Here is a 60,245-nt window from a genome sequence, read left to right as displayed (position 1 = left end):
ATTGGCTTTATCCAACTCGTTGAAACGGTGTGTATTCGCTCGGCAAGCCTCGCGAATATATACACCATTTCAACTCGTTGGATAAAGCCAATATCAAATCACACAGTATAGATATCCTCTATTTATTTTCAATTTTGATCTCATCATTGCTTCTGCTATGCTGAGGTTAGCAATGTGGTCCATTGGCATATTGTTTTAGTTTTTGGTTTGAGCTTTAGAAGTACACCGAGACTGAAATATAATTCGATTTTATTTGATGACTCTGAATCTTTGAGTCTGTCACAGTCTTGTGGCTTATTAAAGATTAAAAAATTGTAAAGCCATTGAGTATTTTTAAACGTTTTTCATTGTCAATAGCCATGCCGATATTCTGAATTTAAAGATCAAGAGATTAGTCTTTAGAATTCTTGTGTGTATTGTACCTTGACTGTGTTCTGTTTGACCTGATTTTAGAAAAAAAAAATCAACAAAGTTAGTTTATGAGAGAGATCAGATTAAACGTTCTTTAATACAAACAAGCATATTATTTATTTTTGAAATATGTGTTTTTACTTTAGAGTGGTTTCCAGGCAAATGAAAATACTGAAAAGTAAACAGGACATTTCCTAATTGCAAATCAACAATTTAAACAAAACCCATATTTTTTGGTTTGCGTGTAATGACTCATATATCAAAATACATGTATGTTACCTAAATTGTAACAGCTTGCATATGATATAGATTTTTATGAAGAAAAGTAGCATATGTCATATTAAAAAAAAACTTTCATCTTTCTCTGTCTGCTTAATATCATGTATAAATTCACTGGTATAATACCCAGGATGAAAAGAAAAGATTTCCAGAGAATCCATGCATTTTCAATACATAATCATTAGAGCTCCGCCCTAATACCAGAACCCCTGACCCAGGGGCCATAAAATTAATAATTTTGGAAGATCGAGGTATCCTTATTCAACATATTTAATATATAACTGGTTAGTTTATTAAATACTGTATACAGGGTTATTTTCGCCCTGTTTAATTTTCGCCCCTTCACACTTGCAAACAATTTTGCCCAGTTTTAAATTGGCCCAATCATAGTTTTATTAAAGAAATTATACTATACTATTTCATTTCGCCCCGTTTTAAATTCGCCCAAATGAGGGAAGGGCGAAAGGGGCGAAAAAAAAACGGGGGCGAAAATTTCCCTGTATACAGTACTCAGGATCAGAGGAGAAGATTTTTAAAGAATTAATGTATTTTCACTATATAATCAATTTAGCCCCGCCCTTACTCTAAACTCCCCTACCCATGGGCCATAAAATTCACAATTTTGGAAGAGACCTTCTTGATTCTACAATCAACTTGGTCCCATAATAGCACCAAAACCCTCAACCCAGGGGCCATAAAATTCATGATTTTGGAGGGGCTTTTCTTGCTTATCATAACTATGTTGGTTGGTTTGTTTTATATTTAGAAAAAGAAAAGTTTTTCAAAGCAAAAATGCATTTTTCCACTATTAAATCTATATATAGCCCCACTTTAGCTCTAGAACGACTGACTCTGCAGGGGCTATAAAATTCACAATTTTGGAAGAGACAGTATTATTCAACATGACTATGCACTTGGATAGTTTCTTTAACGCCAAGGAGTAGAGAAGAAGATTTTCAAAGAAATAATGCATTTACACTGTATACTGTAGACGTCTTTAATTTCACGTGTCTAAAATTTCACAGTTTGTTAGAAAGTTACCTTTCACGGTGATTTTAATTTCACGGAGAATGGTTTGTAAATATTCAGGTACTATGACTGTGTATAGGTAGAAATGACGTGAAATAATAATCACGATGGTTTAAAGTTCGCGGAAAATTCTTAAATCGTGAACATAGTGAAATTAAAAACACCGTAATGTTTTCCACCTCTACAGTACTTTATATTGCCCCGTCCTAACATCAGAACCCTTCACCCTGGGGTCATGAAATTCACAATTTTTGAAGAGGCAGCCTTATTCAACATAACTATGCACATGGTAAATTAATTTAACGCCCGGGAGTAGAGGAGAAGATTTTCAAAGAAACATGCATTTACACTATAAAATCTATTTAGCCCCGCCATAGTACTAGATCACTTGACCCAGGGGCCAGATATTTCACAATTTTGGTAGAAGACTCAATGCTGATTACAATTATGTCAACAGTTTGACTGCTTAATGTCCAGGGGTAAAGAAGACGATTTTTAAAGATCGCATTACTTTTAATGTTTTTGGCCCCTCTCCTAAGGCCAAGGGTAGCAGGGAACATGAGATTCAGTACTTTTGTTCCCTTTATCCATAGATTTATTTGTGCAAAATTTAGTTGAAATTGGTTGAGCGTTTGCAGAGAAGAAACTGAAAATGTTCAAATATGTTAACACATGACGACAGACAAAAACGTATGAAAAAACAATGATGAAACCATAGTGAGATAGTATAAATTAACATTCTGTAAGTTTGTCCCTTTAACAACTTTTCAATAATGAACTGATTACCGCTTCTGATCAGGTTAGCGATGTTGCCCATGGGCATCTTGTTTTAGTTTTACGTATGAGCTTTTAGCAGTATGTCGAGAAAGTGAACAGGACTTTTCCTATTACAAACAGTCACTCAAACAAAAGTCATTATTGAGTTTTCTTTTTGTTGCGCAGCACATGTACAGTTAAGGTTACAAATGGAAATATCGGCGAATTTTTAAGATAAAAAATATATACTTTATTAGGATGGGCGATTTTTTTTAGGAATCACTGATATTAAAAAAAATGTAATGTGGTTTAAATCTACATGTTGGGAACATTTAGATTTTTATTTAGACTTGTCGTGTGATGTCGACGTCACATGACTTTGGCAATTATGCTTGCAGTTTAGAGGTCATCTATAAATTTCAATATTGCAAGGGCATAACCAAGTTAAAAATCTTAGTCTATTTTATCATCCTTTTCAACACTATATGTAGTTTGTGAAAAGTGCTGCGAACCTATATAGATTACCTCTTTTAATTGGTAAAATTTAATTTGTTGGACGGCAGATTGAATATTTTGCTGGTCAACTACTTTAAATATAGCTACACTGTAGAATTAATTCATTTGCAAAATTTCAAGAGGTTCGCAGCACTTTTCAAACATCTTAGTGCTTCTTGAGTTTATGTGTAAAATTTTGACAAGATACATTGAGGGTATGCCCTTGCAATAAATCGATTTATTGGGACCCTACCATTGCTTTTTCAATGAATCTGCATACAAACACACGACAGTATCGCTTGTCTGGAGAATGCACGTACAGTTTATAAATAAAATACTAAAATTGACATTGCATCCAAGTTAACGGCCTTTTATTTTACTGCAAATAATATTTCATTTGAGAACAAAAGACATTTTTCATTGCACAAATGTGACTTGATCAGCCTCTCACTGTGTACAAACTGCGTCATTTCTGCGAGATGACGTCACATTGACAAGTGCATTGCGATCGATGCATCGTTACTATTGTGTGGGATTTAACAAACGAAAAAACTGCATGTAAAAGTAAGTTTGTATGTAGTATACATCAATCCAGCTGTTTGAAATAGCAAATGATTTCATTTTGTGGTATTTTTAAGACCTTATATTATGTGTGACGTCATAGTAAACATTTCCCGTACAAATTAGGCCCCCCGGCTCCTTCCTGTAACCTTAACTGTGCTGCCTGTACGTATAATGACTCATACATCAGAATATGTTACCAACAAAGCATCAACTTGCATATACAATATAGTATGAATTTTTATGCAAGCAACAAGGAAAGTAACAATTTACATATTAAAAAAACATTTTATCTTTCTCTGTCTGCGAAATATCATTGTCGTAACTTTATATATTCTGTGGGTGAAACTTTTAATTCCAGGCTTTATCTCACGAAGACGTTCACTTTTTGCAATAAAATTTGAGTCTTTTACTTCTTATGGTCCTGTCGCCCGCGTGGCGCAGTGGTTAGAGTATGTGCTCCAGAGTCGCAAAGTAAGGAGTTGACTCTTACATCGCCTGTTCGAATCCCACTGTGGGACGTGTAGACCGGTCCTTCGGATTAGAGTGTATAAACCGAGTCCCAGTGTCGCAGTAGGTGCTGGCAGGAAAACGTCCTTCCTTGCTCAATGGCCCTGATATATTGTCGAATATAGGAATTTAATTTGCAGCTCTCCACCGGGAATTGGTGGCCTCTCCATATGAGTAAAAAAATCTCAAGAGGGGCGTTAAACAATATACAATCAATAATTCTTATGGTCCTGTCTTCCCTTTTAAAATTGGTGGCAAACAATAGGTCATAGGACGTTTGGGTGAAATACAATGCACTGCAAAAGCCCAAAAGCCTTTGAGGGACAATCAAAGTCAAATTAATAAAACAGACAGAACGCATAAGGCTAAGACCTTGACATTTGAAACTTTAACCAAAATCGCAAGGCGTCCTCCTGTTTAGGTCATAGGAGGCTGAAATTTCATTGCAAAAGATAAAAAAGATTAACAGGATATCCCCCTGAAGCGAAAGTGTTTAAGTCTGATAGAAATTAAGTTTGATGGACGGACATACTGTTCGAAATTAATATCTCAACTTTGTAAAAGCGAGCTACATAAATATACATATGTTGATACAAGTGTTTGTTTGCTTGTTTACTACTCAGTAGCTTCCCCTGGAGATTTTTTTCAATCATTGAGACCACTTGTCTGTGGTAAGCTGCGAATTTTAATATTTATACTGTATAGTCGGCATTTATGGCCAGTGAAGGATTTTTTTCGTAGCTGCCTCTGCTGCGTCACGAGACCTCGGTTCATACGGTATTATCGTAAGGACCTGTTTCCATTTCCCTCAGTGAAGTAAGGATAAACTCCGTACTATGCATCTTAAGAGCACACAATGTACCTCTGTGCAAGTCTGGCGACTTAAAGAGACTTGGGAAAATTGAAAGAAAAAAATACCAATTAATGATCAGTGATCTGTTTAAATGTCAACTGATCATATTTGTTCATCCTGTTGTTTCTTGATGTACATGTAATGATTCCATAAAAAATCTTTTGAACAGAATTAATACGCTAATAGCTTTGCATTGTTTATTTATTAAAAGATACAAGTAAATTCACTGATCCACGATTTTAAAATTATTTTAATTTAACTGTTTTGTAAAAATACTATAAAACAACATTAAAGTATGTCTCTTTCATTTTGATGAAATGTCTCCCTTTTCAATATCTTCATTTGGCGGCTAGAAATGGTAAGCAATATTCAATAGCTTTCTGCAGAGAGATTGCAATGGATGGTGAAATGCCTGCTCCAAGAGACTGTAAATATGCAACCAATGAACCAGCGGCGACTCCACCACCATTAGCTACAGCAGCAGATGCCATCATTTCGGCAGCAACAGAACCTGCCGTTATTCCCGATGATGTAAATTCAAGACAAAGGAAGAATGGCCCATGAAAACCACCCTAGTCCAACAAACCCGGAAATGCACACGATAAATGGATGGATACCTGTAATTATTCAATGACAGAGGTTTTAAGAACTTTAAAGTTCTCAGTTTTGTTATGTGGTCCTCCTCTCTTGATATTGTTTACCCACACTGCGCCTCGGATCAAATCTATGAATTCATATTAGCATGAATAGCAGTAAAAAGGAATATAAAACACTGAAAATATGTTAATAAATATCGGTTTAACATTTTAAAATGTCATGCCTTGTTACTATTGTAAATTATTACAATTCCATTTATATAAAATTCAAATAAAACTCACAAAGAACTATCTATAAGATTAATTTTTTGCTTACCTCCAGCAACAGGACAAAATGATAACAACAACATAGCAAAACAAAGGACTTTGAATGATCTTCCATCCATTTTGTGAAATTCTCTTTCTCCTGAAATATGAAAGAACCAATTTCTATAAATTTCAAACTAATATTATTTTCTCATACAATTTTTCCTTTTAATTTATTGTTTGATGGTGTCCTTAGCAGATTTTTAAAGGCGTTGTTATATTTGTGTAAAATTTCAAGCAATACAATACTTCAAAGTATCAGAAACTGACTTGGACCTCTCCGCACAGTGTTTAAGCAACCATTACATGAAATTCAAAAAAAAAAAAAAAACATATCCGTCAATATTTATAGAAAGTCTCGTTTTAAGCATGAGTTTGATCACCTCTTCGGAATAAATCGTCTAATTTTGTCTTTTAAAATTGAAATTGCATTGTGCTTCTGACTAAATAGTGACAGTATGTTACAAACTAAAAATAAAACTTTAACAACATATTTCAACAAATTATATGGATATGAAACAACAAGAACTATTTACTTACATTTTGCAATATCATTTTTTTGTACTTTGAAGTTTAGAAAGTTGCAAAAAGCCATTTAAACATAAATTTGTCATATAAATGGGATATACATGTAACAAGACTAAATAATTATCGGTAGGAAAAATAAAGGTAGAAAAATGGATTGACTTCATCTGTTTTCTGATTAATAAATAAAAATTACTTTACAGACACGTTATTTCTTTTAAGGAATGCGTGTGTACGTACCTGATCAGTGTCCCTGTGTTTCCTATGAATAAATAAGTATGCACAGGTTTTATCACTGCGCACACGCGCAATTCAGAAAAAAATTATACATTTACAAGTAAATGAAAACCTCACAGTATAAGTTGTTGACTGAGGTAGAGGGAAATAGTCGATCTGTTGTACCGGGGTGCAAGCTGTTGCCCAAGGCCGTAGGCTCCATGTGTTCGGGTGAGGGCCACAGTTTGTAATTAAAGTTTACATAAACAATGCTTTAGTTGCCAACAAATAAATCAAACATTTGTTAAAATGTGCCTCTCTTAATATTTTTTTTTTACTCAAAAGCTGATGAGAAATTATTTCATAAGTTATGTTAAACACTGTTATGTGTCACCTGAAAGATATTCTAAGGGGGGAAAAAATCACATTTTGCCCAGATTAAGTCGAAATTGATTAATTTTAAAATAAATATATATATAAGAGTTCCTTATTGCAAATATATATATACTTTTTTATTGACTTCGAAGACCTCTGAAGGTAACAAACAAAAGTAACTAACTATTTTACTCTAGACATTTGAATAATCAAGGTTTTTAAATAATATTTTCATATTGGTTTGTTCGTATTTATGTCATGCTTATAGAATATAGATAAAACATGAATTTACATTTTTAAAACTGGAATACGTAGAGAAGGTTTGGAAATTTTAATGCTAATATGAAAGTATTTTCTTATAAATAAACGTACCAGAAAATATAATTTAAGGTATTCAATCCCTAATAGCAACAATTTCAATGAAATTGAATTCATCAGTGATACATGTATGTAGGTGTTGAATACTTAGTATTTTTGACATAATTCCCATTTATTACTATTTGCATGTAAGAGTAGAATGTGTCCTAATTTATGACCTTGAATTTTGGTAAGAGTTATCTCCCTCTATTTCTGATTCATAAAAAAATCAATTTTTGAAATTTTATCCGGTAGAAAAAAATGTTTTAAATTGCTATTCTATTTCTAATGTTACAACACATATTTCCACAACGGTATTTACTGATACTCATATTATTTGAATGTGTATTTAAAAAAAACGTTTTCCCTATAGACTTCAATGCCATCTTTGTTAATTAACTACTGCTTAGTTAATGAAATTTTGTAAAGTTTCTCGCGCGCGAGTAAATTAAGGAAGCTTATAAATCATTTCTCGGGAAATTTGGATTTTTTAATGAAAATTAAGTTTTATAATTTACCTAAACCGCTGATAAACGTAAACTATTATTAACTATTTCATAAAGATAAAAGAGTTTCTAGCGCAAAGATGTACACCACTACTACGGCATCACGTGAGTTCTATCGTTCTAGAGTTCTAAAGAAAGATGTATAAATATTATGAGTATATAGGGAGGATATGACAACTTAAAAGCACTGAAAGCAAGAAAAGACTGAACAAATAAATACCAGAAAAAATTCTTTTAAAGAGTTGACAAAAACTATTTTCAGTTCCAATTGTTTTACACAAGAAGCGGAGTGTGTGTTAAATTCTACAGATCGGATTAAATAGAAAATGGCAAATTTATAAGCACGTTCAAAATCTGTTGCTAAATCTAAAAGAACACAAACACAGAGATAGACTTTTACCTGGAAGAGTGCCAAACGTATAAACCTATATACGTTGTACAATAATACAAGTCGACAAAAGTTAACTTTTTTTTAATTCGCAATAAGTCATATGCATCAAAATATTCCTTTGACAGAAAGTGTACATGAGTATATCTATCTTGACTTTTTTTTTTAGAAAATCTTAACATAATCATTCAAACTTTTTTTTTAATTTGGGTCTTTTCCACATTTAGGAAATGCAGGAATATACCATTTGCTTTAGTGATCACAAAGAGTAAACTAGTACAGGCTTGAACCTAAAAAAAATGCCAAACTTTTCTATGTTGCTAATAAAAGTCATAAGAGTCGAGGGTATTTTTTATTAATTTAAGCCTGACAGAGCAGAATATTCCTTTAACAGAACATGTACATGAGTACAAAACATGTTTACTTCTTAACATTTATCATAAACCTCTTTTAATACGGGTCTTTTATCGCATTAAATAAAAATAGGAATATTTTTTTTGCTGTCAGCAAATACAATTCATCACTGAGTCAAACGCTGGCTGACGTTTTTCATACTTATTGTTAGTCCATTATTTATACACTGAATTGACGACGGATTTTCCCCGTTATTTCCCGATCATGACAAGGAGTCCACGAGTGGGTGTGACCGGTCGGCAGGGGGGTGCTCACTCCTCCATGGCACCTGATCCCACCTATGATGCTTTGGAGGTCCGTGTTTGCTATGCTCCTATTTTGTATTGTTTCATGGACTTCGATATTGAAGACTGTTCGTTATCTTCATATCCTTCGTCGCAAAACTGATTCACAAATCAGTCAACAAATACAGGGGGTGTCTTTACACAGTCTGAAGCTAAGCTGCAGACATTGCTTATTATTTTACTATAGACATATGAATAATCAAAGTTTTCCAATATTATTGTTATATTCGTTTGTTCGTATTTATGCCATGCCTGTAGAAGTTAGATAAAGTTTGGAAATTTTAACGCAAACGCTGATATGAAAGTATTTTTGGATAAATAAACGTACTAGAAAATATAATTTTGGCTATTTCCGCTTTTGTGTGATATATACTGCATGTATTATGCATGTGAAGTCACATTAACAACAATCCTCTAATTTTGAAATAAACTGACAGGTAGCCTATTTTACAAGAAAAGCAATAATTTTAGAGCTATACACACTGTTGCATAACGCTTTTTGAAATTTACACACAGTGTGATCAATATTTCTATGTAAATGACGTGTCAGTTTTGTGAGGATATAAAAAGAAATATCTGAGTAGATACAACTTCTCTGCGCTCTTGAAACTTGCCATTTTAAACATTCTTTCATAATGTTTTTATTTGGTTTAGCTTTTCGCCTCCTGGTTCCTTTATTTAAGTTACATAATGAGTGAAAAAAATGTGTTTCTTTAAAGATATCTGTATCATACAGAGAAATATTTATGAATAGCATGAGTATATAGGGAAGATATGAGAACTAAACAGCACTTTTAAGCAAAACAGACTGCACAATATAAGTTCTAAAAAAATCATCTTTTAAAGAGTTCATAAAAACTATTTTCAGTTCCAATTCCTTTTTCACAAGCAGTGTAGTGTGTGTTAAAATCTATAGAATTCATTGAAAAGAAAAATGGCAGATTGATAAACACGTTGCTAAATCTAGAAAAACACAAACCCAGAGATAGGCTTTAACCTTAAAGAGTGTCAAACTTTTTTTTCTGTATACGTTGAACAATTAGAATGAAAGTCATTTAAGTCAAGGACAAATGTGAAGTTTATTTAAATCGAAATAGGTTTTATGTATCAAAATATTTCTTTGACAGAAAGTGTGCCTGAGTATATCTATCTGGGACCCGTTTCATCAAAGGTCGTACGCCTAATCGTAGCGCTGCGCCGGCGTAAAGTTGGGACTAGCACGAAGATTTGCATTTCATTAAAGAGCGTATCGTTACGCCTGACTAAATTTAGGCCAAAATTTTACGTCTACTCATGGGTAGGCGTAAGTTAGGGCGTAAAGTTAAAATAAAGCCTTTTTATTAATTTTAAACAATTTAGAGAGTTCTAAAGAAAATGTAGAAGAATTTAAAATACAAACAATGCATTATTTAATTATACATATTAAGAGTGGGCGGAAGGGGTGGGGGGGGTGTTGTCACAACTACTTGGGGACGTAGTTGATTTGAGCAATAACATACTTAATATTCTAATAATTTCTGCTGAGAAGAAAAACTTGTCTTATTTGAGATTTCTTCGATCATCATTTCTTACGTTTTGACAATGCATTAATACACATTTGATTGTGGTATTATATGTATTGTAAATCAATATACATATATAACTATATTTCTACACCCCGCTTGAAAAGCGGGAGGGTACATGTATAAACTATATATAGTAATCGGGATGCCCGTCCGTCTGTTACGCTTTTGGGGTACCCATCTATATCCGCAACTCTTCTCATACCACTGATTGAAATTTGAAGAAATTTTCACAGAATCTTTATTACATTTTGCCATTGTGCCTTATTGTATTTTTTGATCCGACAGATATTTTGGGTTTCCCACAGCAAAACATGGACACTGAATTAAAATATTTTCACAAAAACATATTTTCTGAAAAACAAAAATTACAACAACAAAAAAATCGGTTTCAAAAGCATAGTAATCCTCTTTCTGGTAATTTTCTACATTTAAGAAAAATATTCAAAAAAAATAACCCATCTTAAAACCAAATAGTTTTTTGTCATGTTTGAAGAGTCCATTTCTTATTTACTTCTCGTCCACATGCGTGGATTTAGAGGGGGTCAGAGAGAGGGTTCAGAACCTCCCGAATTTGCAGATTAATTAACATTGAATGTACAGTGTACTCAGTTAAGGAGGAAAGTAATTATTTTTCTAGGTATCTGGGACAAGTGAACCTCCTGGCGAATTTAAGACGGAACCCAGGGAGGGGTGGGGGGGGGGGGTCATAAACAATAAGAGATTTTGAAATGGGGAAATATATTATTGCTTTTATAATATCGATGTAAGACGGTAATAATTACACAGTTAAGTTCAAGAATGAATTATTCCTAATTTTTTTTTCTCAGACAACATTGCAGAAGACATATCTTTAATTTTCATGATTTTGTTTAAAAGAGTAAATTTTACATAGTGTAAGATAATCTGAGCGCATATAAAGCACATATATAAGATAAAAATATACATGTTTTGATTTCCTGCATAACTTACATTTTTAATGAAAACAAAATAAAGAGTAGCTGTAACTTTATTTTAAAGACAGAGACCACACAAGCAGAGAATTTTTGTAAGAATATCTTTGTAGTCATTTTTTCTTCGAATCTCTCTCTCTCTCTCTCTCTGCGTACTTTTAAAACGGTACATTACATTTAATCTGCAGATAGTAAAGATTTTTTCTATAACTGCAAGACCTAGAGTCTAGTATTTTTTAATTATATTATGAACCTTTGTGTCATTTTAATAAACAATAACAATATTATAATGAATCATTTGAATTGACAAAAATTTAATAAGTTTAGAGAGGATTATCTTACATGTGCCTTAGTAGTAAACGTGTAAAATTTACTTCTTGACTCAAAATGTGTACATATGTAAACTGTTTGCATTTTGTATTCATTATTTTTGCTTGCATATACATTTCTAATGAAAATTTTTAAATCTTCTTCTGTCTCAAACTTAATCATCTGAAGTATTTATCAGTAGAATCAGTATTTATCATGGAATTTATTATCAAAGGGAAAGTCATTAATAATTAGTAGTATTTTTCAGTAGAATCAGTATTTATCATGAAACTTATTATCAAAGGCGAAGTCATTAACCTGTATCAATTTTGGGAAAAGGGGGGAGTGGCTGTAATTAAAATTCCAAAATAAATAGTTTTGCTTAATTCCAAAATACATGTACGGTCCTTTTCTTCCTTTCAATTTATAAGACTTTTATCATTGAAATGTAAAAAAACAACAAAAAAAAAAACCTAAAATTGGTTCGTTATAAGATACATGTCTCCTACATGACACTATAAACCCGTGCATGTTTCAATTAGTGCAAGTATTAATTTATCTATAATTTGTATTATTCTGTACTTTGACGTGCTACAATTTATACATGTTTGTACCATTGGGCAATGTTTATGTTTCTGCGCCTGCGCAATGCAACGTTGTCAAGGACTTAATCCTGTGACTAAGCGTATCTTTTACGACTAGACTTAAGCCACTTGGTGAAACGCAAATTACGCTCGACTAAATTTTGGCGTAAGCCCCGGAAGTACGCCTAAGTTAAGGCTTAACTTTACGACTTTTGATGAAACGGGCCCCTGGACATTTTTACTTCAGACAATCTTTACATAATCAAATACATTTTTTGAAACTTTGGTTTTTTTTGCGTTAAGAAAAAGAAGGAATATGCCATTTGCATGCTTGACAATAATCAGTAAACAAATATAGACTTTAATCTGGAGATTTGCCAAACTTTTTCTACGTTATACTATAAAAATCATAAGAGTCAAGGACATTTTTTGATATTCAAGTTTAACAGAGCAGAAAATTCCATTGACAGAACGTGTACATGAGTATATAAACATTTTTTACTTTATAACATTAATCAAAAACCATTTTTAGTTCGGGTCTTTTTGCATTTAACAAAAGTAGGAATATTAGATTCGCAAAGCTGACTCACAAAATCATTCAACAGATACAGAGGGTCTCTTAACACAGTCCAAAGTTCACCTACAGACATTGCTCATTACATTATTCTACATGTACATATTAAATAATCAATTTTTCAAATTATTATTTTATACTGGTTTGTTTGTATTCATGCCTAGCCTTAAGAGGTTAGATAAAACATGAATTTACGTTTTTAAAACTTCGAATTGGATACAAATACCTTAAGAGAGTTTGGAAATTTTAAATCTTAATTGATATGAATGTAGTTTCTTATGACTAAAATGTAATGAAAGCTGTTTCAGTTCTGTGATACATGAACTATAGTATATATGAATGGATATGCAGGTGTAGTTACATTAACACCACTGCTCTAATTTCAGTGTCAATGTACACTGAATTAACAATACAAGCAATAATTTGACGGCTATACACACTGTTACATAACGCTTTTTGAACCCGTGCACAATGTAATCAATATTTCTATGCAAGAGACATGTCGGTTGTGTGATGATATGAATAAATATTTGAGAGCATACAACTTCCCTGCGCTACTGAAACTTGCCATTTTTAAGCAAAGGCTCTAACTGTTTTTATATGTTTCACCCTTTCGCTTCTGGGGATCCTTTATTGAAAAAATGAAAACCTGTTTACTGCAATGCAATGCAATACAAATCTTTAAGTAATGTCTTTGAAAGAATTATTTCAAGAATGCTTCGATTATTCTCTGCTTTGTCTTCTTGTAAAAATGACGGTAAAACCTACAATATTAATCAAATATATTTGGTTCAGTTCTACACATGGTGGCTTAAAGAGGCTGCTAATTAAGTAACAGGGTGAACTATTTCGTAGCAGTTTCAATTGTGTTTCTTTGTTTTTGTGTTTTATCACTTAAATACATGTATACAGCATCAACTAGACCGGACTTGGTACATTGTACCCACGCAGTCCCCGAAAACATTTTCTGAGATCCTGTATGACAAGCTGCAGATCTATAGCTCTCTGGTCTGGAAAAAACCCACAGAGATGGACGACCAGAGAGCTACTTCGCCAACAATCGAAAAAAAGTTATTCAGCTACTATATACCACTTTTGCATTAAATGCTCTATGATCACTAGGTTACAATTCCTGGACACCTATCACATGTATACCGCTCTGGGACGGTCTGTAGGGCTACTTTGTAGAGCAAATGTATCAGTCCAAGCGATATCAGGTGCATTCTTTGTGACTTCTCTGTGAACCACTGTATTTTATAGAATTGTCAACTTTGCATACATTCTTTGACATTTCAATCTTTGATTCAAATAATTAATGTCCCCCTTTCTAAATCCGTAGTGAGCAGGAAGTCCGACTGGCCTTTTTCAAATACTATTTGGAATTAATTCCACGATGACAATTCGGCCACGGACCTAGAAAAGTAAATTTTGTACATTGTTAAATCTTATCATTGCTTAGTTTAGCCCATTAACATCTTATAAATTTAGATTTAGCCTTGAAATTCCACAAGAATGTCTTTCAGGATGAATGAACTGAGATAAAGTTTGATGAATTTAAGCAAGTCAGTATCTGAAATATCTAGACATAGCCATGGAAGTCCAAAATGCGTCATTGCCAAAACTTTAAATATCCCACTCTTCAAAACCATTTTTCTTTAATTTGATAAAACAAGCATATAAATGTAATTAGTCCAAACGGAAAATTGATTTATTTGTACAAATACATTAATTTATTCATCGATTTTGTTTATTTCTAATAACAGACAAAATATCTCTTAATTAATTTTTACTTCAACCAAACAAATAAACAACAAATTAATATTCGGCTCAAGTGAACTTTTCTGATCAAATTCGTCCGTTTTCTGTCGTCGTAGTTGTTGTCGTTGTTGTCATTGTCATAAACTTTTCACAATTTCATTTTCTTCTCAAAAACCATTGGGCTAATTTCAAAGATACTTGACACAAAGAATTCTTCTGTAAAGGGAATTCAAATCTGTTCAATTGAAGGGCCACGCCCTATTTCAAGGGAAGATAAATATGATTTAATGGGCTTTTTTAAAAAATCTTCTCAAGAAACTGTGGGCAAGGAAAGATGAAACTCATGTAGAAGCATCCTCTGGTAGTGGTGATTCTAATTTGTTTGAATCTTGACCCCCGGGGTAGGGTGGGGCCACAATGTTGTATCAAAGTTCGACATAGGAATTCAAAGGAAGTATCCTTAATAATTTTTCTCAAAGACAGTAAAGTCGTGACTGTTCATTGTTATATGGAAGCATCTTCTGAAAGTGTAGATTCAAGTCTTTTTAAATCATGACTCTCAGGGGAAGGGGTACAATGGGAGATCAGGGTTTAACATAGGAATACATAAGATCAATCTTTAAAAATCTTCTGCTCAAGAATGGCAAAGCCATTATCGGTCATAGTTACATGGAAACATTCTCTGGTAGTGAAGATTCAAATCTGTTCAAATCATGACCCCTGGGGCCATTATGGGTGATCAAAGTAGGATCACATGGAAAAGAAATCTTTAAAATTCTTCTTCTTAGAACAGTAAAGTTGCAATTGTTCATAGTTATATGGAAGCATCCTCGAAAATGTAGAATCACGTTTGTTCAAATCATAACCGCCGGGGGGGGGGGGGGGGGAATGGGGCCAACATGGGGTTTCAGATTTTTAAATAGGAATACCTAAAGAAAATCTACACAAAGCCATGATTGATCACCAATTTAAAAACATAATTAAAGTGGATCATAACAACAAACAACAAAAACATTATGTGTATTCTTATTAAGTGTAGATTTAAGTTTGTTCACCCCCTCCTCCGTCGAACCCACTATTATAATATATCTTAATTTTTCAATACTAACTGATTTTTGCTTTTACCTAGCTAGTTGCTCAAATTAGCGAGGTGGCCCCTGGGTCTCTTGTTTTTCTGATCCTTTAACTTTGGGTTAGATTGATTGGTCGGTATTATAAACACATCTCGTAGAAGGAGTTGAAATATACGTGTATATTTAACGTAAAATGTGCCAAGTAATAAAAAAAGAATCACAAAAACATGGAGTATTGTAAACTCTCTATAGTAAGCTTTAGGTTTTATTTCGCAAAATTTTATATAAAACGTCCTTCCACATAAAAAACAAAACATATGAACCAAACAGGCATTAATACGTAAATTATAAGAATGTCTGTTAAATGTACTCAGCTGTTATTTATAATTTACTTTTTTAAATAACTAGCAGTTTGCATACACACTGTCACTCTGCATGTACTCTGCAACAGCGTCCTGACAGAGCTGGTATTCGTCCTAAAAATGAATAATTGATTAAAATCTCTGCTAAGATTCTTTTTTTTCAAAATGGAAAGTTCAAAGTCAAACTTGTATAAAGATACAATGTACTAGTATCAAAAGGATTAAAGTAAGTACAAAAATTCGATTATACATTATCGAGCCAAAAATTTCAAAAATTCAATGCGGCGGGCATTTTTTAAAGCAGGTACATTTATATATATATATTTTTTCATTTCAGTCATTCATCAAAATGGTATTTTTTACTGATTCTTACTTTTTGTTCTATTAATATACTCATAGGAATGAAATAACGTTTAATAATATTATTGTTAACATCTGTAAAGTTAATAAATAAGTGATCGCACTGACTATAAGGATATTGTTTATCTGAAAACATCGTCCATCTTTGAATTGTTATAAAAAGAGAAATGACTCATTTTTTTCAACATTTAAAAATAAAAAAAAGAGTTATTTTCCTTTTCAAAATGTCAGTAAAATTGATCATTGTGACAATTTTTCACTTGATGCTGCGGTGCCCGAAAAACAATTGCATATATTTTGCTTAAAATACTACTTAAATATGTAATCTACTTTTCATATTTAGAAAATCTTCTGGCATTCTCATCCATGGTTGTGAGATAATTTAAAAATACACTTAAGTCCTTTTTATGTCATAGCGTCAAATAAAATGAATTTAAAATATATATTTGTCTATTTTCAATGCTGGTAACTGACCAGAGAAGACACAAACTCCGGTCTACGGATCTGAAGTTGTCGTGTTATGGTGAAGATGTCCACTTCCTGATCAATTGAGAGTTGTTCTAGAGCGTTATAAACCACACAAAATGCTCCACAACGCGTGGCTCCGTCACTATTATCGCAAAAAAAAATCTTTTTTTAATATGATATATTTCGAATTTTATGAAAAATAATATATAATATTTAAAGATTAATGCATTTTCCACATATTATAGTAAAACAACATTTGAAACCAGCATCTTTTCAGTAACATAATTCACAATAAAATGTGGAAAAAATTGTTGTTTCTTTGCTATATCGTGTCTCACCAGTCTATAAAGATTCACTAAATTACCTGGACAAAATAGCTACCCTTCCTCCCTTGTGCTTGAACTTTTCAGTTTTTGTTTCTTTGATTAAGTCTAACAAAGCTCTTTTATCTATTGTCAGTTTCCCTTCTTTCCATGCCTTACATTCCAGTACTGTTATCTCCATAGTCCTTCCTCCCTAATAATAAATAAATGATTTATATGGTGGGAAAGGAAATATGCTCGTAATAAGACAATCTCACATTTTCCAATACTGTATAGGGGATTAATTTCACGGGTTGTAGTTTTCATGTTTTTCTCTTCTCTGACCCCGTCGTGGTTTCTTGAATTCGAGGAACTGGTTTGTAAGAAAAGTTTCCTTCCTTATATATACATATTGAAAACTTATTCACTGTGTCTTGAATTCACGGATTCATCAACACCGTGAACATAGTTAATATTAACACTGCGAGTTATTTTCTCCCTATACAGTATCTCGCAGAAAAAAAATCTTATTTTGAACCTCTGACTGTAAGACAATTTTCCGTGATGCAAAGTTAGTAGAATTGGTGGAAGAGGCCAATTTAAGGGTAAAGTTCCCCAAGTTCTTATGTTCGGATTTCGTTGGAATCCAAAGAGATGTCTGAAAAAAATAAAAGTAAATATGTAATTAAAATATATTCAAAAAATAATAACAATATTGCATGTTTCTATTTATTAAGACTTCAAAATATTTGACCTTTATGTATGTTTCATAATTATTTACTGTTGTATGTACTATTGTTTATGATTGATGGCTAAATTTATCACATATTGCTTTTTCTTTTCATGTATTTGATCACTATATCGTACAGATTTTAAATCCTTTATCGGGCACATAAAAACCACAACACGGGCGTCAAAATCTCCGATGAGTCTGAGGAAGTCCTCAGTGTAATCTGGAAGTGGGTACTGGGCGCTGATCAGACTGTCGTTCTCTGTGAAGGACTGAAAATTAACATAAAGATAGTTTAAGATACTGTTTCGTTTTAACATGAATAAGATTTTAACAAACAAGGGCTAGAGCAACGATTGTTTACACTTTACCTGTTGTAGATTTTTTTTTACATTTAAAGCTACTGGTACATGTGTTTAAAAATGCAAGAAATAAGTTATTTATAACAAGTGTCTTTCAAATATAATTTTCATAAACCGAATAATTAATAAAGTTAATGTTATATGTGAAGCAATAATAAACAAATGAAAAAGTACACCTTATTTCAGAATAACATTTATTTAGTAATGTTAGTCTTATAGATAACAAAGCATGTATTTTTTATTAATTTTTTTTTGCTAAATAAACCACACCTGTAATAGTACAGCGTTATAATACGTGTTCCTTCCCTTGGTATATGACAAATAGCACAAAAATTCCTCCACTGAAATGAAAATGAAAACATGACTTACTTATTCATAAGTAAGATATGAGGTAACAGAATCTAGTTAATTCAAAGATTGTATTTGCTTTTGTTGAGAGGAGAAACTTTGGTGTATTCTGAACTTAAATAAATTCACGAAACGTAGGACGTTTGGAACGACATTATTTTATGTAATGTTTAAATAGACATTCGATACCTGGTAAAACACTCTCGGTGTAGTTGGCTGATATATTTGTTCTGCCAGATTCATAGTCTTTTTCTGTATATTCTTTTCGAAGAGAAAGTAACTCCTGTAAAAACAGAGAACCATAATGCTCTGTTGGGCTTTGTTGATATATGTTTACATTATATAGCTCCTTCATCTTTTGGAAACTTTCAGAAATTTATGTTACTTGCTAAAGGCTGCAGTGAAAGTTCTGATTTAGCATGCATATTATTTTCTTTTTCTTACTTGAAATTCTGATGACAACGAGGAGCTCTTTGTAACTTGTCCACAGTTCGTGTAGGTTTTATCTTGGAATTCCTTTGTTAACATGGATGGTGTCAAACATCTGGATTTTCCATTGAAATATTCACATAAAGCAAGATATACTGCCTTAAACTGGTCCTAAAAGAGTACAAATAAATAAGTAAGCATTTTAATACATCTGTCTTTTTTTAGCCGTACAATTATTACAATAATTTCAATAAATATTAGCGAGACTAAGACTTGTAAAATAATGAGTACATACAAACTGTATATACGATGATACGTATACAGATAAAAATATTTTTTTTAATATTATCTTAAGTATGGCACACTGTACATAGATAGAAACTCATAGTTGTAAATAAATTAATTTTTTCAAAGATTTATAATTATAATTTATTCAGTATTATCTGTGATAATATTATTTTTGAAAAAAAATACAGCTTTACATGTGTTTTACTGTATCTTATTTGCCCATCATTTCATACGCTCTACCTCAAAATTACAATAGTAAAGCAACTGTATGTTAACTTTTAATTAGTATACGATTAGAACATAAACTGTTATATCACTTGTATTTTATTAAAAGGTCATCGCAAAATATCAAATGTTTTTTCTTAAAATAAGATTATTCAAATTATTGGATTTTTGCCCTTATGTTATCAAGTGGTCAAACATTCAAAAGAAAATCTTAATTTTTTGCTGCGAACGTGTGCAGTTTTTGATAAAAAGTCATATGACATTTGTGTGAAAGAAACCAGCGCTCTCAAAATTACACATTCTGAGACTCTTAATTTATGTGCTTCAACAGAATTGTTGTTTTTACGACAGAACTATCGGAGAATATGAAAGCTGACTCTATTTATTGAGGAAGAATTCAATAACAAAAAAATCTGAAAAGGAAATTAGTTTGAAAAGAACAGGGAAACATTTATGGCTAATGACCATCAAACACCATACAAAACACTGATTTAGAGGAAGTTAATTTTGATATGTATCTCTATATATCTTTTTGAATCAATGACAGTTTTTGCTTTAAAAAAAATAAGGAAATAAAAGTACTTGTCCTTGTTAGGTACATGTGATTGGCAAGTTTGATTACCCAAAGGTAAAAAAGCAATATCTATTCAAGTGGGAAGCAAATAAACTATTAAGGGTATGGAATAAACATCGTGAAAAAAATATTTGTACTCTACATCGATTCTCGTTTTAAGCATTTTTTGAAATGTTAAAAAAGCTATATATTTTCACATAGTTGCATGATAAAATATATTCATAATGTTGTTTAAAATATCACGTGTATGAAATATAAATAAATAGACTTCATGGAGTTAATTTTAATTTTGCTGAAAGAAAAGAAAATCCCAAAATTATTGAACAAAAACTAAACGTACGTCGCTTTGTATCATGTTCATTCTGTCTTTTCTCATTGTTCTGACGTACATCGGTACATTTACTCTACTGCTTCTCTCCCCTTCCCGATAGAGGGCGTCTAAAGCTATGTATGTTCCGGTTCTACCAATCCCTGCACTGAAAATGTAACATAGACTACGTCATACTTTTTTTCTGTTTAAACGTTTTACGCCATAATATGCCCTCTTAGAAATGCAAAACAATTGCAGTATTCATTACGCGTGGAATACTTTGATATCTTTATCTAAGAGCGAATTCATAAAGCCAAAATTAATATAATAAAAATCAATACAGTCGGTACCTTTTTTCTGTTTTTTCACATTGTTTTATTTTTGAGCAAATTGAAATGTAATAAAAATGTATGTTTTGCACTTTATTTCAACTTTAAAATTACACGTAGCATGTATAAAATTACTCCTTAAACTAAATAAGTAAGTAATGATTCTTCTAATGAAGTCAGTTTTAAACATGATACATGTAGATATTCATATTTAACCTGCAATGCACCAATGTATATTTTCCAGTTTTTGGTGACGTTTTCATCACGTGACGATGAAACACAACAAGACTGAGTGGATCGGGAACCCCGTGGTCTGGCCATCTTGTGTAATGATACATCAACACCTCACGATCTTTTTTCTCCTGTAACTCATAATAATGATGTACATAAGATTGTGATACATGTACATGTGGTTGTGTTAAAATATTTTATTTCTTAATCTATTTATAAATTAAATTAAATTCATTGAAAGAAATTCCCAACGTAAGGGCTAAAATTTGACAAATCTATCCATTTTGTTTAAATATATTATAAAAATATGAACAAATCAAAGTCTCTTTAATGAATAAGTTCTGATCAATTCTATCAGTTAATTGAAAAATCTTAAAGTCAATAAAATTAACATAAATAAATATAAAACAAAATTCATTTTAGGACTCGAAGATGATTTTTTTTCAGTATGGTTTTTTTTTTTAAATTTATGATTTTGCTCTTTCTTCTGTATCCCAGTGACAAAAAAAAATTAACCCCATAACATTGTTTTTAGAAATATTTTTAAATGGTTAGCGTTCCTTTCAGTCCATCGGATTGGACATTAAATATTGCCCCATGTCAACGATAACACCCCCATGGCACGTAAAAGATCGATTCTCTGGAATTTGATAGAGAGTAGTATAACTTGGGGCCGCCAGGGAAACTACAACCTTTCAAAAACCAGCAAACAACTTTTCAAAAACCGGTCATTAAACAGAATTATTCTCCGAAACATGTCTTTAATATTGCCGACTCAGCGTTAATTACATGTATCTAACTAATCAATCCTTTGAAGAATATGAGAAAAATTTTTATATAATCCTAGTAATCCGTTTTCTGTCTACAATATTATATTTTTTTTGCATCACAACAATTTCAAGGACCATATGCGTGACATACTTTACTTTTATTCATTTTATATGCATTAAACTTGTAAAAACTGGCCTTTTGATTTCAATATTTAAAATCAAATTTCTTCACTTTATGAATAATCCATGATGATAGACATTTAAACTTAATAATCTTATCTTAAATATTTATCTTATGCGCTACATTATTGTTAGAAATATTTACCTTTACATTGAAATAAGACGCTTCAAGGCAAATAAACAATTTATCAACCATGCGCATGCGCAAACCTTTCATTCAAGAGATGGTTTATATAACGTGCGTAAGGAGATTTTTTTATTTCGCTTTTCTGTTGTGTCATTCCTTTTTTTGCATAAAAAATGGTAATTTCCTCACAGGCTCTGATGAAGAGGCAATGCAACCACCAATCATTAAATAAAATTGGGCACCTTTGAAGATTACAACAATTTAAAACAATACTTTGAGGTATGCAACAGCTATAAAGACGGATATCCCATGGATATGAATAACACCATCTGCATAGGATGGAGTGCACATCAGGTAGGGATATACATGTATATTTAACATACATAATTCCTGCGACTGAATAACTAACAACAGTTGACGTTGTGGCAAAATGGACATTTTTACACTCTTTTTTAGATTTAATTCAAAACGATGAGAAAAAAGCACTGATGACTTCTTAATATGAAAATACATATTTAGATTCCATTGTCAATAGTATTTCAACTGACAAAAGGATGATAATGATGATCAGCAGTTAGAGCAAACTTAATGTATGTCAGTCTGCATCAATTTTCTGTTAAAATAAAATGGAAAACTTTTCTTGCTGTGTAATCTATAGCTTGAGATTTGTTTAGTTTTATTCAGTTTAAACATACAGTACATATAGTTCAGTTGTAAACATACAAATAATACATAAAGAAAGGTGTAGCTATAGCATATAAAGATGGGATTAGTTTGTTGATGAGAGGTATTTCTTTGATAGATTTAAGATACATGTAGGGAATCATTTTGCTTGTTTAAAAAAGCGCTCAGCTATTAGAAAAACGACATATTTTTGCAATAAAAACATGAAAAAAAATATATTATGATGTGACGATTTATCTTATTACATCTCGGGTAATAACAGAAATAACAGGATGGATACTCTTTCCAATCATTTATATACTTAAACAACTTGTAACATGACTTATAATACTATGTTATTACCAAATTATTGTATGCCTTGAACCGCCTCGTTGTATAATTAGAATATCCTTTTTCTTCCAGGTGCCTCAGAGTGAAATCTCCTGTTTGTAATTTATCGCTGATATCTGGCCAATATTGAGCACATTTGTTCTACAATTTAAGAAATAATACTTATCATATTTAAAGTATGCTTTTGGTTGAACATGTAAAATTATGATATGGAAATACATAAACAACAAAACAAATTTAAGCAAGACGTGAAGTTTACAGGTGGATAATTAATAGAGTTTATTAATTTATTAATTTGTATTTGTTGCAAGGATTATTTTTTTCCTATTTTGTTCTTAATTGTCGTTTTTCAAAACAGTTTTTAAATGAATCAATTTATGATAACTGAAAAAAAATCCGATTTCTTTTAATTTTTGGTGAAATATATTGAGATATCGAACAGTATTGAAGCCATTCAAGTCCATAAGACAATACGAAAAGGAGCAGAGCAAACATGGACCTCTAAAACATCTGAGGTGTGATCAGGTGCCATGGACGAGTGAGCATCCCCTGCCGACCTGTCTCACATGTGCTTCTTGTCGTGTTTGCTGTTGAAAGCCAATTTTTTTACTCATATGGAGAGGCCACTACTTGTTGATGAAGAGCTGCAAATTATGACTTATACTCGGCAGTCAGGGCGATTAAGCAGTGAAGAATCTTTTTTCGTACCAGTTCCTACTGCGACACGGGACCTCGTTTTATACGGTCCCATCCAAAGCATTTTTTTCGCAAGTGGTATTGTAACGTAAGAATGTTTTTCCCTCTTCGATTTTACAAGATTATGATTCATAAAATTACCAAAATGGATATCATTAAACATAACAAAATTAATAAAAGTATTTATTACACACTTAGTAATAAATACAGGATTTTTGCATATGAGATATGGCTGACGTCACAATAGTCGTATCAGCCTTGCAGAGCTGATATGGATTTGCAGGGCTGATACGGATCAATATCACACCTTTAGTAAATTAAACCTAAAAAATGGCAGTACAGCTGTACTTGTGATCATACACATATTATGGGGGTTACACAGTTCTCTTAATTTTAACTTTTTGAATGTAAGGATAATCTAATTGACAATTAATTGAATACTTTCAAATTACGGATTGGGGACATTTGAAATAGAAGTATATATAGAAACAAACCAAAACCGTATGAGACAACGGACCATGAACATTGTAAGATTATTTACGTATTTTTTTCTCAACTCACTGTGTTCTGTATTTTATTACTAAGTATGTAATAAATATAATAAAACATACCCTTTTCCACATCACATCCTGTATCAGCCCTCGACCAATATCAGCCCTCTGGCTGATTTTGGTGTCTCGGGCTGATACAGGATGTGATATGGAAAAGGGTATGTATTATTTTCTCTATGTAAAACAAAAGCATTGACAATAAAAACAGACCTTTCCTCCTTCTTTAAGGTTGGTAAGGCAAACAATGACAGAAACGTTCTCCTGCCATATCATCTGCCAGAAATCAGCAATCGTCTTTGGCTTAGGACCTTAAATGATATAGTTCATGTTTGTATGGATCTAGAAAAAGATTCAACCAAATAATATGAGAGAATTCCTACTGTCCCATTTTAGGTCGACATTTCAAAAATTCTTTATGCGGTATAAAGATCTTGATAGCAAATACCTTTTTTTTTTATTTTTGCTGACTTGAGTCAAAACAATTGCAAGGCCGTTTGTTTTTATCTGTGGGTCTATGAGAAAACCAGGCAGAATTGTAAAATATCAATTTTTAAGGTATTTGTAAATGTCATTATTCCATTAAATATTGATAAGGTACACATCACTGATAAAAAATCATGAGGTGAGAAAATTGATAGCTTGTTCTATTTATAGTAACAGGGCCGTCATTAAAACCAGGAAAATAAAGCATAAGAAAGGGCAAATAAAGGCTGAATTTCATTCAATTTCAATGCAGCATTAGGGCCAAAAGCAATCATTTATCCATAAACTACTTATTTGATATAAAAATTCAAGATTATAAATTATGTTTGATAATAAAAGATTTCTTGTCAAACATGCAACGTTGCCATAGCAACCCATCGCTTTTCAAGGTCATGCACTTCTGTTGCATGTGGAGGACTTACAGAAAGTATATATTCATGTCGAAAAAAAAATATTGTCACACTTGGTGCATTGTCAAGCTGTCCCTAAACAACATCAAGTGACAATACCCCAGGGCGTTCTCTTGCTTTACCGAAGTTGCAAAAGAGTATGTAAATTTCAAAATATGTCAAACGAGTCACAGAAATAGTCTTTGTACTCATTGGTACATGTACAAGACTCTCGGCGATGTTCACACCAGTTGCACCTACCAGACCAGAAGGAGAAACCAGACAGAGGAGTTAATTGCCCCGTTTGCAAAGAGATATGGCTACAAGAGAGGATACTTGTACCTGTTGGTAAGTGGTATATAATAAACACTACAATAACATTATCTTATACATGGATACAATTTTGATTGGTCCTCAGATGATTTTTAAGAATTTCTGGTGTAATATGAGAGAATATTGATTCGATGTAGATTTACATATAATTTACATTCCATATATATTTCGCTAAATAAAGTGGAGAGCTATCACATTCAAATTGACAAAGCTTCATACAAATAAAATTGATAGGGGAGTCTAAAGGTTATCAATATGATTTTTATTATGAATCATATCACACCTAGGTGTAGTACACCATCGAGTAAGTTACTAGACTACATTAAAAAATAAATATAATTCATAAGTGTCTTCAAAGCTCATGCATACATATTGGATCTCAAAGAATCCTATCCACATGCACAATGATTTTCTTTTTAAGGTAGGGCTTATATTTTTTATTAAAAGAAAAATAAGTAAACTCAGGTGCCTGTGATCCCATTCAATTAGAATGGATATCTGTTGAAATGCAAGAAAAATTTAACAGATCTCAATAAATTGCAGGTTTATGAAGGAATCGTTCTGAAAGGCACAGAAAAACTTATTCCACTAAAGTGGACATTGAGGATGATCATTGATGATAGGTTCAAGGTTGGTACATTGTATACATGTACATGTGATATTGCATAACCCACAAACAACACCTATTATATGAATGTCCGGGACACTAATAAAAACTCGAAGCCCCTTCCCCCCTCCATCCAATCTGAGGATTTTTTTTATTAATAAGGAAATGCAGGTTGTCTGCAATATTTTTAAAAATTAAGGCTTATCATTTCTCCGAGATAAAGATCTTTTAGTTTAAGATTGAAAATTTATAAAGCAATGAATAAATGATCTTTCTATATGTTTACTGCACAAGTACAACAGAAAGCACTAATAATTTTTGAAGTTGGTCTTCAATGTGCTAAATTACACAACAACAAAACTACAGATGTACCTACCCCCCAAAAAAAAAATCAGAGTACATAAACAGTTTTGTAAATGATTACTTCATTTATATCAAGGAATCTCGCAGCACAGTTAAGGTGCGCAATGGAAATATCAACTAAATTTTGTATTTAAAAATGTATTCGTAATCGGGATGGCGATTATTTTTAGTACATTATTCATATCAGATAATTGTAATTATGATTAATGACTACATTAAACCATTGTACAGCGCATAGAAACTATATGTGATTTTGCGCTTTATAAATTAATAAAATAATAATAATAATAATAACATATCGAGGACGATTATATTTTATATTTAGACTAGTCACGTGATGCAACAGTCACGCGATTTTAGCACATTGACTTGAAGTATTGATGTTACATATAAAAGTCACTAGTGCAAGGGCATAACAAAGTTAAATTTCCAAGTTTAGTATATAAATATTTTCAATACGCATTATAGTTTCTAAAATGTGCTGCGATCCTGTCTAAATTGTGCAATTTCATTGTTAAAGTTATACTTTTATGATCGAATGCTATATTTTTTGCTGGTCAGCGGCATGAAATATTGATATAATTAAAATGTTTTTAAGATTTTATCAGGATCGCAGCACTTTTCAGATACCTTAATAGTTTTATAGTTGAAATGTAAAAGCTTACTTTGATCCATAGAGTGTATGCCCTTGCACTAGATCGATTTATTAAGACCCCCCACATTACCCTCCGATGTACTTGCATACAAATACACGGCAGTGTCAATTAAATACGTAATGTACAGAAAATTTATTAATAAAATAGTGAAGAAGACATTAAATTCAAGTTATTGCCCCATAGAATATCTGTAAATAATATTTTATTTAATTAGAGAATACATATTTTGTTGAGAAAATATTACTTGATCTGTCTCTCACTGCATACAAACTACGTCACGTTGTAAGAAATGACGTCATATTGACAAGTGTATTGCGATCAGTGACTTGTTTATAACTTGTTAAGTGGGATTTAACTAACGACAAAACAACACGCTGTAGTAAGTTTTTATGTAGTTTGATGATTTCTTACTGGTTAAATTAGCAGATAAACTCATTTTGTGGTATTTTAAAGAAATGTTGTATGACGTATATTGTGTATGATGTCATAGTCAAGTTTTCCCGTACAAATTTGGCTCCGCCTCCTTTTTGTAACCTTAACTGTGCTGCGCTGTGGAAAGTTTTTAAAAGGGGCTATATGTAATCATATAGGCAGTTAAATTACAACCCAATTAACACATCCGATATACTCTCTTTGTCCAAAAACAAAAAAATGGAGAAATAAAACAGCCAATCACACTCTATTTTAAACTATACATATGAATTAGTTCCTCTTGTAAAAGTGAGGTTGGAATCTTGTAGATTTTTATAAGTTGATCTGTGTTTTATTGCTCTGAAGCCAGAATAGTGAGAATACTATTCCTAGTGATCGAATTATTTAGAAATAAAATCCCACTCGTGTATAAAAAAAGAAAATAAATTAAAATATAAATACAATATCTAAAATGATAAATATTCATTAAAGTATAAGAAGCTAGAGTAAGGGCTATAATTTTGAAAATAGATTACTTTTGTCTGCATTACTGACTATCACATTGGCATGTAAACGATGAAAATCATATTTTTTGTTATTACAGCTGAATTTTTTAAGCTTGGTACTGAACATATTGAAGAGAAAATAGTATGTGACAATGAACAGTGTCCAGCTGTTTCTCAACACACCTCAGGGGTGGAAGGTACATATCTAGTTTATTTATTTTTACAAATTTGGTTTACTATAAGGTAAACTGTTGCTATCCCGTATCCGTATTCATCCATTGCTCTGCACCATATGTTGGTCATGTGCTTTTGAATATTTTCAGCTTAATTTCTCTATGTAATGACTACCTAAATTAAAATTCAAACTAATAAAATATCTGTTGGTAAATTAATTAGAATGGGAAAAGAAGTTAATGACAATTTGTCTTTTCATATCATGAGATATTTTCATCCTCTTGTAGAAGCACAAATTTTAGTAGGGATAAAATTTCATTGATTTGTCACCTAAAAAAAGTTTTCAGGCATTAAATTTTGTTGTTTCCAAAGTAAAACTCAGTAGTACTGGTACCTATAAAAATTTAATAGGGTACTTAGTTTTGTTAATTGTGAACAACAAAATAAATGAAAATGAATATCCAATGATTATTTCTGCATTTACAGTTTATTGAAAATTCAAGACATTTTTGAAAATCCCTATGAAGTTCCAATTAAAAATAAAAACCTTTATTTCACCAAAACACATAATGAGATTGAGAGCATATATTTTTATTAGAGTGGGGGTATTACTACTGAGCATTGACACACAGACTTCTTTTTTATGCACCCAGATCGGTAGATCTGAGGTGTATATTGTTTTTGCCCTGTCTATTTGTCTGTTTATCTGTCTGCCTGTTGTCAACTTTAACATTCACCATAACTTTTGAACCATGGGAGATAGAGACTTCATATTTGGCATGCTTACTTAATTAAGTTCTTTCAAATGACACCAAGGTCAATGACCTTGTGACCTTGACTGTGACATCTGCAAAAATATTTTTTTTTTAATTTTGTTGTTTCTGTGTTAAATGGTTAAAGGAATGTATAAGTCAATGAAATTTGACAGCTATAGCTAACCTGGCTTTTTTGAAAATCAAGGTTTAAGTAGTTTATTGATTAAAAATTTTCTCTTCCCGTAAACAACTAAAGGGGGTAAATTTTGGAATTTCCTGTCCAAAAACCACTCTAACGATTTTGTCTAAAATGTGCATACACACAGTAGATATAGTCATGTACTAAATATACAAAATAGCGAAAATTAAACGACAGGAATATTTTGGAGTAGGTGTGTTGTACATCCTTAAGAACCACAGTGTGTTAGGAAAGATGAAACTTATAGGGAAGTATCCTGGCCAGTGGGGTAGTGTAGATTCATATCTGTTCAAATCCTGACCCCCAGGGCTGGGGCGGGGCCACGATCGATAATCAAAGTTTATACTTGTATGGGAAAAAAATACTGAACTGATTTCTGTTTTTTCCTAGCCACAGTGCCTAGGTGAACGATATGGCCCATGAGCCTCTTATGTTTAATATTCCATGGAAGAATTGTCCTTGAAGTGTGATTATAGTCAGAATTATGTCGTCTTCAACATTTACAATATCTCTTATCAAAACTTTTCTTTTTCAGAGCAATCCAGTCAGAATACAGAGTTTTGTCTGAGTCAGTCATCCTAAGGAACTGTATGTGACTACTGGAGACGACCCGCAATTTCTAGAAAAGCTAAACAGGAGTATGAAGATACTGTCTGATGGTAAATTCACGCCCTTACGCTTCACCCTGAATACATCATTAGATGAGGTACAGCAGTCTACAAAAGACTATGTGACACAGAAAGCCAATGAAGTTATTCAGTGTGCCTTTGAATGCATTGCACCTTGCAAGAAAATGCTTTAATGCACTTGTTATATAAAAAATATTACATGCCGGAGGTAAAAAGATAGAAACTGATGCATTTACAGAAGCCTTAATAAAAGCATACGATCAGGATCATCAGGCTGATGGGCATCAGAGTCAAGTAGATATACTATCATTTTTTGTGAACAACTTTTCAAAAACTGAACTTTGTAAAATGTCGCATGGTTTAACAAAGTACAAAATAGATTGTGCAAGAAAATATGCATCAACTAATTGTCCTGGTTACTTTTTTCATCCTTTGTTGAAACAAAACAGTGGAGCTACAGTCTCCTCAGAGACTAATGGTCTTTCGAAATGTACAGAAGTATTTTTACCAAAATGTTCAATTACTGTACAAAACATTTTTTTAGTGAAAATATTGATTTTTTAAATAGTAGCCTGATATAGTTTATAAAAGTATGAAACAAAGGGAAATAACTCTGTCGGAAAAAATCACATTTTTTTGGAAAAATTTCTCAATTTCAAAATCGCACAGTGTCACCAATAATTAAAACCCGAATAATTGCCTGTAGGAAATGATTATTAAGTTCACAATCTTTATCTTAAAACAAAATAATTTAAAATCTAAGCGTCCAAACCCAGTTTTAAAACATGTCCAAAATCGACCCTTTTCCCACATTTTTCAGTCTCTTTTATATCAAGAGTTATTCCCCTTGTGTTTAAATATAGCATTGATTTTTAAGACAAAAAAAAATTGTACAAAATGAAATAAATAATATATATTTTCTTTTGTTCTTACTTTTGGTCACTCAATATTTTAATGAAAAGAAGAGAATGGTGAATGAAAATAGCAGTTTTTACTAAATTCTGAATACAAAATGATGATAAAGATGGTGCCTTATGGGGTACTCCCTTAGTGGGCCCCAATGTTGAAAATTTTCGGAAATTTTTTTTCTTGTGATTATATGCTATATTGTTGAAGTCTTTTTGGAAAATTTCATTAATGTGAGTGACACTTCATGTATGGCCCCCTGCCTGGTTTTTTCATAGACCCACAGTTATATTGCATTTGACTACGTAATTTCTTCCGAAGAAATATACAGGGCTCAATGTGGGTGCGACCAGTCTAATGGAGAAATAACCCTTCCTGGGCATATGATCCTCCTCTGGAATTTCCAACAGCGTGTTTTATGTCCTCATTACATATTTGTATCGTTTGTAAATTTGAGATCGAAAAAGATGCTTTATCTTCGACATATAACATATATACTTCTGTTTAAGATAAGATTCTCCTCACATAAAACTGTATTTATTGTATTTAAAAATTAATGAAATTTTCACAGAATCAAGTACAAAATATAATTATGTGATCGTATTAGTTGGATAAGTTTTGACTGTTCTCTATTAGGGTCAAAGTCAGGTCAAGGTCAATATCTTTTCCCTGGACATTGAGAATAAAAATAATCACTGCACCCAATCATGATATACGGTTTTCTACCCAAAATATTTAATCTTTTTGCATAAAAAATATTACCATATAAGGTCAATAGGATGATATTACCAAATTGACGCAAGACAGTTTAACAAAATGGATTTTGGCTAATCCGAATTTTCTCTATTTTCTTTAATTGATATATTAGACATACACATACAATACTTAAGCTTGTCATACCCACGTACCTTGAGTTGCAATGTAGTTTCTTTGATCAAGAACATTCTGTCGTCATAACATTTAAAGAAAAATATGCAAAGATTATTTTAACTTTAAAAATGATGTTTAGGGATGGATAGAAATTCCTCCTTCTTGAAATAATACAATATCATCGTGTACTTTACAATCAAAACTAGAATATATCTAACTTGCAATGTTATTCATAAGACGATATTGTAATTTTAAACAAAACCCTACTTACCTCGATATAATTTGCATTGATATAATCTCCTCCGTGTGGCTTCTTTAAAACAACTCGAGAGTGGTCGTCTATTTAATATAAACCTTTTTGAATTATTCTTGCAAAGTAATTTTTATAGAACATCCTTTCAATTGAAAGGTATTTTTGTCGAACATATGGTGTTTGCAAAGTGATTTCTAAAGAAAATAGTCAGTTTTAAACAATTTTCTTATTATTTTAAAATAAAATTAAAATTACTTACAAGGGAATGTGGACGTGTATCTATTTTTTGCTTTATTTTCTGGCTTCTTTGCCTCTTCGCAGGAATAAAGTTCCCCTTTTGGAATTTCCTTTTTAAAAAATATCAAAGTAACATATTAATAGATATAATGTTAGATTTGCTTAAAGCATTGCACAAAAAGCGCATCATTTTGATTTATGATTTCGTGGATTCTTTTTTTTTTTTTTTACACTTCTTACAGTTTTATAAAAATATTATCCGAAACACTATCCGACTAGAATTTAATCTTAAAAAGTTCAAAATTTGACTCAAAATGCCATTTTGATTAATAATTACACAATCATTTTGTTTATTTCACCAGAAAAAAAAACAGAATAGATTTGAATTAAACATGTTATATTTAAGAATATGATGATCAATATTGATATTTGTGAAGTTCCTTGACATTTTTAAAATAATATTCATCAATGATAGTGTATCCATGATTGTAAAAATACTTTTAAAAATTTTATTGCTATACATGATATTCATGTTTGAATCCAGCATTTTCAGCAGCAGACATTTTGACTATAGTGGCCTTCAGATTTCTCACTGGAATAGTTTTGTTCGTTGGAGGACCTTTTTTCGCAGTTTCTCGCAAAACGCTTGTCCGATTTCTGACACTTTCCTTATGTTCATCCTTTAAATTGCTGAAAACTAATATATTATTTAACAATGAATGCACAGTTTGAAAAAATCGAAAATATTTTTGTTTTCAATTTCTCATACATTCAAGACAATAAAAAGTCCTTCGACATCGGCATGAAGTGCCCTTATCTTCATTTTTCGAAGGAAAAACTACAGGTAAATTTTAGTCAACTACTTATAAAAATTTCCTTGTTACATCATTCATGAAACAAAAAATGGATTTTTACGATATCCAAACTTACAAATTTTAATTAAATGCATATTATTTTTTCCTTAACATTTTTATGATACATGTATGCCAAATATTTGTTTAAAGTATTTGCTAAAAAATCCACATTTAATTTTCCGCAATAATGGTATATATCAAAATGATATTGTCATGGTAGTCATTGACAATTATCTAAGTATTCTATACACTATTCTCGTGTTTATAAAAAAAACAAAGAACATTTTGAATTGCTTGCTTTTTTATTTTCTAAAATATATACTGAAACAAGATACTCCTTAAAATCCAAAGGACAGAAATATTCAATGGCTTATCAAAGTACACAGGAGTCTGACAATTGATTTGACCATTATTCATGATATAAAATTTATGTGGTGAAAGTACTTCAGTACGATGTTTGATTTTAAATATTTTAAACATTTTATTTATGTATCTTTTTTTTTTCAAAGAATTATACGTATTTTTCTAAATGATTACCTGTTGTGGAAGATGCTTCCTTCTTCGATTCCACTGGCGAAAACGCTTCCTTCTTCGTCTTTTCAAAATATTCTGCTAATGCTCTTCTTTTGAATCTACGTTAAAGTACCGATTGAACTAATGCTTACTATAGAATTAATCAATTGCAATATAATGTATAAATGACGAAAATCACTAAACTATTGAACATAATGGTACGCATTTGTAAAAATACTCAACAATAAAGAATTACTTTTGAGATATTAAGGCATATATAAAATTTAATCAAAAACATTCAATGAACGTTAACAAAATACAAAAAACATTAGTTTTTAAAGTTTACCTTATAAAAAGGACTGCTAGAAGAACAAGGATTATAATAACTACGAACGCTCCTAAGATACCTCCAATAGTTGAAGCATTAGTTGATTCATCTTCCAAATGAACAACGTTCTCTACACCTTAAAAAGGAAATTACAGATATTCAAAGAGCTTGTTCAATTAATTTTAGAATACAGTTTTGGCATATCATATTATGCGAATATGCTCTATACATTTCAGTTTGGATACAAGAGACCCAACTCGCCAGTTATATTTCGAAAGCATTTTTTCATGCAGTTCATTATTTTCTTTCCACTTTAAAAATGCTTAATGTACGTAAACCTGCACATTGTATTCCTATTCATTAACAAAGCCAGATCAAAATGCCCCCGTTAAACTGGAAATTGAATATAAAGATTTTTTCAAGCACTTTTGTATTTTTACATTAGGATTTTAATAATTCTAATAATAGGAGAGAAAAACTGTCCAAAGAAGTGCACAAAATAAATTTATTGGATAACATGTAATTAACTGACCTTGATTACAAGAGCCGTCAGTATGGTTACAGGAATTGTTGCAAGAACAAACATTGGAACAGTTTGAACCAAAATATCCCTCCTTGCATACTGAAGGCAAAATATGAAAACTTTTCCCGAATGAATGCTTAAAAATGTATGCATTATAAACACTAAAAAAGAAAATACGTTGACTAACGAAACCGTGCATTTGGATGATAATAAAATGTTTTGTGCAACTTCTAATAAATCATATAATTTCTTACTGTTTAAACACTGTCTTCCATCAAAGCCATCTAAACACCCTTCTAAACAAGTTCCATCAATATGGTCGCATCTTTTATTCTTGCACTTTGTACTGCACTGTCTATGACAATTGTTTCCAAAGAATCCAAGCGTACACGCTGTGTAAACAAGTCATTTTTTTGATAAAAGGGGTCAATCCTGAGCAAATACACATGCACACATGTATATTAAATATTTACTTACGTTTATTACAAAACTCTTCTGTATATCCTGGGTTACAACCGTTATCACAATGGCCTGTTTCTCTCCTACAGTAGGTGTTATTCAGACAGTGACTACTGCAGTTATGGACACAGCCTGGACCGTAAAATCCATTTTTACATGCTATAAATTGTAAGTAATCCAATAAATAAAGTAAAGTATAATTTAACATGAAAAACATTCTTTTTTCCATTTTTTACTTAAAGCAGATTATTTAAATACAGTAAATATGTTTAAGCTTTTGCAAACGGTTTTATATCAAACTCATTAGAGCAAACAGCTCAAAAAACTTGAAGCAAAGGATTCTTTTGTAAATATCAGTTAACAATTGATTATGACAAAGTAAGTTTTGTTTGGGGGGGGGGGGTGTTTGGATTCAGCTACAGTTTTTCCCCTTTAAAACTCGTTTTAAAGCGGTTTATAAAAAAGTGTAAACTGTCCCAAGTTATGTTATATCGTATAACATAAGTTGAAATAAGCTTCATTCCTTATAATTAACTTCAATGTAGACAATGAAACAATTTTTTTTTTACATTTTTTCCTTAGGAAAAAGGCTTCAAATATCGCATATTTTAAAATTTAACGTCAAGCGGAGTGATACGTTTTTGACGTAAATCATTGTTACGTAGGCAAGTTATGTTATACAAAATGGGTTAAACCGTTTAACCAATCAAATGACGTGTTACAAATGAAATTAAATTATTTAGAAAATAAAGAAATGGATTATGTAATTTGCCTAGTTAATATGCTATGCAATCAATGAAAACTTTTATTAACACTTATTTTATTGTGGAGTCGTACACAGATGTTTTTATGATTTTAATTGTCTGATTATTTCAAACATCACATATCTTTCAGCTTAAATAAGAAGCTTAGTTTATTTGACCATTTTAATTTGCATCATTACTAATAATGAAAACTTTTTTTTATTGAAAAGATAAGGCATATGATATCGTATATAATTTTTAGTACTTCAAACATATTAGTCGGTAGAGCGCTCGCTCCGTGATCGGGAGGTCGTGAGTTCGTATCTCGGCGCGACTGACCCAGTCGATAAAATGGGTAGCAAACTTAAAAGACGGTGACGTCTCCATATGAGTGAACAAATTCTCGAGAGGGACGTTAAACACTATATAATCAATCAATCAATCAAATATATTATTAAACGTCACAAAAGCGGCAACACACGACAAACTGTTTTACAGCCTTTTTGCGTTGAAGAACGCAAAAATAAGGTGTTTTTGTGTTAGAGACTAATGGAAAGAAAGAAGTAAGCTATTTGGGCTGTCAAAATACATACTGCATTAAAACAATAATTGTAAAGTCAAAAAGCACACTTCTTGTAGACTTTTTTAAAAGAAATAATCATTGTGATAAATGCTTATGTTTTTTTTTTACGTTCAGCACATGATTTCCCCATCCAACCATTTTCACATCCATCCTCACATTGACCAGTCACGTGATTACAGGATTGGTTCCCGCTGCAATATCCTACACATTTTGTGTTACACGCAAGGCCATAAAATCCCCATGGACATTCTTTAGAAGAAACAAAAACGGAATCCGATCAAATAAACGGCACAGCAATCATAAGACGATCTTAAGAAAAGGGGATAGAATTTTTTTTTATAAATATCAACTCTTAGTTTCAATGACAGTCGTACTTTTATCACACATGTCACCCGTCCATCCGGGATTACAACTAGAACAATTTCCATTCACAATATTGCATCTCCTTTCTTGACAATGGTCTGGACAAGATATATTACAGTTTAGCCCATAAACTCCTGCCTTGGCACATCCTAGGAGAAAGATCTGATAAATTGTAAGAAAAATTTGCGGAAAAAAACGTTTACTATATGATACTCTGTAATATAAATGTAACATTAATATAACATAGATTTTATAAAACAGAATATGAGATAATTTCCAACAATGTAGAGATAAGTATTTAACACGTATCACTTAATACGTTGGTGAGTTCGAGTCTTTTAATGTCTTACGTCTATGCATTTCCTCTCTTATATGATTGGTAGAAATTACATGATGTGAAAATTTCAATTTGCTTTTTGGTTTAAATGTTGTTAAGAACAAATGAGATTTTTTTTCGTTCAATTTATTATCCATCCAGGACAGTTTTAGAAATTCAAGATAGTTTTGTTACAAATATCTGGAATATTTAATGATTAATTAATTTGAGTTCTCAATGGATTTTCCTTTTTTTTGGGGGGGGATGACAGTGATAAACTCATTCATTTTAAAGGCATTTATTTACAAGTTTTAATTATTTCATTCAAACGGGACGAAGATGCTGCATCATGCATGTCAAAGATTGAAACCTTCTTGATGCCAAGGAAACCAGTCATGGGACATGGGCATAAAACTCTTATCCGCTAACCGAGTAGGAACATTTGTTAATTTTTCTTTTATCGATTTCTATCAAGTTATTATACCTTGGGGCTCTCTCAAATGTAATAGTTCCTATCTACAGTGTGATGAAAGAGCTACTTGATCATAGTTAATGAATTCTCAGTTAAAGTAACATAAATATGTTTTACAAAGTAGTGAAATGGTTTTAATGAAGTATACAATTTTTTCTTCTGGTTAAAAGTTAGGATTCTTCTAATTTACATTTATTGTATTTAAATATTTGTGAAATTGTCATTGAATCATGAAAACAATTTCACTGAGTGATGGGGTAAGTTTGATTTCATTTGACTCTTTTTTCATAGAGGTAAGTTCAGTTCAATGTCTACACCTTTTACTTGGATATTCAGAATTAAACAAGAGGCCCAGGGGCCACAGCGCTCACCTGAGCACATCGGGCTTGAATTTACCCCCCCCCCCGGCATTCATCATTTGAACAAAATAAAATCTACACTACCTGAGGATGATTCCGTATAAATATCACTAATCATAGCTTTGAAGTACTTGAAAAGAAGATTTTAAAAGGTTTCCCTATATATCCCTTTGTAAAATTTGGGTGGGCCATTTTGGCCCCACCCTAGCCCCGGGGGGTCATGATTTGAACAAACTTGAATCTACATTACCTGAGGATGATTCCACATGAGTTTCATCTTTCCTGGCCCAGTGGTTCTGGAGAAGAAGATTTTTAAAGATTTTTCTTATATATTCCTATGTAAAATTTGGGTCGGCCATTTTGGCCCCACCCTAGCCCCGGGGGTCATGATTTGAACAAACTTGAATCTACACTACCTGAGGATGATTCCACATGAGTTTCAGCTTTCCTGGCCAGTGGTTGTTGAGAAGAAGATTTTTAAAGATTTTTCCTATATATTCCTATGTAAAACTTGGGTCGGTCATTTTGGCCCCACCCTAGCCCCGGGGGTCATGATTTGAACAAACTTGAATCTACACTACCTTAGGATGTTTCCACATGAGTTTCATCTTTCCTGGCCAAGTGGTTCTTGAGAAGAAGATTTTTAAAGATTTTTCCTATATATTCCTTTGTTAAACTTGGATCGGCCATTTTGGCACCACCCTTGCCCCGGGGGTCATGATTTGAACAAACTTGAATCTACACTACCTGAGGATGATTCCACATGAGTTTCATCTTTCCTGGCCTGGTAGTTCATTAGAAGAAGATTTTTAAAGATTTTTCCTATATATTCCTATGTAAAACTTGGGTCGGCCATTTTGGCCCCACCCTTGCCCCAGGGGTCATGATTTGAACAAACTTGAATCTACACTACCTGAAGATGATTCCACATGAGTTTCAGCTTTCCTGACCCAGTGGTTCTTGAGAAGAAGATTTTTTAAAAATGCCATTAATTTTTCTCTAATTCATAATTATCTCCCCTTGGAAAAGGGTGTGGCCCTTCATTTGAACAAACTTGAATCCCGTTTACCGAAGGATACTTTGTGCCAAGTTTGATTGAAACTGGCCCAGCGGTTCTTGAGAAGAAGTCGAAAATGTGAAAAGTTTACAGACAGACGGACAGACAGACAGGCAGACAGACGGACAGACGGACGCCGGACAAAATGTGATCAGAAAAGCTCACTTGAGCCTTCGGCTCAGGTGAGCTAAAAATACTGTTGCCAATCATGCGATGCCTCCCTCTATTTCAATTGACTAAATTGTTGGGTTCTTTTTTTATTTTTCATAAATATATATTAGGATAAAGGGTCTGAGAGATGGTAGTACCAAATTGTCATTGATCATCTAAACTACACGAAAATGGAAATTGGATAGTCCGATTTTCTCTATTTTTCTTAATTAAGGCTATATTAGTTATTATTCTATGCTTCATATATTTATTCTTTTTTTGAATTTTTCTTTGTAAAGTAGTAAAACAAGGAACAAAATAAGATGAAAGGAAAAAAGTTTTATTCTTTACTAAGATGAAAAAATTATATTTTCATACGCCGTCATTACGCCAAACATATAGCCTCTGTCAGATTTCCATCTTAATTTACCATTTCTATGCAAAATTGTACAATTGTAATGAGGAAAAAATACCTTAACATATCTTTTAAATCAGTTAGAATAAGACATATTCATCTTAATATGCAAGATATATGTGCAAAAATACTTTGACTATTTCATTTAGTCAGAAACCAGACAAAATTTCTTCCTTAAATGTGTTAACTTTGTCCTGAATAAATTCGCAATTATATACAATTCGATGTAAAACGAAAAAGCGATAAAAAAAATTGATATATCTTGCGAGAATTAAATCATTTAATCATTTTAATTCTAGAGTGTTCTGATTATCAGTTTTCAGGACTTTTAGGACGAAATTATGCAGGCAAAATTAAAAGGTATAGCATCAAGTTTTTTTTAAATATTTTATTTCAATACTGCATATAGCGAAATTTTCGCCCCCATTTTATTTTCGCTCCTTTAGACCTTGTCACATGTGGGCGAATTTAAAAGGGGTACATTCAAAGAATACAGTATAAATTCTTCAGCAGAAGTGGGACTGTGCGAATTTAAAACGGGGCAAATTTTTAAGCAAGTGTAAAAGAGCGAAAATAACGCGAGGCAAAAATAACCCTGTATACAGTATTCATCAAGTTTGCTTGACTAGACAACAATTTTCCTTTTTTTTTTTTTTTTTTTTTTTTTTTGTTGTTACAATCCGTCATTTCCTCAGACAATTTAATTCATATTCATTTGACCATGCTTTTTAGCATTTTTATGAATAGGGGGGAGGTCTGCGTCTGGGGTCTGTGAAAATTTAACTTCATCCTAGTGTATACTGAGTTTGTTGTTTATGCAATTGTAGTAAACTTTCTTGGTGTTCCAAGACTTTGTATTTTTATCAAAGACCCCTCTCTAAGAAGGAACAAGATGCTACATGCTGATTGAAAATAAACCTAAATAAGGTACAAAATGTTATAAAAGATTTTAGGTTTGCGTGTAAGACATCGAGTCCATGTCACTCACATATTCATGTATATACATATGTATAGTGATGAAGTTTTTTTTTGTTAGTAAATTTTGAAATGTAACAAAATGTACCGTAGAATATTTATTGTAGTAAAAATATAACAATTTAAAATATCTATACCCAAAATATATGTAATGAATGCCATAAACACTGCCAATGTTCTATCTGTGTGATGCATATTTATGAATACACAATAGAACAAACCTCTCACTTCGACTTCACATAACTGTGTATATATTTGAGTCTCATATCCCTCAGAGTAGGTACCTCCGTCCAGTCTTTCATTGTAGTAGATGACGTAACGGCCATATCCTATACATGTTGTATTAAACTCCAAGGGAGGTAATGGAAGTGTGTTCTTGTAGCAAAGATGGCCATCCTTTTTCTTAGGAGTATCCGATATATAGAGAGAAAAACCAGCGAAACGACCTCTTTGTCTCATTACTGAAAGACAATTATACATGTACGTTATTATTTCAAATTCGTGTGTCGATATCTATTTTCTCTTTATTATCTTTGTTATACAAAACATTTCATAGCATGCAAAAAACCAAAGTAATGATGAAAATAGTATGAGACGGTTGAATAAATTCAAAAGTCAAAAAATATCGAAATTTTAACACTGCAATGATATTGATGCTTTATTTAAAACATACAGGGAATAAAAAAACATTTTTGCATTTGAATACAAAGATATATTCAATCTTTTGGTATATTCTTTATAACTTGATTGTAAAAAAGGGTGTGATGAGATTTTCGCAATATTAAATTAAAACGATTTTATACATATCAAAGAAACGTAATGCTTTTAGCACTAGAATACAACTGAAGGGTTTTAGAGCAAATTTACGTTTGGCTGCGATGATAATAATGATGTATTTCTTGACACGTAAGATGTAAAAAAAAAGATCTTCAAAGGAATTGTAGATCCTGCAAATCGCAATCAAAATGACGACTTGAAACATTTAGCTTTTTATATAACATACCAAAACAAAATCTTACCCCATCCAGCTTGCTCTTTAAATAGTATACTAATGCTGTAAATACTGCGATTTCTTCCAAGGTCCACAGACCATACCGTTCTTTTATTGATTGAACTTGTGCCAATGGCTTCAGTATTTGTGCAAGTTTCCATATTTCCATCTGTTGCAGTTGTTGGTCCACATGGAGGTTGACAATGTTGGTTTGGTGGCGACGTTATTGTGTTTTGATCTTTTGATAAATTGTCTTTAAAATCAATTTTAAATGATATGAACGTTAAGGTGAAGAGAGGGAAAACGTATTTTTTTTAACTTAATTTCAATAGCTCGGTCTAAAAGTTATGTGCATTTTTGACCTTCGGGTATTTTTTTCAAAAGCAAAAGTAAGAAGAAAAGTCATCGCTAAAGAATGTAATATCCCGAGTGTGTACATGTTCATCAATTTCTTCGCTGATAAATCCTATACGTGTAAATGTACATGTATATGTATCCAATTTATGTTGTGATCAAAGATAGCCCGAATAATTCGACTTTTTGTGAGATTAACTCAAACTGCTTAATTAGATTAGATCAATTCGGAAATTTGAAATATTTCACTGTTGTTTTTTTATGAAACGCTTAATAAATATAAATTATTTGATATTTTCTTCAGTTGATCTTGATTTGAAAAAGTTAATCACTGAAACATCCTTAAAATCCATTATCTACACTGCTTGTAGATAATTTTTATTTTCACGAAAGGTGGCTCGTGATAAGATTGAACTCTTTCGGTAAAAAAACAATAAAGTAAGACTATTCATGGAGACTTCTGAGCATAAGTTGAGTGTCTGATGGAGTCTTGAAATTAACACGCAAGACAGAATGAAAAAGTTGCCTTAATTATTATTCCGGCTAGTGCTGATGGCTAATTTAAAAAGCTAATATTTCTTGTAATCTGTTCATGATTTTTTTTTTATTTTCACAAATCGAAGAGATACACTTCAAATTGTTTGTTCTTTCCTGTTTACAATGAGAACACTTTAAAAAATCTTTTAACGGATTTTCGACTTGAATCGAATTAGCAAATAGTGAGACAGTTTATGGTCGTATATAAATAGTTCAATCTGGAATTTAAATTCCTTCGGATATACGCAGTAAAAAGAAAATTGTTTGTTATAAGAAACGTATTTTTTAATGTAGTAAAGTACAAAATCATAAAATAAGTAGTAATATTGATGCTAACATACCATATCCATCTACAGAAATTATTCCTAAAAGAAATATCCCTATTCTATAACTTATTTCCATCATTTAAATCAAAAAATTGATATGCAATTGACCAGGAAACTCAAACGGTTTTTACGCAAAATTATATGGTAACCTTTTCTTGCCAAAAATGTTGTGTTTACTTTTAGATCGTCAGATCTGTAGATTCTGAGCATCAAGCATAAGCCTTTAAAGAAAAAAAAAATACCCATCAGATTTCAAACACACTTCATCATAATATTTTTTGGAAAATTTTTTAAATCTCATATCTTATTTCAGGAAATGCAATTTAAAATTGTCTAGTTGAATATTTATCAACAGGCCATTCCAAGACTACGGAATCCCATATATTCAAAATAGTTTCATTGCATTAATTCCAAAATTCGTTGCATTCAAAGCAAAAGAGTTTGCTTTTAAACCCCAAAAATTGCTCTGTCTGTAAACCTTTTACAATTTTTAACTTTCTATAAAGGACTATTGTAAATTGAAAAAAAAAAATATTGCACATAGAATCCTTGGGTTTAGGAGATTCTAGTTTTTTCATTGTTTGTACTGATTTGTACAGTATAGCCCTTCCCAACAGACATTATCAAGAATATATAAGGCATAAAAAGAGAGGATCATTAAAATATCCATACATATATATTATTCTTCTCATATTCATTATATCTAAAATTGGTGAAAGTTTTCACAGATTTAAGACAATAGTGGCACTAATCGATATTATCATTCAGATGCAAACCCCATCATTTTTATATTAGAATAATGTCATGTAAAGCACATATTTTTTTTTTCATTATTAACATTAAAATCAAACGAAAGTAAATCAAATGCTGTCAATTATTTTATTCTTACCTCTTTTTTTTAATTCTTTTTTTTTTTTTTTTTTTTTTTTTTTGACTACAAAATGATACAACCGATATGTCAAAAACATTTAACAAAAATAAATATTGGATAGACCAACTTTCTTTTTTTCTGAAATTTTATGCAAGGTACATGTACAGTAACTCTTTTAAATATGTTTCATATATATTTTGCACGAATACTGATTTTTTTAACAAACGGTACATGTAGTGTAGTCATATAAATATATAATAACAAGGTGTATTTGTGAAACGTGATACCCCCTCATGACAGCTTATGGTGATGGTTGAATTCTCTCAAATTCATGTCAAACTCCAAAGGTCAAGGTCATAAGTGTTGGTACCCAAACGAAGATCTTGTTACAAGTAATACACCTGTGAAATATAGAGACAAACAGACTCACAGGACAAAAACAATATGCCTCCGGGGGCCTAAAAACAATACCAGAAAAAGCACTTTCACAGCACTCTAGCTACCACTCTTTTCATTTTTTAAAAAATATAGTTTAAAACTTGAGTTCAGTATTTTTGATTTGAGTTGAAAAAAAATCTTATTGTTGATCATTGTTAAAAAAATTGCGACTATTTATGTGATTAGAAGTAGTTTTGTAAAGCAAATAAAAAGATAAATTTTCATTCCATACATTATTCCGACAAAAATATAGTACGTTATAGTACAAGCAAATGTACCAGAACCGACCCTACTGTATGGAGTTTGTCTTCAGCCATGAATCCTTTATACGCTTTTTAATAGTGATTTCTTTATATTGAACCAATAGACCATAAACACATAATGGTCCATAGGGCTATTGTAGCGTCACAATGAGGATCAGAATTCTACTTTGGGGACATGTTTGAAATAAATGTCCTGGAGAACAGCAAAGTCATGATATTAAGAGTTACATAAATATCGAGATTCCCAGATAGTGTGAATATTTATTTTTCTAATCATTACCCAAGTTAAGGGTCGGAATTCAATAGGAGATGAACGATTACACTCGATTTTTTTTTTTTTTTTTTTTTTTTTTTACAAAATTAATGTTACAGTAAGGTTTTCATAAGGCAGATCAAATGAGTGTTTGGAAACTATTGAAGCATTCTGATTTTTTCCCTTTCTTATCATTAACGTTATTTCATGGCAAGTACATACAAAAATAACAACAGCAAAAATATTTTAGTTCTTAAGTTTATTCCTCCTGCAAATGATGTCTTTATATGTCGATATCCGGCGTTGTCTTGAATTCGGGTGTTAGAGTTCTTTTTTTTTCTACGTATCGAGTTTTGGTTGATCCAGAGAATCTTGCAAAACTGTGTCATTTGCATTTATAAAATAGAATTCTGGTAATCTTTTTCGAATTTTTATCAATTTCCCAAATTGAGTTAAATGTTCATTCTGAATAGTTTCGGAACAACCATCATATTGTTATCAAGAATCCTCAAATTGTTTAGCTTTAAATATATACAGATCAGGGTTCACGATAAAAAATTAAGACATCTCTGGGAGATCCGAGTTTGAAAAGATGATACACAAAGACAATTTTTAAAAGAGTTGCTAGGTCAATCTTAAGCATAATATGCAAGCCCCAGACAAAAGGTTCAAATCTTACTTGGATACAAATAAACAACTGACCAACTTTGTTGTTTTTATCTTTAATGATGCTTTAGCTTGCAGTACAATGCATTGCAAATTCTACATGTAGTTCTACAAAGTCTTCAAAGACAGGTTTTCGTAAGTTGTTTGAGTATTAACATGTAGCTCTTGGTAGTGGTCTTTATTTTCAAAGCCGTGCAAATCCTCGTATACTGTTTTCATACTATGTGAATTGGAATTCTGTCCTGCTGTCTGTTTTGATTGTTTTAATTTTCTAGTAAATTCTATGAATTTCTTCCGTCTACAAAAAGAAATTGTAATAATGATTTTATAATTTTCCAGCGGATTAGTAAACTAGAATTTCTTTGCGATGGTAATGAATTCTTTTATATCACGTAAAAATTTTACAAAAATAATTTAAAATTTTATATGATCACTTAAGCAGGTATTGTAAAAAAAGAATGCGTGTTGTCTTCATAAGTTAGGCTAATTGCTAGGACAAAATTTATGGCTTTATTTTCTTTTCACGTTATTCTCGTTTTATATTTTGGTGTTTCAATTACTTGGAACAACTAAACTGTAATTCACACAAGATTGTCTTCATTTACAAAATTTCATCAACTTTTCTCAATTTGGTAGAAAATTTCCGACATAGCCTGCATATTGTCTTTATTTCACATGAGAATGCACCGTATAGCCGATACGACAATTTTTTTTTAAACAATGCTGGTTTCATATCAATTTTAAAATTGATGCTTTAGGAATTTCAACATCCTCGTTTAAACTGCCAATTCTTGATTTCTATAGTCGTTATAATGTTTTCGTTACATGTAGTAGATACATTCTACCGTTTGGTACTATTTTGACTTAAATATTTCATCAAATTGACAGACCTTTATTTCTTTGAAATTTGATTACGAAATGGTCCGTCAATCTGATAAATATATCGGTATGGTTCTTACAACGGATGCGACCTGTCAACAGGCAAGGTTTACATCTACAACCCAATTTGCAAGGGACTGTCGTTCTTGACTAATACGAGTTTTCAACATCAGTCATGGTTAATTGTTTGTAATCTTCATCTTTATCATCTCGAAAGTGTGTGCATGTTGATTACTTTCCCAACTAATATGAACAATACCTTTTAAATCCTATGAATACAACAGTAACAGATACAGCAATGATAGTAACACCAACTGAAATCGGAATCTCTACTGCAAAAGGCTCTGTGGATGCTTTATCTGCTAAAAGAGTTCATGTAGAATTGACACCACCTTAAACAAACATTTGGATAAGATTTGCTTCTCTCACATTTAAGAAAAACATTTTTACTGCCTTATTCAGAATGTTAACAGTTACTCTTTAGCAATAGCTATGAATTGTAAAAAATATAGTAGAGAATGGTACAATGTGTAAGTAGTTTGATTTTACTTTTAAATATTGATACGAGGGTTGTTCCAAAAGTAATGTCACAACACTGATAAAATTGATATTAATCGACGTTAAACAACAAAATTATAAATGATAGAAGCTATTTTTATTTCAAATCAGACCTTAAAAAAAACTCGAAGGAATATGAAGTAAACTTTCCAAATTATCGGATTATAAACATTGTGCGTTTATGGTAGTCGCCACACTTAAATACAACGTCATATGACGGATACGCGCCGGCATATTTTAAGCGTTTCCCTTTCGTTTCATTAAAAATATTAGATTCGCAAACACTTTAAACAATTTCACTTTCTTTGAGAATTCTTGGTACCCATTATACACTCACTCTTGTCATAATTAAGCCCTCTGTCCAAATTTTTTTAACAGTACCATAAGACAACCATAAAAATTCACATGTCACTGTATCGTTCTATTTTTTTTGGGGGGGGGGGGGTGTTTTGTTTGTTTGTTTTTGGTTTGTTTTTTTTTGTACAACGCCTGACACCATTAGCTGCAAAACTGTACCTCTCTGCTTGATAAAAAATTCGGATTAAATAAAGCAGAGAGCTACAGATCCATGCATTGTAGAAACCTTTTTTGTCGCTCGCTTTTGGTATTATTTGTTATAGTTTATGGTTTTCGAAGCTTTATAAATGATATCCGATAATTAACCATACATTTAAGTCCTATTCCTTATTGTTCATTTCAAGAAGGGCTGTTTGTGGAAGTGGACGTAAAAATGGGAATCATTTAAACCGACATTCCAAATCCATAGAAGACTCTTTCGGACCATTGAACGGTCAATAAAGTGTCAATAGTTGGAGTAATGTATATGATTAATTATCGTATACTATTCCACATAAAAGAGCTTAAAGAATAAACTACAAGAAATAATAACATAAATGGGCGACAAAAAATCTGCAGCGTAAATCAAAGATTTTAACAATGCATGGATCTGTAACTCTGCTTTATCTGTCCGAATTTTCTCAGGCAGAGAGCTACCGTTCTACAGCTACCATTGAACGTTTCCGTCCAACCTCTCATCTTTCTATCTTCTCGTCTTACGCCGATCATTCAATGACCCTCTCCCGCCCAAAATAGCTGAAACCATCTAAAAAGAAGTCTCTTATTTACATTCTTTCTTCCGTGAGTTTGATTAATCAAATTACAGTCGCTAGTGACGATTCACATATTTTGAAGAAAAGAATGCATTACAGCACTTCGAGGCGCTTTTTTTTATTCCCAATTTCGAATATTCCTTTGTTCAACAGAGTAAAACAATAATGATCAGAAATACCAATGCCTCATCTAATTTTCAAATTAAAGACTTAAAAATGACGTGAATTCTGTCTTTAAAAAAATTGGGAAATTAGGCTCTTTTTTAGAATTTTTAATGTGTTTGTCTTTTTCATTTTTAGAAAAAATACTCTTTAAAACGTGACGTTCAGTTGTGACGCGGCGACACCTCCTATGCTATATGTTTTAAACATCTATAAAATAAAATTCAAGTAAACAGTATGGAATAAAAATTTCAATGTTAATTAAATTTTTATTTGTGCATCTTTTGATATACTATATTTGATAATATGAAGCAAATATGAAAGATATGGACACTCTGACAATACTTTTGGATCAACCCTCGTACAATTAAAAATATTGAAGTTTTTTGACATGAAAACAAGAAAGTTCGTCGTTTTTACAGAGTATGGGATTTATATTGTATGCAGAAAGAAAAATAAATCAATATATATAACGTATTCCTGTAATGAATACACAGATACATGTATGCCTCTATTTTTATTTACAGCATACTTATCTTTCATCAAAATTATTTTCATAAAATAAGTAAATATATCTTTATGAATTATGTATTGTTTTACTCAATACATTTCAGTTTATTTTTCTCTCTGAAACGGTCTTTTGGACCTAATGCTTGGTATTTTTAATCAAAGCTAATTATAAAATAAAATATTAGTAAAATGTGCATGTTCGCTGCTTTTATCTTTGATGCATGTAATTAACATGCTGCAAAAAAGAAAGAAAGCGATACCTTATGCTGTAACCCACCCCTCCCCCTTTTAATTTTTGTGCCTTTCTTTTCCTTTTCTCTGTTGCTAAAATGCGGCGAGTAGCAATTATTGGTAAACTTTTCAGTATATTATTAAGCTTTTTATATATGTGTTAAACGATGATGCGTGTAAAATTGTACTATACCCTGTAATCTCATGCCTTCTTCTCATGGGAAAAGAAATGAGATCAAGAATGTTTTTTATTATATATTTTTTTTACATGTTTCTCACTATTTGATATGGTCTACCACTAAATACGTTAATATGCGCCCAGTTCATAATGAAAGCTATCGGGCATATTTATAATCAAGATATGATTTTATAATAAAAATCACAGCAGAAAAAAAATGTTTAAAAGTTATGGTGGCATATTTCTGCCCCCTACATGCAAGATAAATCATGTTAACATGCAACATAATTCATATTTATATCAACATGCAAGTTAATTATGTTGACATGTAAGTTACCTATCTAATAAAAAAAATATAAATTTACTAACGCCCGTATCTGAAATCGTAGATGTAAGATGCAACATAACTATGTAGACATGCAACTTATTTATGTCAACATGCAAGATAATTATGTCAACATGCAAGATTATTTATGTCAACATGCGACTTATTTACGTCAACATGCGGGTTACTTATTTAGACATGCAACTTATTATGTTTACATTCAAGGTAATTATGTCAACTTGCGACTTATTTATGTCAACATGCCACTTATTTATGTCAACATACGAGTTGTATTTTTACAAACAAGATATGATGTTAACATGCAAAATAATAAGTTGCATGTTAACATACATATTTTGCATGTTAACATAAATATCTTGTATGTTGCCAGAAATAAATCGCATGTTGACATAATTATCTCGCATTTTCAAATGAATACGTTGCATGTCTACATATTATCGTGCATGTTGACATAAATAAGTCGCATGTCTACATAATTATGTTGCATCTTGCATCTACAATGTCAAATACGGGCGTTAGTTAGTAAATTAAACTATATTCAAACTATATTTTCTTATCAAATTGGTAGCTTGCATGTCAACATAATAAACTTGCATGTTGACATAATCATGTTTCATGTTTACATAATTATGTTGCATGTCTACATAATTTATCTTGCATTTAGGAGGCAGAAATATGCCACCATAAAATGTAGTGCACAGAAATAAATGTGTAGGATCACATGTAAATGAAGATCAATCGAAGATCAAGAAATTACACAGACCTTGATTACAAGAGCCGTCAATATGGTGACAGGAATTGTTGCAAGAACAAACATTAGAACAGTTTGAACCAAAATATCCCTCTTCGCATACTGAAAGCAAACTAAGAGTATTTTATATCGTTAAAAAATTATATGGTAACCACTATATGCCTAAAAGATTTCATTCATTTGGATAAGATTAACAATGCATTGTGCAACTTCTAATAAACAATTTAATTTCTTACTGTTAAAACATTGTCTTCCAACGAAGCCGTCTAAACACCCTTCTAAACAAGTTCCATCCGTATGGTCGCATCTTTTATTCTTGCACTTTGTATGACACTGTCTATGACAATTGCTTCCAAAGAATCCAAGAGTACATGCTGTGTAAAAAAATTAGATTTTTTTTCTCTCATAAAAGGGATACTATATAGTAGTTCTAAACAAAATCATTTATTAAACATTAACTTACGTTTACTACAAAACTCCCCTGTATATCCCAGGCTACAGCCGTTCGCACAATGACCAGTTTCTCTGCTACAGTAGGTGTTATTCAGACAATGACCACTGCAGCTATGGACACAATCTGGACCGTAAAATCCATCGTTACATGCTGTAATAGTATTATTCAGTGCGTGAGTTCGAGATTGTGAATTCTTTTTATCTTTTTACTTAGGAAAAACCAATGATGTCTGAAAAAAATTGTATACAGGGAGAAAAAAAATCATTTTTTCTGATTTGTTTTCTTTACAATTTGTTTTATTTATTTGGAATTATTTGGACATGTGCATTCCCTGTCTTTATGTCATATTTTACAAATATAACCCATAGCCTCTATAAAAATGTTTGGATGTCTTGATATAAAATAATCCCGAGTTAAGGTACACTTGCTTATTCAGTATGGCACAAACACAAAACTAGCAAAATTCACATTAACCAATGCTTAAACAAGAGGCCCATGGGCCACAACGCTCACCTGAGAAGCTTTGACCATTCTGTTTTTTACCAGATTTCCCCCTTGTAATACATAATGCATCCCAACCCTACCCCACTGATCATAATTTAGACATTTTGAAATCTACACTACCCCAGGATCCTTCCATGTGCACATAAGTTTCTGCTTTTCTGGCCCAGTGGTTTTTGAGAAGAAGATTTTCAAAGATTTTTCCTATATAATTTTATGTAAATCTTTGATTCCCCATTGTGGCCCCGCCCTTCCCCCGGGGGTCATGATTTTAACAATTTAGAATCTACACTATACCAGGATGCTTCCAAATAAGTTTCAGCTTTTCTGGCCCAGTGGTTCTTGAGAAGAAGATTTTCAAAGATTTTTCCTATATATTTCTATGTAAAACTTTGATTCCAAATTGTGGCCCCGCCCTTCCCCCAGGGTTCATGATTTGAACAATTTAGAATCTACACTATACCAGGATGTTTCCATATAAGTTTCAGCTTTTCTGGCCCATTGGTTCTTGAGAAGAAGATTTTCAAATTTTTTTCCTATATATTTCTATCTAAAACTTTGATTCCAAACTGTGGCCCCGCCCTTCCCCCGGGGGTCATGGTTTGAACAATTTAGAATCTACACTATACCAGGATGCTTACATATAAGTTTCAGCTTTTCTGGCCCAGTGGTTCTTGAGAAGAAGATTTTCAAAGATTTTTCCTATATATTTCTATGTAAAAATTGATTCGCCATTGTGGCCCCGCCCTTCCCCCGGGGGTCATGATTTGAACAATTTAGAATCTACACTAACCCAGAATGCTTCCACATAAGTTTCAGCTTTTCTGGCCCAGTGGTTCTTGAGAAGAAGATTTTCAAAGTTTTTCCTATATATTTCTATGTTAAAATTGATTCGCCATTGTGGCCCCGCCCTTCCCCCGGGGGTCATGATTTGAACAATTTAGAATCTACACTATACCAGGATGCTTCCACATAAGTTTCAGTTTTTCTGGCCCATTGGTTCTTGAGAAGAAGATTTTCAAAGTTTTTCCTATATATTTCTATGTAAAAATTGATTCGCCATTGTGGCCCCGCCCTTCCCCCGGGGGTCATGATTTGAACAATTTAGAATCTACACTATACCAGGATGCTTCCACATAAGTTTCAGTTTTTCTGGCCCATTGGTTCTTGAGAAGAAGATTTTCAAAGTTTTTCCTATATATTTCTATGTAAAAATTGATTCGCCATTGTGGCCCCGCCCTTCCCCCGGGGGTCATGATTTGAACAATTTAGAATCTACACTAACCCAGAATGCTTCCACATAAGTTTCAGCTTTTCTGGCCCAGTGGTTCTTGAGAAGAAGATTTTTTAATGACCCCACCCTATTTTTGTCTTTTCTTGATTATCTCCCCTTGTGAAGAGACTTGGCCCTTTATTTTAAGAATTTAAATTTTCCTGTACCCAAGGATGCTTTGTGCCAAGTTTGGTCAAAATTGGCCATTCAGTGGTTCTTGAGAAGAAGTTTGAGAGAAGAAAATGTGAAAAGTTTACAGACGGACAGACGGACAGACAGACAGACAGACAGACAGACGGACGGACGGACGGACGACGGACAAAATGTGATCAGAAAAGCTCACTTGAGCCTTCGGCTCAGGTGAGCTAAAAATGTAAACTTAAACTAAAATGTTCGGACAATAACACATTTACTGTACAAAAAATTAAGTTTAGGCCTTTTTTTTTAATTTAAACAAGCGGTATGTTACATTTATTCAAGAACCTGTAACAAATTTTTGAAACGTGTCAAAAACGAAGAAAGAAAACAAGATCATTCTTTTAAAACTCTGCAAATAATATACATGTTAATATTACAGGACATAAAACACGGACCCCTGGAATATTACTTTATAAATAAGAAAAGTTGACGATGGAAAAACTGAAGTCATCTGGACTTTCATACCATTAAGTTGTTTGATGTTTATTTTTGTTATTGATTTACAAGTACAAAGATTTGACGTTGTATAGATACAATAACTAAGGGACTCGGATGATTTGCTTAAAATTTCACAAGTGTAAAAAAAAAAAACTCGAAATCAAATTAATACTACATGTTGCATATTATGTTATTACAGTTCTCAGGTTAGCTTTGACTTTCAGTCAAGGCGTGGCATTCTCGGCGCAACGTACCTAGCTTCTGTCAAATGACGAATAAATTGGTTTAGAAATGAATAATATCAGAAACTTTAAATTCTTGACTACGATGAGACGACTAAAGCTCCGTCTCTGTGCCGTGTGATAACTTTTAAGGATGTACAACACACCTACCCCAAAAAATTCCTGTCGTTTAATTTTCGTTATTTTTGTATATTTAGTACATGACTATATCTACTGCATATATACATATTTTTGACAAAATCGTTCGAGTGGTTTTTGGACAGGAACTTCCAAAAGTTACCCCCCTTTAGTTGTTTACAAGGAGAAAACATTTTTAATCAATGAACTACTTTAACCTTGATTTTCAATAAAACCAGGTTAGATATGAATGTCAAATTTCATTGGCTTATTCCTTTAACCATTTAACACAAAAATATAGTCATCTTTTTGATATACATATCATCAAAACAATTTTTAAAGACCTTAAACTGAAAAACTATGAATTTTCTAAGCCTTGAAAATTGCGTATTTTTCAAATTAAAAATTTTTTTGTGAAAAAACCTGTCGTTTAATTTTGGTAAAAAACTTTCTTTAGGTTGCTGGTAGTAAAAATAATCTTCATAATTTTTTGTATAATTTTTGTTCGACCAGTTTTGATTTAATAGCGGAAAATTACTCCCTCCCCCTTTCTCAATAAATCACGTTCCCGCGCGTCTTTCAGACGGGGGTCGATCACTTTGTTTTATGAATCTACAAATACACATTAAAAAAATTAAATTGGAATATTGCTTTTGCTTCAAAAATATATTAACTTACAAATTTAAAAGTTCTCATATGTAAAGCGTATTTAAATGTAGATTTTTAGGCAATTTTTGAATACCCCTATCACCCCCATCCCTTCCTTTTTTGCGTCGCAGACCCTTAGCATTTGACGAAACGTCGTTTACAGTGCAAATATACTGGTATTTCGTCAAGAATCCTGGAGGTATGCATTAGTTTTTAAATTCCTGAAATGCAGAATAAATAATGACTACTCTTTTTATATGTATCAGGAAAAAATTACTGAAAGATTTTAGTGTTTAGTCCATATACGTATGCGTTATGCATTCCATATCACATGAAACCTGGATACGAATTCAAGTTTTATTGAACTTGAATATGTTGATTTTTAATTTTATTTCTTTAATTTTATTCATTATAAAAATGGTGTATATTCAACTCTCCTGTGATATAAATGGAATAATTGTAGTTTCTTTCATGTCATTATTTCAAACGAGACAGTATGTGGCCGTGGGGATGCATCGACATTTGCATTAGATGTACATACACCCCTCATGATATTGTACGCATTTCTTTCAATGTCGTCGCTTCTAAAGTTAAAATGAAAATTCCGTATTCGTCCGCATTAACTTCAAAATATCAAACATTAAACTCTTCATCTATTTCAATTTATATGAAATCCCACATTGATATTTTTTAAAATCTTATAGGCTACGTTTTGTTTAGATTCGAGGAAATGCGAACCGACATTGTTGACAGACAGTCAAAGTTACGATTTGCTGCAATAAGATATTCATAAATGCAGATAATTTCAATACAAGTGAACAATTCTTTTCAATTCTTTACTTACATTGTGTATATGAGGTCTATAGTATTCAATTCTCGGATTTATCAGGTCTTGCTGTAAATGTATCTGATTCTGTGGAAAACCGTGAATAAAGGGAGGAAAATAAACATCTCCTACATTTTCAGAGTTGTTCCTCTTTGATCGGTAAGGGTCTGAGAACAACATCAATTTCACATTGTAAAAAGTTTATTGTTTATTTATTGTTGTTTTATTTAATTAATTAAAGAAGAAAAACAATATTTATATCGTGTATGCACAAATTGTAATGAAGACCATTATTCGGAATGTTATATAGCCAATATATTGTACATAATGAGAATTTCGGCAATGTAAAATAAATTTTTCAGAATAAAAAAAAAATGCTGCGCTTTGATCAAAAATACAATTTATTGTACATAAAATGAAATGAAATAAACATTAAAGGATGGTATTTTATGTCTTGCTTTTTACGGAGTTTAATCGGGTTAATTAAAAAAAAAAATTATTGATTGAGTATGGTACGCACAATCACAGCCAAGCCGCATATCCCAATTTTCTTTCATGATTGATATACATCGGGATCGTTTTACTCGTCGTTTTGACGTTAAACTTCACGTCACGTCAAACGTTCAATTGAAATCGCAAGAGTTATCTCCCCCAGTGTGTTGTACGTCTTTAAATCATTTATTTTCTATAAGATACTTGATTCTGATTGGATAAAAATTGTTTTGATACCTGCATCAATAAAATCTAGAGTTCGCTTGCACTAAGCAGCCGGAACTACTTTTGCTGTCTTTACGTGTATATTACCCGCTTCCAGATTACTTTTTGAAGGAATAATTAAATAGTTTTACTTTAATAGATATTTTCCTGAATTTTGAAACCTGTCTGTTACGTTCCTGACTTATTTTCTACTTTCGTTTCTTTTTTGAATTATCCCCCTTTGCTAAACAAACCAAATCGTCTGCATGACAACAATACAGTTACGGGAAAGAATGAAAGAAATCAGCATACTTATGTTAAATGAATGTCTTTGAGATAACTGGTATGAACAATAGAACTATAAAGAAATGTTTTTATGCTACCAAAGCTGGGAAATGTGTTAATTCTTGGGAAACGAATGATCGAGAAAAACGACACCGAATGAATGAGGACGGAATTCTTCCTAATCTTAAACAGTCGGAAACAGACTCTTTCAGATTTTACGTTTTCCGTCCAGATTTTTCTTTGATACTTCAATCAAAGGAAAAAATATTACATTTATTTCTTAATTCGCTATTTGCTACACCAGTTGACATTGGCCTAATTTCTATCCTAAGAATATTTCAATAGTGAACGAAAGCTGTGTAAATTTCAGAAGCTAATTAGGTAACGTCGATGATGCAAGGCCTAACTAAAAGCCCACACTTAACTGGAAATTATCCTATTAATGCTGGACTATATCAACTTATTTGTATTTAAATAAACAAACTGAAATTTCATCAATATTTACGTTCATCGCATAACTTCCCCATCCATCCATTTGCACAACCAGCTTCACATTGACCAGTCACGTGATTACAGGGTTGGTTCCCTCTGCAATGTCCTGCACAACTGTCTTTACACGCAAGGCCATACCATCCCCACGGACATTCTTTGGAAGGAACGAAAATAGAAATCAAATGTAAATGTTAGAATTATCATTTGATAAATTTCAATTTTATAAAAAAAAAAAAACATAAAAAATAATCAGATATCAATACGATCGAAATCGCACTTATATTACACATGTCTCCTGTCCATCCAAGAATACATCCCAAACACGTTCCATCCACAATATTACATCTCTTTTCTTGACAATTGCCCGGGCAAGGTAAATTACAATTAATCCCATATACTCCTGCCTTGGCACATCCTGGAAAAAGAGGTTATTAAACAGTTTTGTTTGTTGAAAAAATGGAAGAAGCTAACATTATCAGAAAGCAAATTTTACTTTGTACGTAATTGATTCTCCATTTTGTACATTTTGGTTTTATAATATTTTTAAGAAAATAAAATTTAATTTCATTCAAGTTATAATATTTACATTTCCATTTAACATCCCTTTCAAATTAGAAATTTGTTCAATTTCTCATAAACTTCCATGGATGAGCATGAATATATCCATTGTTACGTCATAATGCCGTACTTGACGTGAAAAACTATAGTGCGAACTGTTTTGCTTTTAAAATGACAGTTGAATGGCATAATTTGTGGCAACTCATCGGAAAATAAAGTAAATATAACAAATGAATTTTATTTTTGAAGATCCATGAGGTACATTGAACTACACCTCTTCTCGCCGGCATATTTATCATGAAGTGACGCTTCATGAAATATGCCTGCGTGAAGCGTCGTAGTCCATGTTCTCACGAATCTTCAAAAATGAAATACATTTCTTAAATGTGCTTATCAAATGTACTTACGCCATAACACAGCGTTTTCTTATCAGTCTTCTTATACAATTCAAAAAGCAGTGATTAAAATCAAGATATTTTATCAAATTCCTTCTTTGTGATCCTTTCTTTAAAGACAATTTCTTGACACTTCATTATTAATGTAAGAAATGTAAAATTCAGTAAATATACCCTGTTTATATGGAGCTTGTACTTCTGTTTTAATTTTGATTATTTTCTGCTGTTACAAATATGTATAGCGTCTTGCAGCATACAATACGCAAGTTTTGAGATTATCTCCCTTGGTGCGCTCTTTCGTTGAGGAGGGGAGTTTGGTTGCCGCGTAAACAAACAGGTGGGACAGATATTTATTATTGGATATATCGCATCATCGATATACTGGTTTATCGTAACTATATAATTGTAAGGATGCACTGTTCAACTCGAGAATAACCGAATTACAGTAAAGGTGTCATTTTTAAAGCAAAAAAAAAATCGGAACAAAAAAGAAAATTAAGTGGATGCGAGACTTTTCAGACGATGGAAGAGATATATGGACCTCTAATAAATACGGTAAACATGAATCTGGTCATTATATGTCGGCAATCTAATTTACACATTAATTTTTTACCTTATTACATGTATAACTTCAAAAAACCAACTTTTTAGCGAATGTTTGTACAATCAAGAAAATCTTTTACTTTTATAGAGACCACGACGTTTATTTCGTTTTCAAGTACATGTACCCTATAATTGAAAGTAGATTTATAAATATACACAGTTGAGCTGGATAAAATCATAAAATGCATCACTGCTTAACATATTTATCTTTCTATAACATTAGATAAATTTTAAAGCCATAAACATCGTTCATTTATTTATGCACGCTTGTATACAGAAACAAACTGTCCCACCTCCGTGCTGAAATGGATACTTTTTGCGCCTCTATCGGAGGAGAGTTACAATCTTGAAACTCGCGTATTATGTTCCTATATATCCACGTAAGTGCGATGGAATCGGTTTGTTTTCACCTCTTAAATGGTTTGATAACTTAAAAAAAACAAAAACAAGTGGTAAATTAAAACCTTTTACTTCGACTTCACATAACTGTGTGTATATGTTTAACTGGTATCCTTCAGGGTAGGTAACTCCGTCCAGTCTTTCATTGTAATAGATGACGTAACGACCATATCCAATACACGTTGTATTAAACTCCAAGGGAGGCAATGGAAGTGTGTTCCTGTAACAAAGATGGCCGTTCTCTTTGTGAGGTGTGTAGGAGATATAAAGGGAAAATCCGGCGAAACGTCCTCTTTGTCTCATTACTGAAAGACAATTTCATATTGAATGCACTCGATATTTAAATAGCACTTTAATTTAATGTATTTTTTTTTTTTTGTAATTGCATTTACAATTTATTTTACACATTTATAGTCTATAATTTACTTTAAAGTGAAACTTCAAAATAAAGGTCAGTTAATAATATATACACCCAAAATATTCCATTAGCTGCGAGTAGCCAGAGTCAACTGGATCTATCTATATACTCCATTAGAAATGAAGATGATGATGATAATGTTAATAAATCCAGAAAAAATCTCATTTGGGTAGTGTAGGATTCACTCAGGGTTCAAACCAAATCCAAAATGTCAAACATTCAAGATCAGTGTGAAGTTGGTGTCTCTAAAAAGGGCCCGTCAAATCATTGCACTTAAAAATTCCGGTAAGACCAAGATCACTGTATAATCTTTAATATACCTGGTATATAATGCCTTTGTATTTTTAATGTTTTGAAAATTTCTTAGCTATCATTTTGCTTTTTGATTAATTAATTTATTTTTTTTTCAATATGCTTGAAAACATTAAAGAACTGTATTGGTAAGCCCGATCTATTATTTTTTATTTGAAAACCATATCTACACCAAATAAGTGTATTTTCCATTGAAAAATATACAATGGCTGCAACATAATTGTTGACAACTTACACAAACGATCACGTTACACGAACGATTCCGCACGATTAACGCAAGAATAAAAATGTTACACTAATGATCCCTCACGCACACGATTCTACACGTTACACGATCTTACACGATTGCTAACGCAAACGCACGATTCTTAACTCAAAATAGTTCAAAATATTTAAGAATCCATATTTTCAAAACGAAATACGGCTTAATACTGATCTTAGATTTCAACGAATTATCAATATGATAAAAAAGGGGGTATGGATATTTCTGGAACCAAATACATGTTTAGACTTATTTATTATTTTTGAATTATAAATATATAATTATTAAGGTAATTATCCGACATAAGAAATACGGCTTAATACTGATTTTAGATTTCAACGAATTATCAATATATAATAAAAAAAAAGGGGGTATGGATATTTGAATGAATTCTATTTCATTAATATTGTGCAGAAAGGGTAATACAATTAAAAATAAAATGCAAGCATGGAATTTCTTAAGTTACAAGTTGTAGCCATACACATGCCATATGTTTCCATCAGGGACCTATATACTAACGTTAGTATATAGGTCCCTGGTTTCCATTGATTCAATGTTTGTGAATCTCTAAATATGAGCCAGCCAATTATTTAACAATTTTTTTATTTGCAGAAATTACAAAAAAAAAAAATATATTAAAAGTAAGCTCCAGAGATAAGCATTGAGAAACAAAGTCCCGAAAATCATGTCGTGTGCATGTATATTCGCCGACTAAATATTCGTAAGCATTGATAAATGTTTATTTATTTGTAAAAATATTTATTTTTGATGTATTGATTTTAAAAATATCTTGACCACTATTAGCAGTAAACAAGAATGAAGGTCAGAGAAGAAAAAAAGTTAAACATCTAAGTACGGTTTATCACAAAAGGTCGCGCTATTTGGCGAGAACATGATACTGTACGACTAACTATATTGCTTGCGTTTCATTCATTTTATTTGGATTTTTTTTTTTAAAAAAAGACAAGCCAAATGCTTGTTTAATAAATAACATTCCGTTATATATTTACAAAGCAAAATTTACACGTTTCTAAACACACGATCGCACACGATTAAAAACGCAAACGATTGAGTCTGATTCACGCACGATCTTGCACGTTACACGAACGATCACGCACGATACACGAACGATTCTACACGATTGGTTTGTCAACAATAACGTTGCAGCCACTGTAGGTATTTCACTTCTCCAACTAATTTATCTTTGCCCTTGAAAATGCATACTTGAATTGCTTACATTTTGATTAATATACCGTAAATTTCTATTTGTTGGAATTTAGAAGTAAGGTCAGATTACTCTAGCTGCACAAAAACCCTTTAGAATCAAAACACTTTAGTGCGCAGTGTAGAGAGGGTTCATAAACAAGCATTCCTAGGGTAATACGTTACTTGTACGTGTTATCTGGGTCTTTTAAAAATCGAAAATGCTATTATTCCGTCCAAAATCAACGAAGCGGAACAAATGTATACTTCATCTATAAAACCTTAAGATTA

General features: G+C 31.9%; 1 protein-coding gene and 1 long non-coding RNA gene across 2 annotated transcripts; one reads left to right on the top strand and one right to left on the bottom strand.

Moving 5' to 3' along the window:
- Positions 1–16,060: 16,060 nt before the first annotated feature.
- LOC134229965 (receptor-type tyrosine-protein phosphatase epsilon-like) lies at positions 16,061–56,166 on the bottom strand. Its single transcript, XM_062711742.1, has 23 exons — positions 56,082–56,166; positions 55,818–55,958; positions 34,797–34,937; positions 34,574–34,711; positions 34,329–34,418; positions 33,815–33,932; positions 33,493–33,587; positions 32,623–32,798; positions 32,124–32,211; positions 31,883–31,950; positions 31,650–31,686; positions 24,541–24,638; positions 23,096–23,224; positions 20,978–21,123; positions 20,463–20,598; positions 19,051–19,206; positions 18,796–18,889; positions 18,529–18,599; positions 18,034–18,168; positions 17,705–17,824; positions 17,229–17,380; positions 16,871–17,006; positions 16,061–16,150 (listed from the first exon to the last, which is right to left on the bottom strand). The coding sequence occupies exons 1-23, from the start codon at positions 56,092–56,094 to the stop codon at positions 16,079–16,081; spliced, it is 2,550 nt and encodes an 849-aa protein (XP_062567726.1). The 5' UTR covers positions 56,095–56,166; the 3' UTR covers positions 16,061–16,078.
- Positions 22,246–23,254, top strand: LOC134229971 (uncharacterized). The gene is made up of 2 exons (XR_009984263.1): positions 22,246–22,423; positions 23,156–23,254. It is a non-coding gene; the product is annotated as an uncharacterized LOC134229971 (long non-coding RNA).
- Positions 56,167–60,245: the final 4,079 nt, after the last annotated feature.

The sequence above is a fragment of the Saccostrea cucullata genome, unplaced genomic scaffold (assembly GCF_032062105.1).
Source record: "Saccostrea cucullata isolate Sc308-1 unplaced genomic scaffold, CSIRO_AGI_Scuc_v1 ctg683, whole genome shotgun sequence".
NCBI classification, from domain to species: Eukaryota; Metazoa; Mollusca; class Bivalvia; order Ostreida; family Ostreidae; genus Saccostrea; species Saccostrea cuccullata.
The sequence above is the reverse complement of the archived record's forward strand: the minus strand, read 5'-3'. Positions and strand labels throughout refer to the sequence as shown.

Coding starts and splice junctions, on each gene's coding strand:
- LOC134229965 (XM_062711742.1), bottom strand. Junction 23,225..24,540: donor ACCTTAAAGAAGGAGGAAAG/GTCTGTTTTTAT, acceptor CTTAAATTGTAG/AACAAATGTGCTCAATATTG. Junction 18,600..18,795: donor CACCGAGAGTGTTTTACCAG/GTATCGAATGTC, acceptor TTTTCATTTCAG/TGGAGGAATTTTTGTGCTAT.